The sequence below is a fragment of the Antechinus flavipes genome, chromosome 2 (genome assembly GCF_016432865.1).
Source record: "Antechinus flavipes isolate AdamAnt ecotype Samford, QLD, Australia chromosome 2, AdamAnt_v2, whole genome shotgun sequence".
NCBI lineage: Eukaryota > Metazoa > Chordata > Mammalia > Dasyuromorphia > Dasyuridae > Antechinus > Antechinus flavipes.
The window spans coordinates 218,722,643-218,794,731 of record NC_067399.1 but is presented as its reverse complement, the minus strand read 5'-3'; the positions used below and the strand labels follow the sequence as shown (position 1 = coordinate 218,794,731).

The following is a 72,089-nucleotide window of genomic DNA, read 5'->3' as shown; positions in this document are numbered from 1 at the left end:
CTATTTTTAACCAATATCAGATAGTTTTGATAACTATTACTTCATAACATAGTTTGAAGAGTGAAAGTATTATTCCCTCTTTAGTCTTAGTTCTTTTCATCATTTTCCCTGATAATCTAGATGTTTTTTAATGATTTTTTAAAATTTTATCAAGCTCTGTAAAGTATCCTCTTGATTTAATAATTTGATTGTTATAGCATTAAAAATGTAAATTATTTTTAATAATTGGTATAGCCTAGTTCATGAGGACTGAACATCCATCCTACTATTTAAGTCATTCTTTAATTCTTTAAAGAGTACTTTGGAATTGAGTCTATACAGGTCATTCAAGAGATGTACTGGCTCCTGGTTTCTTGTCCAAAAGATAGAAGGTCAATATGAAGCCAGATTTAGTATACCTGTGATCCAATGAATTGTGGGGACAACACTTGTTTTCATATCCACCTCTGTATCTCTGCTCTATAGAAGCACCTGATGTATGCTGGGCTTTGTCCTTTCCTCCAAATCCACAGGGTTTTATTCATCTCTTTTTTTAGTCTTTTCCTATCATCCATTGTATCCCAACCCTCATCAGTCATCATAATATTTGTATTATCATTGGATTTCAATACCTCTGAAGGAAAAAGTGAGGCTGACAACTTTGCACAGCTTTGCCCCACTTAAATCCAATTCAATTGCAAGCCAAGACATCTCCCTTGTCATTTCATTGATCCTCCTTGAGAACAAAGAACCAACAATAGCATTTTTGTGCTCTTGGGGAGGTTGATACATGTTATTGCTATTTGGAATAGGATTTCCCTATTATTGCTTCTTGTGTTTTGTTATCCTTATGTAGTTTCCTGGTTTATCTCTTTATTTTTTTGAATGTTTATTTTTGTCTGATGTTTGATGTTTGATGATGAATGTTTGCTTTATCTGATAGCATGATAACAACTCTTGCAATTTTTAATTTACTTGATGCATAGAAAAAAATTTCTATTCCCTCAGGTTTATTTTGTGTATGTTTTGTGTTTCTTGTAGAACTTTTTGTTTTCTTAGTCAGTCTGTCACTTTTTTTATTGGATTGTCCAATTCACTAATATCTAAGGTTATAAGATTTAGGCTTATATTTTCCCCCATCTATCTCTAAAATGAAGGTTGTTTTTTTTTTTTATCAAGTTATGATTTTCCCTTCTTCTGCTATAAACACTGTTATATTCCTTCAATTATTTTACTTTCATTTTTTAAAGGTAATCCTGTTCCCACTGAATCTTTTCTTCTCAATCCTAATCCCCTCTTCTTATTTGTTACTCTTTTCCCTTTAGAGTTTTATTTATTAGTTTCCCTGTCCTGCTTTTATCTGGTTATCTATTTTTACTCTTTTTTTTTTTTTTTGCTCTTAGTCAAATTTCCCCATTCCTCTTCCCTTCAACTAGTCCTGTTGGTTAGAGTTTTTGTTTTTAGCTTTTCTCAAAATATGCTTTTGCTTTACCACATTTTCCTATTTAGTTGATCAATTTTGGATATAAAATTGCCCTCAATTTTATAATAAAAACCAATCATTTCATTATTAATGTCATAGGAATCCAATCTCTAAGGGTGATTTTTTTGTTTTGTTTTGTTTTGTTTTGATCACATTCAATAGTCTTTGAGACCAAACCTTCCATGATTAAATATTACCTATTTCCTTGGGATGATTCAAGGAATAGATCATTCATAATATGAGTTGGGGAGAGACCCTTCCAATTCCCTCTCATTGTCTGCCTTCAGCCTAACCTGGGGTTTCAGGGTTTTCTCTCTTATTGGGGTAACCTCACAAAAAAAGCAGCTTTTCTATGTAACAAGCGAAATCTAAGAAGTGTTAGAACCAGTCATCAGTATAGTTGGCCCTTCTTCAGCACTGCCCCCTTCTTCTCTCAGTATTAAGTAGCCCAACTCTCCTTAGTTTGCACTGTCTTCAAAGCAGTGTGGTTCCCCAGAAGTATTAATATAGTTATTCCTTCTCCTTTATTCTTTCTTAAGTTGCAAATACAGAATTCTCTATTAGTTCAAGATGTATTACAACCCATTTTCTTGATAAGGACTAAAAGGAAATTTTGAAAGTTATCTGGTCCAGCCCTCTCATTTTACAGAGGAGGAAACTGAGGCTTAGAAAGTGATAGTAGGTTGGTAATGCTGGGATTTGCACGCAGGTCTTCTTGATCCTGGTTTAGTACTGTGAATTTTATAGTAGTAAAAAACATTATACATATAGCTAGTTAGAAGACTCAGATCTGCTAATTTTGTCAAAATTAAAGCTCTAAAGAAATGGGAGTCATGATATACCCTACTTTATAGAATGAAGGATCAGGTTCAAGAAGTGAGAAATAGAAGAGAGGGGAATAAGAGACATGGAGAAACAGAGAACACTGGGGGTGGATTGAGAGAAAGAGAATGAGAACTGGAGAGACAATAAATATCAAAGAGGGACTTAGAATGAATAAAAGAATTTGATTTTTAAATTGAGAAAGGGAATCAGCAAGATTAGAGAATCATATATTTAAGAGTTGAAAGGGATCTCTAGTGTGATCTGGTTTAACTTCTTCATTTTAAGGATGAGGAAACTGAAACCCATAGGAGATAAAGTGAGTTACTTTTATGACTATAAATAGTAAGTGGCAGAACCAGAATTTGAATCCAAGGCCTCTAACTCCAGTTCTAGAATATTATTCACATTGTCTCATGATTTAGAAGCTCAGTGATGTGGGAAAAGGAAGGAGATTCTCATCCTGTAAACTCCAATTTTTTTTTAAGCAGTTCGACTAGAGATTAATGCCACCTTAAGGTAATTCTTTTCGCATTATGATTTGATAAGTTTTATTTCACAAATTATAATACTTTGGGTTTTCTTATAGTAGCTATTTCCTCTGCCTTTTGTTCCTTCTGTGAGTTCCTCAGGTGATTTCTTATCTTGTACGATTAAGAATAAGCTGTCCAAAAGTTACATGAAGATTCTTTCTTTTACCTGAAGTCAGAGTTTTGCTAATAGTGTGAACAGTAGTAAAACTAATGGCTATGTCAAATCAAGACAAAGGTCATTATATCCCCTATTGGCCAGTAGAGTGCTTTAGAAATGGGGGAGGGAGGAAAAGGGAAGAGGAAACCTTAAAAGAAACCTAGATTAGGAATCAGTAAACTTGTGTTCTAATGATCCAACTCTGTCTTAAGCAGCTCAGTTTTTCCTTCTAAAGCAAAAAGATTGGACTGAATCTCCTAAATTTCTTCCAGTTCTGACTTTCTATTCTGAACAGGAAACTATATAAAACCTGAGATTGTTCTTTGACTTTTAATTAAATTTAAAAAAACAAAAAACAAAAAAGGAATGACCACTGAGGACTGCAAAATGTTGAGCAAGGAGCCAGAAAGTCCAATTTTTTTTTTAATCCAGCAGGAATATTTTTACCTAAGAGCATAGCATTTAAATTGAAAAGTATCTTAGAAATCATCTAATTAAACCCTTTCCTTTAATATTAGAACAAACTTATTGGGAAAACAAAAAAGAGAGAGAAAGAGAGAGAGAGAGAGGAGAGAGAGAGAGAGAGAGAGAGAGAGAGAGAGAGAGAGAGAGAGAAGAAAAGAACAGGAGAGGAGAGGAGAGGAGAGGAGAAGAGAGGAGAGGAGAAGAGAAGAGAAGAGAAGAGAAGAGAAGAGAAGAGAAGAGAAGAGAAGAGAAGAGAAGAGAAGAGAAGAGAAGAGAAGAGAAGAGAAGAGAAGAAGAAAGGGAAGGGAAGCCCAACTTCACACCCTTGTCATCTAGTCCTCAAATCAGTATTTTTTTTCCTACTATATCACAATTTCTTCCAAGTTCTAGCTAAAACATTCATGATAGAAGTTCTCTATTCCCAACTACTGAGACCATGGACAGGTAAGGAAATTCATAATAAAACCAGGCCTGCCCTCTTGACAGCTATTCTGGTTTAAGCCTACCCCGTGGAGTGGTGGAGTGGAGTGGAGCTGTCATCTTGAATAAATACCCAGTCTTCTGCAACATGGAGAATAAAGGGAACAGATAATTCCTTCCACAGCCCATTGGAAGTTCCCTTGGCATGGGCCTAACAAGTTAGGACTGCAGGCAAACCACTAAATCTCATGAGTGAGTGGCTTGCCAATTTTTTTGGTGATGTATTTATAGGAGACCAAGAGGAGGATAGCACAGTTACAATTTACAATGTTAAGTGGAGGATTGTGAGAATGAGTAACATCAGTATTGCAGAGAAACCAGGTAAGAATGGGAGGCAAAGTAGGGTTGTGCTATTTGTTTCTAGATCTGTCACCCACTGTGATATCAATGGAGTAAGTGCATTCATAGTTGTCTATATTGGTTCAGGATTGGACAGTAGGCCTTATTCATACACATCTGGTCTCTACCTTTAGAATATAAGTTTTTTGACAAGTGCTTTTTCTTTCCAACTCCAGCACTTGGCACACTGTCTAGAATATAAGCTCTGAATGCTTGTTGGTTTATGATTAGGGTAATGGTGGGGCTGTGTTCCAATCAACCTAAGACTACCTTTTTGAATTGTACCCACTGAGCTTTCTTTCTAAAGAAGGGCTCTTGGAAACAGCCTTGGATGCATGATATTTGATCAAGAAGAAGATAGGACAAGAAGGCTTTGAGGTTGGGAAAACCCAGAATCATTGTTCTTTTGAAAGATAAAGTAGCTGCATCAGTGGCAAAGATTTAAAAAGATAGCAATAATCTATGATAGAGGGTCTCAGGAAAATAAACATTAACAATGTTGGTGGAGCTATATATTGATTGTGATAGTATTTTTTAAAAAACAGTTTGGTCTTACAAGAGAAAAGTCATGCAACTTCATGTCCTTTGACCCAGTGATCCCAATACTGGGTATGTACCCCAAAGATGTCCAAGGCAGAAAGTAATGACATACATATATATATATATATCCACTAATTCATAGCTGAACTTTTTGTTGTAGCAAAATTAGATGGAAACAAATTGTGGAATATGAACATAATGAAGTATTGTGCCATTAGAAAAAATAGATGAGGAATTCAGAAAGGCAGAGGAAGACTTGAATGAGTCAATGACAAATGAAATATACAAAATCTGGAGAAATATGCATAATGACCAGTCACATAAATAAAAGAACTATAAAAAGTAGCTTAAATCTGAATAGTTACAATGACAACCTTGTTCCCAATAGAGGAACTATAGATACAGAAAATTGGGCTTACTTTCAGACACAGCCATTGTTTCAGTTGGTTTTATTTTTTAAAATAAAATAAGAAAAGCGAATTGGGTTATATGACCTCTATTTCATCTTTCAACTTTAGCACTCTGGTCCTTTAATCTATGACTTGCTATCACTTTTTTTTTTTTTTTTGCCAAAGTCCTATGTACTTCTTCCACACCCCTTCCACACAGATTTTCTTCATGGCCACCAAGAAGGAGAGAGAGCAAGTTCCCATAGAGCTGGGATGGCATGTTGATGGGAGTTTGATTGTTTATGCTTCCTTAGACTTTAGGCTTTAGCTTAAAATTCCTGTGCAATAAAAATACAAAGGGTATCATGGTATAAAGGGGAAAGCTCTGGATTTGGGATCACAGGCCCAATGTAGCATAGTCCTATTGGTCTCGTATCCTTATCTTTTTCTTTTTTCCTTGAAGATAATTGGAGTTAAATTACTTGCCCACTATCAGACAGCTGGTAAGTGCCTGAGATCAGATTTGAACTCAGGTCTCTGACTTCATCTTTATCCATTCTGGCACATGAGAGCTTAGATTAGATGATCTCTAAGGTCATTTGTAGTTCTAAATTCTAAGATATTTTAAATAACTACAAATATAAGTACCACTGCATTCAGCAACTGGGAAAGAAAAAAGGTTTTGACCTCATGGAGCTTACAGTCTAGTAAATGAAAAAGGAAAAAGAGGCTACTTTTCTTTTTGAGTTAGGAGACAGTTAGTTTTGATTCACAAGTTAGTCTATGGAATCATCAGGCTGATTCAATTTGGCAGCTTCTCATCTTGAAGCAAAAATTAACAGGGAGCCAAGAGTGTCAGCTGTGATGAATAAGAAAGAGCTTTGGGGGCATTCTGAGAGACTCATAGTAGCCATTCAATAAATCCTGGATGAGTGGAATTGAATTTCACTGTTTCCTTAATAAATTGATGGTTACTTATGGGGAGGGATGAGACAGAAAACCCTGAATTTGGATTGAAACCCAGCCCAAGAGGTGGCTGCCTGCCCTATAACCTCTAGGACCTGCTGAAACAGGCATCTCTATGCCTTGAGTTATATACAGCAACCCGCTAGTCTGTTCCAACATACAGTGGGTCGGCTTGGGCTTCCTCCCCCTTTTTGTGGGTGCAACTCCGGCGCCCAGATTTTCCATTTGGCCATTCATGCCAAGTTTCAGCTTCGAGTAAAATCATCTATGAGTTAGAAACCTTTGAAGATATGGATTCATAATGAAAATGCTGAGACAAGCCAATTACAGTGGCAAGAATGGTAATCACTATAATAAGGTTAATTGTGTTGGATTTATTAGAGCTGACAGTGAATTTTTTTTAAAGTAGAGAAAGAAAATAATAAACTGATATTTAAACATGATTTAAGTTTTCCATTTAACTCACAGGAGGAAAAATCTTAGATGGGTTTTATGATTCTCAGGGAAAGTAGGGATCATAAAAAAGACCCTTTTTTGACTCAGATATTCTCTTGAGAACTATCAAATGAGGACGGAGGAGGGAGGAACTTAGGGAATTCATCCATGGAAGAGCTCAAAACTCCTCTAAAGAATATGAAAGAAAATGCTAGGCTTGCCTGGCTTTATATTTTAGCACTAAGATTGTTGAGAAAGTTGATACTTCTTAGCCTAAGCAGGAGACAGTATCCAACAAAGGAACAAGTCCTTTACTTGGATCAGAGGAACTCCAGGATTAATCACCTTCTGCCAGTGTCTAGCTCTGTTGAACAACAGCATATCACTTTCCTGATCTGAGTTCTAAATTCCTTCACTTATAAAATGAGATGGTTAACAAAAGAGGAAGAAAGGCTCGCTTCTACCTCTGAAATTCCACAGTGCTAGTAATGTGTTCTATACTCTCTACAAAATATGAAGATGTTATAATGAGTGAAAAATGAAATAAGGACAAGAGGCCCTTTTCAGATTCTATATGTGATTACTTGGGACTTATGTGCTTGCATTGATTGAGTAGGAAAATAGAAATAATAGTTGACATCTCTCTAAACTTTAAGGTTTATGAAGCACCGAAACAATCCTAGGAGGGTATTGCAGATGAGGAAACTGCATCTCAGAGAGACTAAATGGATTAGTTACAGTCACACAGCTAATGGATTTAAGTGCCAAGACTTGAACCTATTTCTTTAGAAATAGGTTCAAGGAGAGGAGGAGGTCCAAATTCATTACCCTTATTGACAGATGAGGAAACTGAGACCCTGATAGTTTAAGTGACTTGCCCAAGGACAAGGAAAGGAGGAACCTGATACCAAGAAAAGGTAAGTGAATTTCCCATGATTAAATCATTTAGGGCATATTTGACTCTGTGATCCTATTTGGGATTTTCTTAGCAGAGATATTGGGATAGTTTGCCATTTTTCTTCTCCAGCTCATTCTACTGATGAAGAAACTGAGGCAAACTGGGTTAAGTGACTTGTCCAGGGTCATACAACTAGTAAGTGTCAGAGTTGAAATTTGAACTCAGGTCCTCCTGATTCTAGGGGCCAGTGTGCTCTACCCACTGAACCTATATCTTTTGATCCCAGATTCAGTAGGCTTTCCATTGCAATAAATAAATCATGTTTTCTGAGATTGAGGCCCTAGTGTTTTTGACAGGGATTTTTCATCTCATCTTTTCTATGTAGTTGTAATTCAGAATGCTCATAAAAAGATTTTAGCTCCCATGTGTCACCAGAGGGTCCTTGTAGCACAGATGGCATCCATTCAAAGTCAGTCTGATTAGTGAAAAGAGATTAGGGACAAGGAAAACTGGTTCCCGTAGCAGTATGAACTTGTATGGATTTCTTCTCTTCTCTCTCCAACTTTCTTATTTATCAGAAGAGAAGATTATAGTAAATGCCCTAGAAAATACCCACACAGATGAAATTCTGTATTATTCAAAGTAGAAAAGTAAATGATATATTTCATTTACAGAGTACTTTATAGCTTCTTAAACTGTGGGTTACAACCCCACATGGAGTCATATAACTGAATGTAGGGTTATATATAATAGTCATATATGTGAATTTGTAATTTATTACCAGTAAATGTTTGATTTGTATGCCTATTTTATATAACTATATATCCAGGATTGCATAAAATTTCTCAGGTGAAAAGGGATCACGAGTGGGAAAAGTTTAAGAAGTCTTACTTTGTAGTATTAAAAATTCCATTTAATTCTTATGTGAGGTAATCCAGGGCCAAAATCATTATCTTTATTAACAGATGAGAAAACTGAGACCTTGATAGTTTAAGTGACTTGCCCAAAATAACATGGTTAATTAGTGGTACATTTGAACCCAACTTCTGACTTATAGAATGAAAGAATTGCACAGTCAGAAAAAAACCTTACAAATCATTTAATGTAACTCCAACCCAAACAAATCCTCTTGATAAAAGCCAAAAAAAGTCCCCCCCCATTTTGGGGTCCCAAAAATCTTAGTGTAGTTTTAAGGATTAATACCTTAAAGTAGATGTAAAATTTTAAACTGTTAATAATCCTTTGCAACTATCATAAATATTTTCTAGAAATAAACATCTCTTGGGATCATAGATTTAGAACTGGAAAGGTCATTAGTCTTAACTCTCTCAGTTTACCAAGGAGAAAACTGAAGCAAAGAAAGATTAAGTTGTTTTCCTATGATCAAAAAATAATAATAATCATTTTAATAAGTAAGATTTTCAAGATTCAATACAGTAGAATTGCACTAAGACATTTGGATTACCCTACGTAATACTCCAGTCTTCACCTAAAGAACTTTAACAAGATGGAGTTTCTTATCTCATAAAGCAATACAATTTATAGTTCTCTTTTTTTAAAGGAACTTTTCACCTATATGCAGTTAAAATTAGATTCACACCGATTCCATGCATGAGTCCTTGTTCTGCCCTAGAAGGCCACTGAGAGCAAGTTTGTTCTTCTTTCTAGATAACAACCCTTCACATATATAAAGGCAGCAATGTTCTCCCAACATCTTCTCTTTTCCAGGCTGAACCCTCCCAATTTTCTCAATCAAAAACATTTCAAGCCTTTGTTTCAAGTCCTCATACCACCCTGGCCATTTTCTCTGGATATATTCCAAGTCATAAAAGTCCATTCTAAAATGTGGTACTCACAAGTGGATACAGTCTTCCATATGTGATTTGACCAGAGAAAATTTGGCCCTTACTTCTTCTGGATACTGGATTTCTTTTATTGAAGCCAAAAATGAAATTTGGTTTTTGGCTGCTGTATCAAACTGTTGACTTCCATTAAGTCCATGAAAGTCCCAAGAAGTCTCTATCCTGTCGACTTTTTTCAGTTATTTATTTTTTACAAGCCAAGTTAGCTTCATCTTGTTATTCCAAACTGTCAAGATCTGTTTATATCCTGACTTGGATTTTTAGGGTGTTCACTGCTTGCTTCCAGCTTCAAATCATCAGCAAATTGGATAAGCATGATACCTATTCTATTATCCAAGTCACTGGTAAAAATGTTGAACTGATTGGTGCCAAAGACAAATCCTTGAGCCATTTCTACTAAAGATCAGCTTTCAACATAACTTATTAATGATTTTTTTTAGGTCTGGTCAATTAACTAATTCTGAACCCATTATAATTCAGATTATATGTTTCTATCTTGCCCACACAAATTGAGAGAGATGCTATAAAAAATCAGACAAATCCATTATATTGCACCCACAACATTCTCTGATCTATTTGTCTAGTAACTCCATCAAATAAAGGGATATGAGATGAGTCCAATGTGATTTTTCCCATAATGATCCCCTGCTAAATCATATTGACTATATCTTCACAAACCATTTCTTCAATATGTTCTAGCATATCACCTAGAACAGCACAATGGTCATTGGTATAGGGTTTCAGAAATTTACCTTCTTCCTCTTCCTGAAAATCAGGACAATGTGTATATTCCTATGCCCTCAGAACCTCTCTTTTAAAGTCCATTTCATATGGCATATCAACTGTTGTATTTTGATGTTGCTTCCCACCCTTCCCAACTTAAGCCATCATGGAATGATGGACCAAGGATCTACTCAGGATTTGTTCATTATTCCAAAGCAAAAAAAAATCCTTTAGAATTTAATCACGTTTGTTCCTCTGATAGTGACCAGGGTACAGACTCAGCCTTTGTGTAGAAATTGGGGCTTGAGCTGACACCTGAAGCAAGCAACACAGTGATGAGGGAGTGCACTCTGAGCAAGATGGACAGCTTGAACCATTGTATGGAATCAGGAGATAAAGGGGTACATGTGAAAAACAAGAAAAATGGTGTAGTTAAACCGTGGAATGTAGGATATAATGTATAACCAGACTGAAAAAAAGTAGGTTGGAGTTAGGCTATAAAGAAATACCAAATAGAGAAGCTTATATTTTACCCTAGAAGCAATAGAGAACTATTGGGCTTTAATGAGCAGGAAAGTGATACAGTCAGACTTGTAGATTAGAAAAATTGCTTTGTCATTTTTATGGAGGATAAATTAGAGTGGAAAGAGATTTGAGGCAGAGGCCAATTGGGAAGCTATTGCAATGGTCCAGGCAAGAAGTGATAAGGGTCTAAAATAAGTCATATGAATAGAGAAACTGATGGGTATAAGAGATGTTGCAGAGGTAAAAATAACATAAGAATTCAGATGGGAAGAAACTTCAAAGATAGTTTACTTCAGTCCTCTTATTTTATAGATCAAGAAATATTTAGTATCTAAGAAAGAAGAGCATAGATCAGAGAAAATGAGGTCATTATGTTCCAAGAATTTCTGAATTTTTCTATTGTGTGATCTTGGGCGAATCATGTAGTCTATTGGAACCTCAGTGTTCTCTGTAAAACAAAAATAAAAATACTTATTACACTTCCTATCTCTAAGAGCTGTTATGTAGAAGCTCCATAGGTTTGAAATTGGAAATATCTTAAGTAGTGATATTCCATTTGGATTTCAACATGTGAAAATTATAGCTTTGACCAGCAGCAAAAAAATAACAGATTTAGACCCTGCTCATTGAAAGATCCAGTGGCAATATTCAACATATGTTTTCATCCTTGCCTATTTAAACATGATTGCTTTACACCTAGAAAAACAAAAAAATCAAGAATATCAAGGGAATTAATAAAAATTAAAAAAAAAGAAAGAAGGTGGCTTAGCCATATCAGAGTTAAAATTGTATTAAAAAGTAACAATCATAATTATTTTATGTGTTGTAAGAAATAGAGTGGTACATCAGTAGGATAGATTAAGTACACAAGGCACTGTAGTAAATGATTATAGTAATTTACTGTTTGATAGACCCCAAAACTCTGACTTTTGGGATAAGAACTCACTATTTGAAAAAAAAAAACTGGTGGGAAAACTGGAAAATAATATGGCAGCAACTAGGAATAGATCAACATCTCACACTTAGTATCAAGATAAGGTCAAAATGTGTACATGATTTAGACATAGTGATACCATAAGCAAATTACAAGAGCAAAGAATAGTTTACCTGTCAGATCTACAGAGAAGGGAAAATTTTGTAACCAAAAGAAGATATAGAGAATATTATGAAATGCAAAATGGATAGATTTGATTATTACATTAAAGTAAAAAGGTTTTACATAAAATCAGTGCAACCAAAATTATAAGAAAAGCAGAAAAATGAGAGACAATTTTTACAGCAAGTATTTTTAGTAAAGACTTTATTTCTCCAATATATAGAGAACTGAGTCAGATTTATAAAAATAAAAGTCATTCCCCAACTGATAAATGGTCAAAGGATATGAAGGAAGTTTCCAGATGAAGAAATTAAAGCAATCTCTATACATATGAAAAAATGCTCTAAATTACTGTTGATTAGAGAAATGCAAATTAAAACAACTCTGAGGAATCAGTTCACACCTATCAGATTGGCTAATATGGAAGAAAAGGAAAATGATAAATGTTGCAGATGTGAGAAAAATTGGAACACTAATGCATTTGTTGGTGGAGTTGTAAACTAATCCAACCATCTGAAGAGCAATTTGAAACTAGGCCCAAAGGGTTATAAAACTATGCATATTCTTTCATCCAGCATTACCACTACCAACTCTGTATCCTAAAGCGATCATAGAAAAAGATAAAATGACTCATATGTCCAAATATTTTTATTTATTTATATATAATATTTATAGCAGTTCTTTTTGTGGTGGTAAAGGATTAGAAATTGAGGAAAGGCCCATAATTGGGGAATGGCTGAACAAGTTGTAGCACATGAAAGTCATGAAATACTATTGTGTTTTAAGGAATGATAAGAAGAATGATTTCAGAAAAACTTGGAAAGAATTACATGAACTGATGGTGAGTGAAGTAAGCAGAATCAGAAAAATATATACACAATAACAGAACATCTACAATGATTCAATAGAATTAAAAAAAATTAAAAAAAAAGTTTTATGATGAAAAATGCTATCCACTCCCATATAAAGAATCTGGAATCTAAATGCAAATCAAAGCATAATATTATTTTCACTTTGTTTTTATTATTTTTTTTTCTCATGGTTTTTCTTTTTTGGTCAGATTCTTCTTTCACAACATGACTAATACAGAAATATGTTTAACATGACTATACATGTATAATATACAACTTTACTTGCAATCTTGGGGAGGAGGGGGAAGGGAGAGAAGGAGAAAAATTTGGAACTCAGATTGTTACCTATAAATGAATGTTGAAAGAATAAACTATTTTTTAAAAGCAGTTTTCTGTTTCTATGTATAATACTGTGGAAAGAGTATTAATTTTGGAATTCTAGAATCTGAGTTCAAAACATAGTTCTGCTTTTTGTGTGACATTGGACAAGTTATTTAACTACCTTGGGCCTCAGTTTATTTATCTTTAAATTGAAGAAATTGGATGGGATGACTTTTATACATCCCTTTAGTTTAAAGTCTGTGATCTTAAAATCTAATTATCTCACTATTTCTTAGAACCACTTCAAGCTTCTTGGGATTAATTAATTCATGCATTCAACAAACATTTAAAAAAATTTTCAGACCATGGAAGTTTCAAAGAGAAATATAATCCCTGACCTCAAGTTGTTCACATTGGTTGGGGTGTAAAGGAGTAAAAGAGTAATCAGGGCAGCTATACAAATTGCTAGAATGTAACCTAGGCAGTGATGTTGTGAAGAAGGAAGGGCTGGACTTGGAATTATGAGACAATGCTTACTAGCCTTGTAACCATGGAAAAGTCTCTTTCCCTCTCTGACCCTCAGTTTCTTCTTCTGTAAAGTTATGGATTTGAACTATAGGATTTCTAAGATCCAGTTCTAGATTCTCATTCAGAATAAGTGTCTTCATCCACTTCTTGCCCCTAGTCCTAATACTTCCATACCTTCCTTCTTGCCTGATTTAATATGATCTGTATAATTTAATTCTACTCTTCCCCCTTTTTCTTGGTTTTTCCTGTATATAAAACTTTTAAGTCATCTTTAGCGTCTCTCTCTTCTTCAACCCTGACATCCAAGTCTTTGGCAAACATTGTCCTTCCTCCTGTATAATATCTCTATTATACCTTTCTCTTTATCTTTTGTTCACAACTTAGTCATAATGTCAAGGCTGAAATCTTTCCCTTATTTGATTTCCCCTCTTCCCGTCTTTCTTCCCTGTGGTCTCTTCAAAAAGTTCCTGCCAGAATCTTTCTCAATTCTGTAACCACATCAATGTGCCTTCTTTATTTCCTCCTCTTCTTCACTGTTTTTACCTCCCCACATCTAGTCCTTGCGTAGCCCTTCTCAGGCTTCCTGTGGTCAAATCCTAATTTCTCTAAGAAAATAAAACTGCAGGCAGACATTGCATGTAAATTTTTTCATTAGTTCTTTTTATTTTCTCCCCAGAGAGAGATTTGTCTCTGCTGATTTGCAGACTGCATACAATATTATCTATAACTTCAGGCTTTCTCAGTCAAATATCTTCAGTTCATCTTTTTTAATTAACCAAGAATCCAAGATGGGTACCCTCTTTCAAAAAGGGGCCTTACACAGAGAGTATTTACTCTTGGAGGATCCTGGTCCTAGATAGAAGTATTGAACTCTTTAACTTATCATGTCCCCACTTTTAAGTTCCCAGCACAAATTTCTTAATTTTTAAGTTTGATTCATGCATAAAGTTTCCTCAGAATGAATTAAGGATTCCCTCTGGGAGGATACTCAATATATAAAATTGTTAAGATATAGGACAGTTGTTTATTTCCTCCATCAAAAAGGAAATTGTTGTCCATCCTTCATTTTGGAAAAGGATTGATGACATAATGTCTCGATTCATATGCGAATTGGATTTAAATGAAACAGAATTGCACCGAATCCTCAGGTCAACTTTCTCTCTTTGGGAATCATCAAGATCCAATGGCAAGACAAAAGTCAGGACAACTGATGATGACCTGGAAAGTACTGGACCATGTCTGACCCAGCTGTAAGTGTTCTACAGCATTGGCTTTAGCCAACTTTATGCTTGTTGGAACAAATTGTTTTTATCTGCCCATATGGGCAGAAGTCTTCACATGCTTGAGATAGGCATCTACCTTTTTGAGACCTCTGGTTTAGCTTGTCTGCTGAGAAGGTCAACTGGGGTGTGGTTACTGTGCATGCCACAGTTTCCAAGCCACAGGTAAGAGTTGGGAAAAGGTGGACACGAAGGGTGGATAAGCAGCCCTGAAAAGAGCTCAACAAATTGTCAAACCAGATGTTCTAGTCCTAAACATTCCATATGCCCTATAAAAGAAATGTTTAAATACAAAAGACCCATAAGCATGCTTTTGACAAATACTTATAGAATATTTTTTCATAACCATCATTTCTATTGTACTTTCCTGGAGACAAATACTTTACATATTCAAAGACTAAATATTTTGTGGAACTGTTGCTGAATAGGCAGATTACCTTCATCTCAACTCTATATTGTCTGAAAAACGCACTCCAGATCTATCTCATATATCTTTTTATTTTTCAAAATACATGCAAAGATAATTTTCAACATTCATCCTTTTTTTAAAATAACTTTTTATTGATAGAACTCATGCCAGGGTAATTTTTTACAGCATTATCCCTTGCATTCACTTCTGTTCTGATTTTTCCCCTCCCTCCCTCCACCCCCTCCCCCAGATGGCAAGCAGTCCTTTACATGTTAAATAGGTTACAGTATATCCTGGATACAATATACGTGTGCAGAACCGAACAGTTTTCTTGTTGCACAGGGAGAATTGAATTCAGAAGGTAGAAATAATCCGGAAGAAAAACAAAAATGCAAGCAGTTTATATTCATTTCCCAGTGTTCTTTCTTTGGGTGTAGCTGCTTCTGTCCATCTTTGATCAAATGAAACTGAATTAGCTCTCTTTATCGAAGAGATCCACTTCCATCAGAATACATCCTCAAACAGTATCATTGTTGAGGTATATAATGATCTCCTGATTCTGCTCATTTCACTTAGCATCAGTAAGTCTCATCAGTCCTCTCTGTATTCATCCTGCTGGTCATTCCTTACAGAACAATAATATTCCATAATATTCATATACCACAATTTACTCAACCATTCTCCAATTGATGGGCATCCATTCATTTTCCAGCTTCTAGCCACTACAAACAGGGCTGCCACAAACATTTTGGCACATACAGGTCCCTTTCCCTTCTTTAGTATCTCTTTGGGGTATAAGCTTAGTAGAAACACTGCTGGATCAAAGGGTATGCACATCAACATTCATCCTTGCAAAACCCTATGTTCCATATTTTCCCTCCCTTCTTTGCCCCCTTCCCCTTTCCCTTAGATAGCAAGTAATCTGATATAGGTTAAATGTGTACAATTCTTCTAATTATATTTCCATATTTATCATGCTGCACAAGAAAAATCAGATCAAAAAGGGGGGAAATGAGAGAAAAAACAAGCAAGCAAACATAAAAAAGTGAAAATACTATTTTGTGATCCACATTCAATCCCCACAGTCCTCTTTCTGGATGCAGATATCTCTCTCCATCACAAGTCTATTGGAGCTGGCCTGAATTACCTCATGTTGAATAGAGTCAAGTCTATCACATAATCTTGTTGTTGCTGTGTACAGTGTTCTCCTGATTATGCATATTTCACTTAGCATCAGTGCATGTAAGTCTTTCCAGGCCACTCTAAAATCATCCCGCTGATCATTTCTTATAGAACCACAATATTCCATAACATTCATATACCATAACTTATTCAACCATTCTCTAATTGATGGGTATTCACTCAGTTTCCAATTTCTTGCCACTACAAAAAGGGCTACCACAAACATTTTTGCACATGTGGATCCTTTTCCTTTTACTATGATCTCTTTGGGATATAGCAGGTTTATCTCTTCTTAAAAGCCAAGGTATGGCTTGGTCTTTTCTTCTTGTGTTTGCTCAACTCCTCCAAGAAGTTATTTCAGAGATTATGCCCTACTAGCAACCAGCATTCAGAGCCAGAAGTTTCTGATCTCATGAACTTATGAGGTTGCAATTATGGTTAAAAATACCCATCTCAGTATAACTGGGTACTCAGACTTTCTCTGCAAAGCAAAAGGAGGAAAATCTAAAATCTCACCTCAAACTTTGGAAAATGTAGTTTCAGAAAAATGGCATTTTTTTTCCTTGCAGTGAGAGCAGCAAACCAAGGAGGCAAGCTAGTTAGCATTATGGGAAGGGAACAAAATTTAATGAGCACCTACTATGTTCCATAAGCATCTGTTACATTCTATAAGCATCTACTATGTGCCAGAAACTATGGTAAGAACTTTTTGAATGTCAATTCATTTGGTCCTCACAACAACTTTGGGGAGTAGATGCTATTAATATCTTTAATATTTTAATATGCTAGTATTGAACTGAAGTATTCTGGACTCCAGGTCAGTTCTCTAACCATTGGGCACCTAGTCCAAATGCCTGGTTATATCATAATTTCTCTTTGGTCACCCACACTCAGGATAACAAACACAAAGCTCACCTTGGCAAGTCTATAAACCTAGTATCTTCCCATGCAAGCATCTATCATTGCTGCTGGGACTTGGAGAGGGTAAAGAAATATTCTCCCTCTCTTCAATTAAAGTCCCAACTGCACATTCACATCAGAGGAAGAAGAAAGAGAGAACAGTTGTTACTTTTAGAATCCAGTGAGTAGGCAACTCTTCCTCTTCAGCTGCAAATCCTATCAAACAGAGCAAGGATATCCAGAGGGAGCAACAAAAATCTTCAATGCACACATGTCCCTTAGCGAGGGATCCCTCCAGGAGAAAGGATCAAAGTACATGCTCAGCTGGGGGAGGGGCTGGAATTTCCTTGGTACTCTTTACTATACTCCCCAACAGGTAAATATTTGCTATCCTTAGCAAATCAACAAGAATTATTTGACACATTTGTCCACATAACAGAAATTTCTCAAGGAACTTGGAGAAACTCAAGCATTATATATTTTAGTATTTTCATCTAGTGCCTTGTACTAAAGAATTTCAACAAAGTCCATGTAGTCCTTGATGACCTGTTAATTATTTGAGAAGCTCTAGTCCTTCATTCAGCACAATTCTTAGACAACTTCACAATTAACAGTCTCTTATGAGAGAATAGGCCTACTACCATAGTTAGTGGACCTAGAGATTACAATCCCCCAAAATATAAATTTGTGCAAATTCAACAAAAAATTTTCATACATATCTATCTAGTACTTATAAAGGCCTCTCCCAGCCCAAAACAATTAATAAAGAAAAACTTTTAATTAAAGTCATCTATATTCATATAAAAAGATGTTCCAAATCATTATTGATTAGGGAAATGCAAATTAAAACAATTCTGAGGTTCCACTTCATACCTCCCAGATTGGCTAAGATGACAGGAAAAGATGATAACTCTTAGAGAGGATGTGGGAAAACTAGGACACTGATACGTTGTTGGTGGAACTGTGAACGGATGTAACTATTCTAGAGAGCAATTTGGAATTATGCTCAAAAAGCTGTCAAACTGTGCATATCCTTTGATGCAGCAGTGTCTGTACTGGGCTTATATCCCAAAGAGATATTAAAGAAGGGAAAGGGACCTGTATGTGCAAGAATATTTGTGGCAGCCCTTTTCATAGTGGCAAGAAACTGGAAACTGAGTGGATGCCCATCAATTGGAGAATGGCTGAACAAGTTGTGGTATATGAAGCTAATGGAATATGATTATACTATCAAAACTGATAAACAAGATGATTTTACAGAGGCCTGGAAAGATTTATGTGAATTGATGCTGAGTGAAATAAATAGAACCAAGAATACATTGTACACAATAGCAGCAAGAATGTGTAATGATAAAAACCATGACAAACTTAATTCTTCTCAGTGGTTCAGTGATCCAAGGCAATCCCCATAAACTTTGAATGGAAAATGCTATCTGCATCCAGAGAAAGTAGCAATTAAATGTAGATCAACATATTCTATGTTCACTTCTTCCCCCTCCCCCCTCCCATTTTCTTTTTTCCTTTTCTATGATTTTTCCCTTCTGTTCTGTTTTTTTTTCCTCTCATCATGATTCACAAAGAAATGTGTATTTTTAAAATATAATAAAAATAAAATTAAATCCTGAAAAAATTTTTTGAAAAAGTTCAAAGTCAAGAGAGAGTGGTTTTGTTCAAAAAGAAGCAAGGAGGTCAGTGTTATTAAATCACAGACTATACAATGGGATGTAAGATATAAAAAATGAAAAAGGGGGCAGATTATTAAAGATTTTGCAGGCTCCACAGAGGACTTTACATTTGATCCTGAAGGTTATAGGAAGCCACTGGAATTTGTCAAAAAAGGGGTGACATGATCAGACTTTTGCTTTAAGAAGATCATTTTGATAACAGAGTAAAGAATAGACTGGAATAAGGGGAGATTTGTGGTAGGTAGACCAGTTAAGCAATTGTTCAGGAATGAAATAATGAATGCCTGAATCAAGATGGAGGCAGTGGCAGTGGAGAAAAGTAGGTGTATGAGAGAAATGTTATGAAGGTAAAATCAATGGAGATGAGAGAGTGAGTAGTTGAGATTGTGAGCTTGGAGGACTGGGAATAGAGTAGTGCCCTTGAAAAAAATGGAGAAGTTTGGAAGATTGTACATTGGGGATGAGGGGAGAAAGGAGGAAGAAGATAATGAGTTCAGTTTGAGGCATGTTGAGTTTAAGATATTTATGGACTCCCAATTACAGATGTTTGTTAGAGAGTTAGAGATGAGAGAGTTAGAGATGCAAAACTTGAAGTCTGCTGGAAGGTTAGATCTAGTTAAGTTGATTTGAGAATCATCAGGATCTATGGGAGCTGATGAGATCACTAAATGAAATAGTAAACAGGAGAAATTAAAGAGTAGATAATATGGGACAGAGTCCTTTGGAATATCCATGGTCAATGAGTATGTCCTAGATAAAGATCTAGCAAAGGAAAATGAGTCAGATAGCTAGGAGGACAATCAGACAAGATTAGGAGTGGTTTGCCATTTCCTTCTCCCGTGGATTAAGGCAAACAAAGGTTAACTGACATATTTGGGTTCATGCAGACAGTAAATGTCTGAAACAATATTTGAATGCAGGTGTTCCTGACTCCAGGTCACTGAACACCTAGCTGCTTCCTGACTGGCACTTAATAAGTACTTAATAAATGTTAATTGATTGATTGACTTATTGATTGAATTGAATTGAACTTTTATCTAAATTCAATTCAAGGGACATGGCCTCTTTTTTAACCAGCTTAATAGAAAAAATAAAATAAAAATCAAAGTTCATGATGGTTTCTCTCAAAAGTCAGGGAATAAAACCTTTTGTCTAAGTAAAAAAAAAAAAAAAAGTTTGGTGATGGGGTTAGAGCGGTGTCTGTGTATCCCTGTGTGCGTATGCATTGCGTGTTATTATGTCTAAACATCAGAACAGGGAGATTATTTTCCTGTCTGGAGAACGATGCAGTTTTTCCTTTTTGATGTACTGTTGCTGTCCTTTTGAAAAAATGTTACGAATTGCGAATATCTTCCTCCAGGGTTTTATGTAACTCTTCTCCGTGGTTTGGCTCAGTCTCCGTTTGTGTAGGCACTGCCTTGAAACATTCCCCTCAGTTAATAAAAGCCAAGTTCTGGAGTAGGTTACCTCAGTCCATGTTTCCTGGCCCTTCATTCACAGTGATCTTTTTTCTTTATTTTTTTCTTTTTTAACTGTCACATCTTTGGCTTCTTCTTAGTCTGTCTTTTGAGGCCCTATATAGTCAAACTCAATCAATCACTAATGACATAAGCAGTTTTTTAAACATCTATGCTAGTCACTATGCTAAACTCTGGGAATATAGAGATAAGAATGAAAATGATTTCTGTCTGAAAGGACAGTTTAATTTAAGAAAATGACATGTAAAATACATATATAGCTAAATGCAAAATAGATGCAAAATTGACCCAAGGCAATTGGGAGAATAGGAGAGAGAAACACTGACCACAAGAGAGTTCAGAAGAGCTTTCATCTGCTGGAAAGAACATAAACTAAATCTCGAAGGAAACTAAAAATTCTGAGAATGAAGATAAGAAGGAAATGTATTCTGGTCATGGGGAATAGCCAGGGCAAAGGCTCTGAAATAGATAGAGGAAGCTCCAAAAATGAAGAACAACAAGAAGACCACTTTGGCTGGACCATCATTTACAAGGAGGGAAATAATGAACAATAAGGCTGAAGAGGTAGGTTGGGTCTTTAAATGTCAAACAGGAGTCTGTACTTAATCTTTAGAGATATTATGGAACTACTTGAGTTCATGGAGTAGGAAAATGGTATGGTTAGATAAGTGATCTACTCGTCTTATCTTTTCAGATTTATTTCAAGCTACTCCTCTTCATATTCTCTACTTTCAATGGAGCTATTCTCCATTTGCTTTGCTATCTCCCACCTCCATGGATTTGTAAAGGTCATCCTCCATACTTGACTCCTCTTCTTTGATTTTTGAAATACTTCACTTCTATCAAAATTCATCTCAGGTGCCATCTTTCATTTTCAGCTCTAAGTCAGTCACACAATAAACATTTCTTTATCATTTACTATGTGTTCAGTAACTAGGTGGCACAGTGGATAGAAATCTAGACCTGGAGTCAGAGAATTCATCTTCCTGAGTTCAAATCTAGGTGCGGGATCCTGTGCAAGTGATGTCATCCTGTTTGACTCAGTTTCCAATTTATAAAATAATTTGGAGAAGAAAATGGCAAACTAGTATCTTTGCCAAGAAAGTTCCAAATGGGTTCATGAAGAGAGTTAGACATGAATGAAATGACTGAACAAAAACTACAAGGTGAGCATTCCATACTATGGAACTCACTCGCCTTTCTGGCCTTATTTCATATTTCTCCCCTTCAGACAATTTGTGTTCCAGTTAAAATGGTATACTTGTTCCTCTATCCATGACATCCCATCTCCCTGTGATGTGCCTTTGTATAAGCTATTCCCTCTACCAAGGATGCAGTCCATCCTTACCTTTACCCTTCAGAATTGCTAACTTTGTAGCAAACTTAGCTCAAAAACTGCTTCCTATATATGATCTTTTCTGAGCTAGAGTGTTAAATACTTTCTATATTTATTTGTGCAGATGTTATATTCCCCAAGAACAGTATAATTTCCTTGAAGGCAGGGACTGTTTTCATCTTTGTATCCCCAAACGATTAGTATGGTAAGCACTCAAGAAATGCTAAAATTGAGTTAAATTGAATTTTGGTGGCTGTAGAATAAAACAACCTACTTGAGTTTGAAGGGTGTAAAACCTTAATTCCTACAGATACACTGAGACTTCTCCATTTTATAGAGAAATCACAGAGGACTGTTGAATATTTTTTTTTTGTTTGTTTTATCCCAGATATCTCAGAGCTCAGTCTATTCTACACTTGGATCAAATATGATTAGATCAGTCTCCCTGAATGACTCTACTTCCCCTGTTACCTCTTAGGACTTGGAAAGGTCTCTTTGATGTTGGAAAAAATCATCTTCTATTTTTCTTCCCCCTCCTTATACTTGGTCCCAAAAAAATTAACAATATGAGTAGTTATTATCTGATGATTGTCTAGTTATTGGCTGCTTTCTCTCCATACTCTCCATTCATATTGCCACCAGCATAATTTAGATCCCCATCTCCTCTCACTGGACTAATGCAATAACCTCTTAATTGAGCTCACTGTCTTGTTTCTTTTTCCCTTAAAGAAAGTGCCAAAAGAGTTTTCTTAAAAGACATATATAACCACATCAGTCTCCTACTCAGTAAACTCTATAGACTCTCTATTACATTGGAGAATCAAATATAAAACCCCTCAGTTTGACATCTAGAATTCTATACAATCTGGCCTCTTTCTAAAAAATTTTTTTCTGCATTACTCAGTCATGATGTTTTACTGGCTGCTGCAATTCTCCATGTCCTTTCTTGGTGTCTTTGCCATAGCTGTTCCTTCTTCCCCCACTCCTCACTGTCTCCAGCCCTCACCCCATGTCTGGAATGCTCTGCTTTCTCATCATGGTTTCTCATAATCTGCAATTTCCTTCAAGACTCAACTCAAGAGCCACCATCATAAAACTGTTACTGATCTTGCCAAATGCTAATATGTTATTGTTCAGTCGTTTCACTCATGTCCAACTCTTCATGACTCCGTTTGGAGTTTTCTTGGGCAAAAAGACTGGATTTCTTTGCCATTCCCTTCTCCAGCTCATTTGACAGATGAGGATTTTGATGAAGGCAAACAGGGTTAAGTAACTTTGCCCATGGTCACACAGCCAATAAGTGTCTGAAGCCAGATTTGAACTCAGGAAGATGAGTCTCCCTGACTCCAGGCCTGGCAGTCTGTGTCATTTAGCTTGTTCTCTCCTTAAATACCTTATATCCATTTTGTATATCTTCTGTATGTACTTATCTATGGACAGTTGCCTCATCCAGTAGAATATAAACTCTTTGAGGATGGAAAATAATTCACTTTTGTCTCTGAATCTCTAGAGTTTAGTGTAGAGCAACAAGAAAAAGGATTAATAAATTCTTGTTTAATGGTGTGATATCTGAAATGAAACTAATAAACAAAAGTAGAACTTTCTCCTAGTCCTTCAGAGCATCATCAGAGCCTGAATCATCACTACTTCACCTCATTTAATATCTTGGTCTTATTCCCATTGATCCAATATCTTTCTATTTTGATGATATTTTGATGTTTTCCCTAGCACCACTTTGTTAATATCCATTCCCTTACTAACACTATCCTTAATTTCTTTTCTTCATTTGTAATAGTTCAGAAAATGGTCTCTTGATTTAGCTAAAATTATTCACTAGAGATAGTGTTTTTACATCTCATCATTTTACAAATTTAAAATTCAGATTTAAAAGAGAACATCAATTTAATACTTTTTTTTTTTTAACAAAGCTCCAGATAGAGGAAGATACTTATCCAATTGGGGTCACATAGCTGATCAATGCCAGTGCCAGGACAAGTATGCAGATCTTCTGCTCCCCAAGCAATTGTTTTCTTTTGTCATGTAAGATACAGATTTGGGACCTGAGTTGTTTAGTCATTTTTCAGTCTTTAGCATTTTGTGACAAACATACTAAAGAGGTTTGCCATTTCCTTCATTAGCTCATTTTACAAATAAGAAAACTGAAGCAAACAGAATTAAGTGACATGCCCAGGTTGTGCAGTTAGTAAGTGTCCAAGGCTAGATTTGAACTCATATCTTCTTGACCTGGGTTGACATTCTATCCTATATGCCACCTAGCTGCCCTGTATTGGAACCTATGTTATAATCAATAGTAAACAGTGATCATAATCATGACAATAATGCACATTTCTATGACTCCTCATGTTGACAAAACATTCTCCTCACAATAAACTCTGTGAGGTATGTAATATAGTTATCCCCACTATTCAAGTGAGAATACTTGAAGGAAAGAAAGGAATATTGATGTGCAGAAGATCACATAGCTAGCAAATATCAGAGCTAGCTTAGTTGATTCTATAATCAAGAAAGAGTACTGCAAGTAAATTGGCACATTAGAATATAAAAGGAATCAGATAGGGTCTGTATATTCAAGGAAGTGCAATTCTACTAGAGAAACAAGACAAGCTTATAGAGAGACTAACACCACGGAAGAGGCTCAGTGCTAAATGAGGGTTACAGACAAAAAAAAATAGATGGGACTTAAAAGGAAAATAGGTCTCCATGGCAGGAGAATCTTGCTTGAAAAGTATCTTCTTGAAAGCCAATTTTCTTTTTCTTACTTATCCAAGGCTACAAGAACTGATTATTTCTTTATCTTCTTTTTTATATTTTTTACTTAAAGGCTAGATTGTGTATCCCTATGAAACTAAGGCCCGAGGAAGCATTTTATTTGCCCTTTCCCCCAACATTTGCAGATAAACATTAATAAAACAATCAAGCATATTGGATATAACAGATGATAAATTTTTGTTGAATTAATTTCTAAACATTCAATTCAATTAAAGGAACATTTATTAAGTATATATATATATTATAAGTGAGGCACAATTATGGGTACTAGAAATACAAAGCTAAAAAATAAATAAAACTAACAAAAATTTTGTCTTCAAAGAGCTTTTCACCTGAAAAGAAGTATAGAATAACAGAGTTGGAAGAACTTAGAATATCATTTCATATTACAAAGGCAGAAACTAAAGCTCAGAAATGTTAAACACAGCCAGTAACAGCAGATTGCAGATCCCAAATTAGGTGTTCAGACTAATTTGTCATTTTCATAGAGGAGTCAATAGAATAAGCTAATTGCACACAGACTCTAACAAATACCTTTTTGTATGTCATGCACCCCTTTAGCAGTTTGGTGGAGCCTATGGACCCCTTCTCAGAAATGCTTTTAAGTACATAAAGTAAAATATGTAGGATTACATTTGTTTCCCTACACACACACACTAAAGAAAAAACTGATGTCTACAGGTGCTAGGTTAAGAAGAACTGCTTGAAGAAGTGAGAGAATCATAGATTTAGAGCTGAGAGACATCGTGGAGGGAATTGAATCCAATCTGCCCTTTACAAATGAAGCAAGTGAGGCAAAGAGATTGTGATTTGTCAAGGGTCACACAATAAGTATCTGAATTATCCTGCCTTCAGCACTTCCTTCAACCAAATCATAAGGCATACTAGTGACTTTCAGTGCCAGATCCATTGAGTACCTTTTCAAGGGAGAATCCTGTCATTCACATTTAAAACTCCCTAGATATAAAGTATTGTTTTTAGATACTTTTCCTGGATTCATTCTATTGGGTATCACAAACCAAAGGAAAAGATTAACTCTTTGAGATTAAGTCACCAGGATAGGACCCAGTTTGTGTGAACCTAGATTCCTTGAAGAACCTTGGGAAATAGAATATATTTTGAGGACTTTACCCTAAAGGAATTAAAGGACTTGTTAGAAGTTCAAAAGATAGTACATGCAATTGCTGAGGAATTTAAAAGATAAGAAAGCTCTGTTTGTACAACTCTTTAGCCTGGAGAGATTCAGAATCTTAGTTACTAATAAGCTTTGTCACAATTAATCAGAAGATGCTGTATCACACATACAAGCAAATATTTTTCAGCAAGGGGCAAGATTGTATGTCCAGCTCTATGAGAGATTCCTGGATCCCCCAAACCAAAAGCTTTCTTAATTACCTTTGGTGCAAAATAAATAGTCCCTTCCACCACAAAGTTTATATTCTATTAGGGGAAACAGTGTACCATAGAAAGCTAAACAAAATATATACAAAGTAATTTCTAGAGAATAAACACTAATAACTGGGGGATAGGATAGGCTTCCTCAAGGAGGGGACAGGATCATATATCTAGATCTGGAAAGAACCCACAAAGGTTATCAAGTCCAACCTGTTAATTTTGCAGATGAGACAACTGAGCCCCAGAGAGGTTAAATGATTTGCCCAAAGGGAAATCACTAGTAAATATATGTGGTGGGTGTTCCTGACTTCAAATTAAATATTCTCTCTCCATCCTCTCTTGAGATGATAGTTTAAACTGAACTCTGAAGGAAACATTCATGAGTGCATCCCAGGCAGTATGAATAGCTTATACCGAGGCATGAAGATGGAAGGTAGAATGTCCTGCATCGAGGAATAGAGAACAGAGAAGATAGAATGTAAAAGGTGTGAAGAAGAAAGTGTAATAATCTTAGGAAGGGACAGTAAACCCAGATTGTGAAGGACTTTAAAAGCTAATCAGAGGAGTTTGCATTTTATCCTAAAGATGGGAGCCACTTTACTGAACAGGGAACAAAGTTCAAATAACCTATTTACTCTCTTCTGAATGCATAGCTTACTTGTGTCTTTCCTGAAATGTGATCCCTAGAACTGAATAGCGTGTTCTAGATGTGATTTAACAGGAGAAGGAGGAAGAGAAGGAAATAAGCATTTATTAAACATCTACTATATCAGGACAGCTGGGTGGTACAGTGCATAGAGTACTAGGCTTGGATTCAGGAAGATTCGAGTTCATATCTTGCTTCAGGCACTTACTAGCTATGTAATCTTAGGCAAATCACTTAATTCTATACACCTCAGTTTCCTCATCTGTAAAATAAGCTGTAAAATTAATTGGTCTCTCTTCTACTTCTAAAAACCATAATACTATGAATGGCACCACTGTAACATTTCCAAAAGTATTTCTAAATTTTTTAAAGAATAATTAATATCATGTGGAGATTCTTCCTGAGGAAGGGCTGATTTTTTTTCCCACCCTTTCCTTTTTTAGATAGAGAAGACTTGATTAGTGGTTGCTATTATGACAAAAACAGATTTAGTAGTAGTGAGTGAAGAGGGAAAACAGTGAGAATGTAAGTATGTGGTCAATGAGAGGCTTTTGAGAATTTGAAATATTGGAGGTAAAGTAGTCAGACTCTGAGATCAATTACTAAGGCAGAATTGCAAACTATTGTCAAGAAATCCCCCAAAAAGAGATCATAAATAATGGGACACAACTAAATGGACAAGAACCATATTCCAACGTATCACTTTACCAATGTCTCATTTGATCTTCACAATAATCCTGGAAGGTTGATGCTATTATTATCCCCATTTAATGATTGAGGAAACTGAGGCAGACAAGTTCCAGTGATTTGCCCAATATAACAAAGAAAGAAACATTTGAAATAGGACTTGAACTCAGGTTGTCCTGAATCAGGTCCAGAATTCTATCCATTGTACCATCCAGCTGCCAGAGCATACTACTGAAACTCTTGCTTCATTTTGAAAATCTGGAATCTAGACATAAATACTATGCCTAGTATTATATTGTTGCTTCATATAGAATTGGCAGAACATTCTTTTTCAGAGGGATTTTCATATAAAAATATTCAACACATAGGACTCTTCTTCCCAATTTGACATAAAATCATTAATATTAATGATTACTTTCAATTATCTCACCATTCAACTAAACCTAAATCCATCTAATTACATTTTTGTCCAGCTTGTATCTTCATATTTTCCATAAGAATAGCACAAGAGACTTTGTCAAATGCTTAAAATTAAAAATTTTAGTGTGGAGAAAAAAAATTATATTTTTATTTTGGTTGTAAAAAGAAAATAATTTTTGTGTGTTAAATAAATAACACAAATCACTAGGAACCAAATATCTATGTTCTATTCCATAATATTTTTTTAAAAAAATATCTGTCACTAACCCCAAATAAGATTTTTTAAAAAGGAAAAGTACCAAAGTGGGGAAAAATTTAAAAGCATGGAAAGATGACACTTGAAATCCTGATATCTAACATGCATAAGAATTTTTTTTTAAAATATAAGACAATACAGAGTTCTAGTAGATATAATCACTTGAAAAAATGCTCATAGCAAAACAGAAACATTCATACATTAGTGGAAGAATTATATACTAATAGAATTTTTCCAGAAAGTAATCTAGCAGTACTTTTTAAATGTTAGAAAATAACCATATCCTTAGGTAGGATAATTCTGTTTGTTGGGAATATGTCCTAAAACAGTAACAACATGAAAGCTACCTGTTCAAGCTGGTATGACATTATGACATTATTTATAATTACAAAATTTTGTAAACAATTTAAATATCTAATAGTAGCAAATATAGTTATTCTAGTTGTCTAGTTTGTATCTTGTCCCCATACTAAACTGTCATCATCATGAAGGTATGGACAATTCTTATCTAAACTTTGCTTTTCACTCCAGCATAATCAAAATGATGGTGATAAATCAGTTAATATTATTATAGGCTCTCAAACAAAAATGCTGGCAAAACAAAGACATATCAGTCAACTGACAAAATATTTTTATGTACAATTTATTCTGAATACAAGGAAGGATAGAAAAGCCTATGTACTGGTAGAGCATTTATACCTATAATTCAAATGGCATGAGGCTATTATTTCAATTCAACTCACAAGTATATCAAGTACTAAATATATTTTTATTTAACTGAATTGACTTGAAACATGTAGAATTCTCCACAAATCCTTCTCCAATATCCCATCCTGGTGCGGAGGAGACAACCTTCTCAAAGGCTTTAGGTAGAGTCAAGGCAAAAAATTGTGTCTATTATTTGAGGATCAACCCAGTTAGATATAGAGAAGGTTATTACCAATAGGCTGGCCACAAGGAAATTAATTATTTGGCCATGACAACCCATGAAATGAAAAAAATTAGTCTAAGTGATCCTTGGTCCTCTCCCATCCCACTCTCCTTCTGCAATGAAGGTTTCAGAAAGGGAGAATTGAAATGGCAGTCTAGGGACTTTTAGTAAGCCAGCTTGTCTAGGACATAGAGTTCACAAAGGGAAATAGTATGGAAGATACATCACTAGAAAAAGAGATTGGATTTAGACTCTGGATGGGATCATAAGGTTACAGTGTAGAGTGGGAAGGATCCTTCAAGACCATCTAATCTAACCATTTAGTCCTTCAGTTGGACTGATGAAAATGCTGAAACCCAGAACTAAATAATGTGCCCAACGTTACACACCAAGTAAAGAACAAAACTGAGGTTTAAACCCAGGTTCTCTTACTCAAACCAAAGGTTCTTTCCATCAAATTAAACTACCTTAAATACCAACCTGGAGAATTTCTTTGTCCTATAGGTAATAGAGAGCCTGGAAGTTTTGAAGCAAGGGAATAGCAGTTTTTCCAGTCAGTGTAGACCAGTCAATGAATGCCTACATACCACTTGAGTTCTCCAAAGAAATACTGAATTTAATCTTCTCTAACAGAGATATATCAACTAGCAACTACACTTCTCATCCTAATGGGTAAGTTGGACCCCAAACAAATTAATGACGTGGTGGGCGGAAGGAGAACTTGAGCTCTTTCACATGTTAGAAGTCAGAGGCCAGAAAGAAAGGCACATTTGCCTCGGAATTGGATCCCCAGGCAGCCTCAGAGCATGCCTATAAGTCATCATCTGTGTGGGGCTGTTGTTTTATATTGAACATTGTTATGCTTGGGGACAAAGATAGCACGGCGCCTCCTGTCTGACTACTTTTCTGCTATTAAAAACAGAACTGTCTTTTTCCCTTCCCTCCAAATCCAGCCCCCACAAGCAGCTTTCTAAAAGAGTTGATCATTTGCTGTCTCAACTTGGGGAATGTTTGGTTTGCTGTATTGTGACTGTGACCCCTTGGAAATTTTTTTTTTAAAGAGAGGGGCTTTTCCCATAATATTCTTTTGGTAGGTATAAAAACAATAAGGATGGGTTGTTTGGAAATTTCTCACACTGGAACCCAATATTCTTTGAGCTTTTAACTTTGATCTTATGCCTGGAAAAAGATTTATTCTTTGAAGTAGAGAAAGTTTTTATAAGTGTAACAGTGCATTAGAACAGATAGACCATGTAGACAAGCCAAAGCAGAACATTAAACCAATAGAGTGTATGGTATGTTCCTGCTTTACTTCTCTTTGAACATCTCAGGGAAGGGGAAAGCTATTGGGGATTCACTGTTGATAAGAGGAGGAGATGTAGAGCTCTCCATGAAAGCAGGCCCCGAACTGTGGCAGGTAGTGAAGGGAATCAATGACAGCTTGCTTCCCCAAACCATCTTTCCCCAGGGATCCCTGACCTAAACTCTCAAGGTTTCTCCTGTCCACAGCTTAATCTTCAGGTTGTTATTTTGTAGTTATAGGAATAAAGAATGACAATGTGGGAAGGAACCCCAGAAGCCATTTATTCCATCTCAAATTTATTCAAGAATGCCCTATAATCTTATAGTAAAGTTTCTTAAGCTGTAGTTTGTGATCCCACATGGGGGTCAAATAACTAAATGTGAGGATTGCGAAATTATGATCTATCAATAAATGTTTGATTTACATACCTATTTTATATACCTATATACCCAGAGTAGCATAAAAATTTCTCAGATGAAAGGGGATTGTGAGTGAAAAAAAAATTTAAGAATCCTTACTTTACAATATACCTGACAAGTGGTGATCCAGTTTTTGCTTGAAGACTTCTAGTAAAGGTGTATTCACTACTTCCCTAGAAAAGTCCATTCTACTTTTTATTACACTGTTTTTCAGTACCTCAAGCTTAAATTTCCCTTTATATACCTTTCAGTCAATGGTCTCAGCTCTGCCTTCTGCTAACAAAACAAGCTTAATCCCCTTGAAAATCCTTCAAATACTTAAAGACAGCAATCATGTCTCCCCCTCAGTCTTCTCTGAGCTAAATAGCCCCAATAACTTCAACTGATTATCATGTTCTGTAGTTCTCCTGAGATTCTCCTTTGGACAGTCAACTTATCAATATCCTTCCCAAAACTGAGCCCAGTACTCTAGTCGCGGTGTCTTGATGTTATTAAATAGCAGTGGGTTCCATTACTTTGACAGCTCTTTGTTTTCCTCATATTGCCAAATATCAACCCATTCTGTACATGACCAACAGATTATTCTTCTTAAAACACTGTTTTCATCACATTGCATCCCCTCCTCAAAATTTTTCAGTGGCTTCTGTTGTCTACAGAATAAAATTCAAACTTCTTAGCCTGGTATTCAAGGCCCCTTTCCAACCTCCTACTTCCCACTCCATCATCATATAAATCTTCCTGCCAAATTGGTCTCCTCACAATTCTTTACACATATTTTTGTACATACCAAACCTTTGTTCTTACTGTTACTCTCTCGGAGAACCTTTTTCCTCTTCTCTCATCAAAATTCTATCTTTCAAGGTTCTCAACCTCTATCTTCTCATCTTTCCCACTAAGTCTGCTTCTCAGTCTCACTCTGATTTCCTATCCCTTAGCTACTCCCTGATTTCCCGATCTAGCCCTCTAGCCTATCTATTTAGCCTCTATGCTTATCATTGAGGCCATTGCCTATCTTTCCAATGATTGATTAACCACCATTCCAGAAGCTATTACTGACATTCCACTATTCCTGACCTATTAATTATGAACCCTTCCTCCTGCTCCATTCAGTTCCTTTTTGCCTATTCCTAAGCTGTTCCCTCTTACTAGCTGTTTGCTGTCATTATTTTGTTACTTTTTCACTCATGTCCAACTCTATGTGACCCCATTTGTTTGTTTGTTTGTTTGTTTTTGGCAAAGATACTGGAGTATTTCCTTCTCTGGCTCATTTTAAAATAAGAAAATGGCAGCAAACAGGGTTAAGTGACTTGACTCAAACAGAGTTAAGTGACTTGCCTAGGGTCATGTAGCTTGTAAGTGTCTGAGGTCTGATTTGAACTTAGGAAACTGTTTTCCTGACTTTAGGCTCAGGACTCTATGCACTATGGCACCACCTAGCTACCCCTCTCAGTTACTAAAGAATAGCTCAAAAATCAAACTGGCTTCATCCATTACAAAGTTATGGTCCATTCTTAGTTACTCATTAATCGAAATCTATTCTAATTGATTCAGGTCAATTCAATGAAACAATAACTATTCTCTTCTTATGAGTACATGACCTTATGCTAGGTATGCTAAGTAATGAACATGAAAATTGACTAACAAAGATTTAGTATCTCTTATATCCCCTTTTCCATCTCACCTTCACTCCTCACTCTTGCAGCCCCTGATTAGCCTTCTACTTCACTAAGCATCTCAGTTCCCTCAACTCCCCTCTAAACTCCATACTTTCCATTCTCTCCACATTCCCTTCTTGCTCAGAGGAAATTCTATTGCTACTCTGGTGCTAGTGATACCTTCCTAATCCACCTCTATCTAACAGAACTTGGTTTCAGCAACCATCCCAAATCCCAACTGGCCATGGAAAGAATTCTCTAGATAGCATGATCTCAGAATCTAGCCTTCTAGCAGAGAATTTCTGGAGCACCACCAACTTGGAGAGTTATCTTGTGAATAACTCCAAGTTTAAGAGTTCCTGTTGAGAGTTCCAGGAACTGAATCTTCCAGAAAGAAATTTCCTGATACATCCTGCTCTTCGGCTCCACCTGGTTCCTGTATTACATCCTACTTGGAGTTCAATGCAGGGAAAGGTTCTTGCTCATTCTAAAAGAACATAGCAATACCCAGCTTATCATTTCGCTGAGCCAGAGGATAGAGGACATGAAGATCAGCCCCAAGCATCTGCCATAAGACCAGCATTCGATGACACTGTATGTGACAGAGGCTAGACAATGCTAGTAGGAGCCAAATGAAGGTGTTAGTAGCTATTCAACATTGGAGGCATGGGACATTACGCTTCATACATATCTTGGCTATACAAAGTACATCCATTTTCCTTCATACATGTGCTCTAGACTCATGTGCTTCCTTATTTGCACCTTTGTGCACTATTATGCCCACTGATGCTAAGTATTTAAATGGATAAATTAATGGGGAACATGATTGTTGCTATTTTTTCTTTTTTACCATTTTAGTAAATGCCTTTGCTTTGAGCTAATTATCTCTTCTGGTTATTAATTAATGGTAAACATTTTGATGGGGGCTGATAAATTGCTGCTTTAGGGATACAGAAGCCCAGAATACATTGAACTTTTGGTAGCCAATCCCAGGAAACTCAAGTTTTGAGTTGAATATCTTCCTAATAACCCTGCAACTCTAAATCTAACTCTCTTTCTATTAAAGCATAATGCCAGTCCTAAAAAAATAGGAGTTCTTAAGCCATGAAGCTTGCCTCCATCTATATTGATGGAGAGCATTCAGAGCATCCCATAACCTTCCTTTGCCCTGGTGGCTTTTTCCATAATTTCCCCCTGAGCTTTCTTTCAAACAATTAGGAGGAAATACTCTCAACACCAGCTGTCCAGGATACACGTGTCTGTAGCCCTTTTCCAGGGTGGGAGCTAGTCCACTAGGAATGCCAGTCATAGAAAGGAAGTGGAACTAATCCTATCCAGGAAGCAATAATCTGGCATCGCTAATTCTGTGGATCATATAAGAGATAAAGGGCATGCATCCTTTTCCAAACATCAGGTCCCCAGACAAATCCCAAAAGGGCTGTTGTTGCACTCCTGCCAACATCAAAGAGAACTAAAAAGGTTTCCACATCCATCACAACCAAACACCCTTCTTGATGTTTCCCTTAAAATACACACACATCCTCACCCTAACACTAGCAACGCCAACACCCAGCTTTGGGATTTTGTGTGGGAATATGCTTCTGCCTTTTCACAGAATATTTTCTCTGCCTCATGTGAATTTTCTGGAAATACTTTATATTGGCTATTTGTGACACTCTGTACAACTTTAACGCACAACATAAGGGCTAGATAATAGTCATAGTAGTTAGTTCAAAGAAGTTAGTACAGAGAAGGTGCTGTGCTCTCTGAGCAAAGCAGAATTGAATAAGCTCAGAAGAAATAGAAGATATGCAGAATTAGAGAAGCCATCCCAAATGTTGATGGGGACTATTTGTGTCAGACCTGTAGCTGAGCTCACTTTGGTCTGATCAGCCATAGTCGGACACACTGTAACTCAACTGTAACACAGTGATGTCATTTTGGTCCTCTTCAAGAATGAAGATAACAATATACACAGTCACAGTAGTAAATATGTGCCATCTGAATATCATAAAAACCCCTCTATTATCACCTACGAAGTATCCAATTTATTAAATAAATATTGTTTCTCTGACCCTAGCTTCCCCTGCAGTGCTCATCAAACATTTTGTTTTTACAAAACCAAATAAATGACATCAAGTGGTTTACATTTATAGTCTTGTTTCATAGAAAATGCCTATGTGTATGTATTATGTATGTATGTATGTATGTATGTATATAATGACACCTTTACAATGGTGTATGAACTGTATGGGATGAGTAATAATTTTTGATATGATTTTATTTTATGACTGCAGTAATTAAACGTGTATTTCTATTAATACCAGGAGGGGAGCCCCTCTTTGAAGATATTCTGAATTTTAAAATAATTTCTTTTTAAACCAACCTGATGGTCTTCATAAGAGGTGAATTCAGAACTCCATTTGGATTCTCCTGTGTATTACAGAGAAATTCCAGTTGCCCCTACGTAATACAGGAACTCATTATTTTGATCTGTACCTTCAATTGGCATGGTCTAGGCCACCAGTTGCTGGGGCAAAGTATAAAATGTTCAGGGGATCTATGTGTTGTAGGAACCCAGAGGAATTTTAACTCTGGACAGTTTGGTTTTTCAGATGAAAGTGAGATGGTAAATTCCAGTCATCCCCAGCAGCTCAATCCTTGTTGTAAGTTCCATTAAAAGTTACCTGGGGCTAAAGGAGTTCAACTGTCTTTTTCATTTCTTTTTGATGTGGTGGCATAGCAATCCTTAGTTCAAAATAAATTCGTGACAAATTCACAATGATTTTTCCCCTTGACAGAAGGTATGCTTAGTTAGGGGAAAGGGCTACATACAAAATGAAGGGATACAATAGACACCAGGAATGGTAAATATGAAATAGAGTTAGGAGAGCATCAAGTTACAAAAGGAAAAAGACAAGTGCCTTCAGGAGAACTCACAATTAACCAGGAGAAAGGAAATACTTCATGAGGTGGGTAAAAGCCATTTGACTGGCAGGTTAGACTGACCAGAGTCAGTCTGGAGTAAGGAGAAGGTATCATTAGAGAGAAGACACTATGAGGGAGAGAAAGAGAGTCTTATAGTGGGCTTAGTCCTGAGGAGATAGCAAAGAGTGGTCTTGGAGGTTGCAAAGGTGCAAACTGAAGAAGAAGGGTCAGGGAGTCAGGTAGTAGACCAGCTCCCAGATCTGCCTAAAGATATACCAATCAAAAATGTCAAAGGATATAAATAGACAATTCTCAGATGAAGAAATTGAAACTATTTCTAGCCATATAAAAAGATGCTCCAAGTCATTATTAATCAGAAAAATCAGAAATACAACTCTGAGATACCACTACACACCTGTCAGATTGACTAGAATGACCAAGAAAGATAATGCGGAAGGTTGGAGGGGATGTGGGAAAAATGGGACACTGATACATTGTTGGTGGAATTGTGAATACATCCAACCATTCTGAAGAGCAATTTAGAACTATGCTCAAAAAGTTATTAAACTGTGCAATATTACTACTGGGCTTATATCCCAAAGAGATCTTAAAGAAGGGAAAGGGACTCACATGTGCAAAAATGTTTGTGGCAGCCCTCTTTGTAGTGTCAAGAAACTGGAAACTGAGTGGATGCCCATCAATTGGAGAATGGCTGAATAAATTGTGGTATATGAATATTATGGAATATTATTGTTCTGTAAGAAATGACCAGCAGGAGGATTTCAGAAAGGCCTGGAGAGACTTATATGAACTGATGCTGAGTGAAATGAGCAGAACCAGAAGATCTTTATATACTTCAACAATAATACTATATGATGATCAATTTGGATGTACGTGCCCCTCTTCAACAATGAGATGAACCAAATCAGTTCCAATAGAGCAGTAATGAATTGAACCAGCTACAACCAACAAAAGAACTCTGGGAGATGACTATGAACCACTACATAGAATTCCTAATCCCTCTATTCTTGTCTACCTGCATTTTTGATTTCCTTCACAGGTTAATTGTATGCTATTTCAAAGTCCGATTCTTTTTGTACAGCAAAACAACAGTTTGGACATGTATACATATATTGTATTTAACTTATACTTTAACATATTTAACAGGTATTAGTCAACCTGCCATCTGGGGGAAGGGGTGGGGGCAAGGAAGGGAAAAGTTGGAACAAAAGGTCTTGCAATTGTCAATGCTGAAAAATTATCCATGCATATATCTTGTAAATAAAAAGCTATTTAAAAAAAAAAAGATATACCAATCAAGACAGTCTAGGAAAGCTGTTTTCATCAAGTTGTCTCACAAGTTGTTGGGACTATATTTAAAAATACTAACCAGATTGGTAACAGGATGGATGAATTAACAATAGACTAAATTTCATATTACCCTATATGAACAGGATTTGGCAGTTCACATCACTTTTCTTTAATGTCTTTGGGCAAAATTAAAATTCTATCTTCAAGAAGCCTCTCTCCCCTTAATGCTAGTACTTTCTCTCTCTACCTCCAATTTATTTTGTATATATCCTAATTGTACATAGTTTTTGGAGGTTTTTTGTTTTCCTTTTTTGCATATTGTTGCAGCCTCTCTCCCTATTAGTCTATGAGATCTTTGAGGAAAGAGAATATCTTTTGCCTTTCCTTTTATCCCCAGTACTTAGCACAGCATCTAGTACTTAGATCTTAATAAAAATGTTAGTTGATTTGACTTGGATTGGGGCAGGCTTTTTATAAAAACCAAAATATGTAGTAACCTTTAAGATTTTTGTTGTTGTTGTTGTTATTGATTTATACAACCATATATATGGAGGATAATGTAATCTCCAATTTCATAACTATGGTAATCCTCATGTTAATTTTCATATTTTTAAATAACTGCTAAGTTATTTGCTGAGACTCATTAGTATAAAACAATAACATTGCTGCTTAAAAGGATAATACCTAATACTGCCCCAGTTACCAGAGAGCTATTCAAAATTGGAACTTAGGCAAAGAGATCAAAATTGTCACTAGTTGATTTGCAGGGTGCCAACAACTCTGGAGAAAATCAATGTATTGAGAAGAATTTATTAAGACATCTTTGAAAAATTGATTTTTCCCAAATCCAGCTGAAATAATCCAGAATTAGACACAGGAAACAGAGTCAAAGAGTTATTCATGTCTTAAATAAAAATAAGAAAATTTTTCATCTTGTAGCCTTTTAGGAGATATGAATAAATTTTCTTGATGGAATTAGAGGTCATCATGTCATTGGATGGCCAAAGATTGGCCATACCACTGGGATCCTTTAAAAAAAAGCAGATTTGTTAACTATGGAGTCCATCAAAAACTCTAAGAATTGTGACTTCTACTACCAGAAAGGAAAGCTGTCTATGAAGGAACCACCTGGCCCTTAGAGAATTCTTCTTTCCCTTTCTCTTTCCTTTGTCTCTCTATCAGAAGGCAGTAGAGATGAAAGAGGACATTTTCTTCTCCTTCATACCCCAAATCAGTCATGATAATTTGCTGTCTTTATGCCAAGAAGAGAATAGTCCCAAAAGGTAAAGCAAAAGTAGACCCAAGAAAGTGCTACATATGTATGAGACAGGATTTGAATCCAACTCTTCTTGTAAAATTGATATCCTGCCATATACTCCGAGGTAGCTATAGTTTAATGAGTAGAGTATTGAATTTGGAGTCAGAAAGACATGCGTTTCGAAAATTGTCTCAGGTACTGTCTGTTTGACCTTAAATAAGCTACTTTAATCTAAGTCTGTTTCCTCAACTATAAAATGGGAGGATGATAATAAATCATTCTTATATAATATCCACTTAGCAAGGTTGTTGTGAGAATCAAATGAGATATTATATAAAGTGCCTTACAAACCTGAAACCCTGTATAAACATGAGACAATATTATTATATGATACTCCCTCTTACTATATATATATACTATATATGTATGTGTGTATGTATCAAAATAATAAGACTAATTTCAAAAACAGAAAAAGCCAAGCAGATTATACCCAAAAAACATGACATGTATTGTTTCTCCTGATAACTATCCTAATACATAATGTAATAGGCAACTAATATGTGCTTATTGGCCCTTATGAAGAACATGAATTTTTGGGAATAATCATGGAAATTAGGAATAGAAAGGCTCCAAAAACTCTCAGAAATGTTTGCCAAACTTGAAGAAAACTTTGGTGATCAATCCTTCCCACTCCTCCTCCTTTTTGAGGCAATTGGGGATTAAGAAACAACTTTGGTGATCACAGCTCAGCCTTTTTTCCCCCTTTATTTGAGGCAGTTGGGGTTAAGTGACTTGCCCAGGGTCACACATGCTAGGAAGTATTAAATGTTTGAGGCAGATTTGAACTCAGGTCCTCTTGATTCCAGGGCTGCTGCTGTATACACTGTACCATCCAGCTACCCCTCAAATATTATCATTGTAATCTCCACCATTAATCTCTTTCCTGAACTCTAGTTCTCCATCTTCAACTGCCTGATGGCCATTGTCTACTTGTTGCTCTCATTGGCCTCTCAAGCTCAACATCTTCCAAATGGAATTCCTCTACCCATTAACACAGATTCTATGATCTGAAGAATCAGATCATTTCTCTCTCTTCAAAATCAAAATCTAGGGGAAAAAATTCCCTAACCAAGGAAGTAGGAGACTAGGATTAGGTGTTATTACTATACTGACAATGAGAAAGCAAAGGAAGAAAAGTATTATACTTCTACATCTTAGCCTTATACAGAAATTTAGGTCTTCTCTCATAACAAGCACTTTTACCCTACTGAATAATAATGGGAATTAAAATGTTATTTTATGTCTAGGAAAACAGCATGCTACAGTGGAATGAACATTATATTTGGAGTCAGGGAACTTGGGTTGGAATCCTTGCTTATATATGATTTAGGACTCTCCCAGTCTTTATTTTCTCATATGAAAAATGAAATAATGAACTAATTAATCTCTGAAGTTCCTTTCATTTCTATATCTGCAATACTATGATCCTGTGTTGTGTAATGGCTGATTTTTCCTTAAATTTGAAAGTGTCTGAAAGGGAAATCTGTATAACTATTTTCCTGTTTTGGTCTCAAGGCAACATGCATTTAATAAGTGCTTACTATATGCAAGGTCCTTTGTTAAATAATAAAATATAAGGCAAAAAGAAAAATAATCCCTGCCTTCAAGGAATTTACATTCTAACAGGCATAGAAAACACAAAAAGAAAGCTAAAAAGTTTGTGAGAAGATGGTAGGAGAAAATATCCCTGTGGGAGTGTCATATCAACATTTGTAAAATCAGAAGCAGAATATATTTAACCTATGTCAGATTGCTTGCTGTGTTGAAAAGGAAGGAGGTAAAGGAGGGAGAAAAAAAATTTAGAACACAAAGTTATACAAAAAATGATGTTGAAAGCTATTTTTATGTGTACTTAGAAAAATAAACTATTGAAAAAAATAAAATCAGAATTAGAATCAGGTGGGGAATGAAAGGAAATTATCAACGGGGAAAAAGAGTGCCAGCATGGCAGAAGAATATTCCAGGTTAAAAAAAAAAAAGGTCACAGAACCAAATGAAGGTACCAAGGTAAAGAGGCTCAAAGAACTGAGGGAAATTCCAAGATAAAGATGATAGGTGAGAATAGCATCAAAGTCCAAAAAATTAAAAGCAGGGCTGAGGGAAGAATGAAGTCTCTTTCCAAACTGGGGGCTCTAGAAGGAACTCACCAATGGGAGATGGGGATTGGTATTTCAGAGGAAAGAGGCTCAAGAGTGAAAAGACCACAGGGAAACTTGGATGATGCAGAATGAGATTGAACATGAAACACAGGAGCAAATTTTGGCCAATGTGGGTCACTTCTCTAAATGGAGATACCGGAAAGACTCACTAATAGAAGAAGGAAGCTACCCCTAGTGGAGACAGATTCAGGATGAGGAAAAAACATTCACATACACATGCACACACGTTATGTATATAGACATGCCTTGTTTATATGTGTGTATATGATATACAATGTTCAACATTTTAACTATTCCTTATTTTTTGATGTTGGTATAAATATTCAGCCAACTTACCCTCTTAAAATTTAGCTAAGATAATTCCTAGAGGACAGATAGATATGCATGTATGTGTATCATACACTCTACTGTATACTCTACTGTCATAGCCCTGTTTTGTTCACATTTATATCAAGCAGAAGCAAAAGCATGGTAGTACAAACCTAAAGATTACTGGGTTTGGAGTATAAAAAACTGGATTCATATTCAGGCTTTGTCATATACTACCTCTGTGACCTTAGGGCCTTGGTTCATCTATCAAATAATTCATAACCTCGGGGGTTCTATCGAGCACTTAATCTATGATCTTATGACTTCACATTTAACAAACTAGAAAAGAAAAACATTCACTTCTTACCTGAGGATAGAAACACAGGTACACAGATGCATAAAAAGCTATGTCTTGGTCCAATAATTCTGGAAACATTTTGTAACTAGGCCAGGAAAGAAATCAAATTTTTCCTACCCTTTGACCCAATGATACTATATTGGGCATATATCTCAGGGTTATCAAAGAAAGAAAGAAATGTATTATGCACATCAAAATATTCATAGCAGCATTCTTCATGGCAAAAAAAAAAAACAAAAAAACTCAAAAACAGCCCTGAAAAGAAGGGGATGTCCAACAACTTGGGAGGGGCCAAACAAATTGTGACCTATGAATATAAAGAAGTATTATTGTATAATATGAATAAAATGTGTTATAAATCTTAAAGGGATATTTAAGTTTTAGTAATTATTATTAATGTGCTATGATAAACAAAGACACAGCTATGTGGTGTAGTGGATAGAATGCTGGGCCTGGAGTCAGGAAGATTTTTCTTCATGAGTTCAAATCCAACTTGGGCAATCAATTTCCTCAGCTGCAAAATGAGCTGGAAATGGCAAATTTTTCAGGCTCTTTGCCAATTAAACTCCAAATGGGGCCAGAATCAAACTCAAATAAAATGACTGAACAATAATAAATTGTGAATGTGAGCAGAGAAACATAGGAAGACTTATCTGACGTGATGGAAGAGCAAAGAAAGCAGGACTTGGAGAATAATAAACATAATGGCTACAATAATGTAAGTTGCATGTGTCCTAAGAAAGACTTTGAACAGCCCCAAGGGAGACAAAATTGTCATTTCTGGTTGGGGAAGAACAGATATCTTACCTCAGCTCAGTGAATCCTCTGTCCATTGTTCCTCATGTGACATAACATTGTTCTATCTTGAACATATGAAGTATGTCATGGCTGACTAAGGGACATTTCACAAGAGGTAATTAATATGAGCAAGCAAAAATGCTCTGAATACTGAGCCTGGTACTGCTCCCTGATGGTGAGGTCTCAGCTCAGCTCTGTAGTCATTAATAAAGAGGAGCTGAATAAGGGAGATGTTGCTGGCAAACATTTCTGGCAGCCCCAGTGACCCCCTGGAATCAGGTGACCAACTGGAGTGTGTACATTCAGTTCCAGGAGCTCGAGCTGCCATGTTTTGGCTTGCATTTGACCTTCTGACATCACTCTGGCTTGCTACCTTCCAACTCTCCATCTGCTTGGATAAAAAGAAATGTTTCCTCCCTGAAAAACCTGGGACAAAGTCACCTGAGTTACCAAACTCATCATACTCAGAGCAATAAAAATGAGCTGAGCTTCTTTCTCCATTATTATGACTATTATCTGGTATAATCACTTATTACAAATTGGATGATGAAACTGCACACAAAGTTTTCTAAAAAGCATGTGCAGAAAGTCCCTGTTCAACATCTAAGGAGCTCAAGCAGATATCAATGAAATCTATAAGAAAAAAGGCCAATGTTGGAGAATGTCATGAGAGCTGAAAGTGTTAAGGGGTTTAGCAGAAAACCTTGGCACACCAGGAAACAAAGCTAGGAAAGAGAGAAGAGGGGGAAAAACCCATGCAAGAGAGAGCTGATGGAAAAAAAGATTGGGAAACATACACACTTTATGTGAGTTATGCAATGAAACCAAAATCTTGTAACTTACCTGGAATCCCGCATTAGTAAACCAAACTACCTCACCCCCAAGTTAGGGGAATTCAGATGGAACAGAGTCTTCAGCTTAACCATGAGTAACAGACCAAAGGGCAAAGCATTCAGGTTCTGGTCAGACAGTCTTGGCGATCTCAGAGTACAGCTTCAGAACAGAGTTCAATGGAAAGAGAACTAACACTTGTGGATCCAGAAAAAGGATTATAAAGAGGGTCTCAAACATGGACATCAAAATCAGCTTAAGTAAAACATGAGGAAGAATACAGCATCGGTGGCTTACTGTATAGAGCTGGCCTTAGAATCAAATAGTTATTGTTCACATGTTTTTCAGTCATGTCTCTCTCTTTTGGGGGTTTCCTTAGCAAAGATACTGGAGTACTTTGCTATTTCCAATTTATTTTTACAAATGAGGATGTTTAAGGTTTAAGTGATTTTGTGCAGGGTCAAACAGCCAATAAGTGTGTAAGGTTGGATTTGAACTCATATCTTCATGACTTCTGACCCAGCACTCTATCCCCTGTGACCACACCACCCAATTGTCCTTAGAATCAAGATCTGGATTCAAGTATCACCCCTGAGACACACTGGCTATATAATCCTTCTCCATGCATACAATATCTCCATGTCCTAGCTGTGATTTTGGAACACTTACACTTATCCTTGATTTCTTCAAAATTCAATTAAAATCTGCTTTCTCAGAAAGTCTTTTGCCAGTCCCCATAATGCTAGTGCTTTCCCTCTGAGACTGCCTCCCACTTATACTGTATATATCTCTAGTGTAATAATTGTGTGCAAGTTGTCTCCCCCGCTAGAATAAAAGTTCCTTTATGTCATAGAAGGTGTGTATTTCCTTGTATCCCCAGCACAAAGCCTGATCTATACTAAGCACTTAATAAATATTTGACTGAATGATTGGTCATTTCTTAGTATCCCAGGTGACTACTCTCCAAAACTCTAAATTATAGAGCTTTGGGAGAGGGGAGGATTCCTACCTTGAAATTAATTTAAAAAGTCTTTTGGGACACCTTGTAGAGTTAAACTCTGATCAGTAAGGCTAATGGTTTAGCCTTCCTGTGCCTCAGGTTCCACTTCTGTAAAATGAAATCTAAGGTTCTTTACAATTCCAAACCTTGTTGTTGTTATTGTTGGTCAATCATGTTCAATTCTTTGTGATATCATTTGGGTTTTTTGTGGGGCAAAGATACTGGAGAGGTTTGCCATTTCATTCTCCAGTTCATTTTACAGATGAGAAAATTGAGACAAACATGGTTAAGTGATTTCTCCAGAATCACATAGCTAGTAAGTATCTGAGGCCAGATATGAACTTCCTAACTCCAAGGACATTGCTCTATCCACTGCATCACTCAGCTGCTCCAACTTTAGGCTCCTATGATCAAATCTTTCAAAGCATTCTGTCTCAGAGTGTGACTTTTTGAAGAAAATATATGATCACAAAAATACTCCTATTGGCTATTTTGTCCATCTGAGCTCTCAGTGCACACCCTATCATGGAAAGGTGGTGACTTGAGCTGGTCACTGTTAAGGCCAATGTCCAGAAAGGGAGAGATGACAGTTCCACAGTGATCAGACCACATCTGTAATACTGAACTCCCATTTGGGATGCCAGAAAAGAGAAATATGCTTACCAAAAGTGTTTTCCGCTATTATAAAGAAAAGCTGGTCAAAGAAATTCTCTGTAGATGGTGAGGTTGCCCAAATGCTCTCTTTTGTGAAAGATGCTCTGCACATTGCATTAAGCCTCCAGGAGTTTGCAAAGCCTCCTAGAAATTATCTGTAATCGTGCAAATGAACTTGGTCCATTATCCACCTAGGGAAGACCAAGGATAAAGGAATTCTGTTAGCCTGACTTCAACATATATTTGGGTGGACAATCTACATAACTTATTCGTTGATATGCATAGTTCAGATTGACAGTGAGTTGGATCCAATATTAAATAGGAGAACAAGCTAGATGTTAATACTCATTGCATCTATTGTTAAAACTTTGTTTTTATGATTTCATCAAGTATGCTTCTATATATGGTTCTTTCTGTGTACATACTTCCTCTGTTGGGCAGCTAAGTAACACAATAGATAGAGTGCCAGGGGTAGAGTCAAGATAGATCTGAGTTCAAATCGAGCCTCAGAAACTGATTATCTGTATGACCCATGGTAAGTTACTTCACCCTGTTTGCCTCAGTTTCTTCATTTGTTAAATGAACTGGAGAAGGAAATGGCAAACTACTCCAGCATTTTTTGTCAAGAAAACCCCAAAATGGGGTCATAAAGAATCAGACACAACCAAAGAACAATATTTCCTCCATTAATGCAGTTCATAAATCTTTTAATGAATCTTTAAGAATTAAATTAAGTCAGCAAATATTTACTAAGTACCTACTATGTCCCAGGCATTGTGCCAAGTGCTAGGGATACAAAGAAAAGTAAAAAAAATTCTACAGTTCCAGCTCACAAATGTTCACCAAACAACATCAAAGCATCTCTGTACAAACAAGTTATATATAGGATTAATTGGAGATAATCACAAAGATAAGGCACTAAGATTAGAAATGCCTGGGAAAGGTTTCCTGCAGAATGTGGGGCTTTGGTTGAGAACTGAAAGAAGTCAGGGAAAATAGGAGATGGAGATAAGGAAGGAGAAATTCAGGCATGGGGGGGTCACAGAGTACAAAGGGATGGGGGAAGAATTATCAGGTATTTTATTTATTTATCTATTTATTTATTTTTAGTATTCTTTTGGTTCTTTTTTTTTAATTTATGGAATAAAACAAGCAATTTTATAACAGAGGATCATAAAAAGATGATTTTACATGAAACTGCAAATTGATTTGTACACTTTGATATTGCTCTTAAATATATAATAGTTATCATATAAAGTTTTTTCCCTTTTTTTATTCCCCTTCATCCTGTTGTCAGGATGGATTTGGATAAAAGTTTGTCTTTCATTTTGTTTGTCTTTCATTCCCATAGTCCCAAGATTATGCTGTCAGGGAGGTGAAGCATGACATGCAAGTGAATTGTATTTAAATGAGGGAGGACTGAGCAAGGTCACCTGCCTCACTTTCTCTTCCAGAGCCATCTGCGTCCAGTGGCCAGATATAGATCAGAATGACTGGAGATGGCCCTTATGGTTATCTTTAGAAACAAATAGGGGTGTGTGTGTGTGTGTGTGTGTGTGTGTGTGTAATAAAAATGTAAAATAAAATAAAACAAATATATATTTTTTCTATACATGGGTTTCAAAAATGATTAGTTAAAAAACAATATCAAAGGAAGTGGGGGATGGCAGATTTTTCAGACTTATATGGCAAAGAAAGTGTGTAGTCAAGAAAATACAGGCCTGTTTGAGAAAAAGAGATTAGTCCTACATATCTCACATTCAACCTCTCCTCTTCATTCATACCAACATCATCCCAGGGCCTCATCACCAGTTTCCTGGATTGTTCCAATGGCCTCCTGATTGGTCTCTATAGCCACAATTGTCCCTCTTCCAATCTATTTTCCATATGGCTAGCTAAATGACATATCAAAAGCACAAGTCTGGCTATCTCGCTCCCTTCTTCAGTGCCTCACTGTATCCTACACAAAGTCCTCTCTTTAGTAGTTAAAATATTTTACAACCTGGCTCCAACTTAACTTTCTAAACTGATTTCACATTGCTCCTTTTAAATATTCTAATTTCTAGTGAATCCTACCAACTGGTTTCCTAGGCTTGTTATATTCTCATACAGCAATCTGTCTCTGATATCTCCACATAGACTGTTTACTATGCCTAGAATATTTTCCTTCCTGATCTCAAACTCTTGGAATCCCCAACTCCCTTTAAAACTCAGCACAACAGCATAATCATTGTAGAAATATGTATACAAAATTGCAGATGTTTAACATATATTAGATTACTTGCCATCTAGAGGAGAGGAGAGAAAGGAAGGGGAAAAAATTGGAACACAAGGTTTTCCAAGAGTGAATGTTGAAAATTCTACATATATTTTGAAAGTAAAAAGCTTTAATTTAAAAAAAAAATCTCAGCACAAGCACCACTTTCTACATAAGGTCTTTCCTAATACCCAATCTCTAATTAATTATTCATATTCTAATTATTGTACTCCAAAATTATTTTGTATTTTCTTTGCATATATTTTATACATATATGTGTGTGATATGCAAAATATATACAAAGTAAACACAAAAGAATAATATTTTGGTTTTTTGTATATACACATATACACATGTACATGTACATATGTACAAAATATATACAAAGAAAATATAAAATGTTTCATATTTATAAATATGTATATACATAAATATAAGTTTATATGCATATTCTATATTTATGTGTGTATATGTTTACAAATATATGTTTGTATATATTTAATTAAATATATACTTATCCATAAACATGTTGGTTGCCCCAAGCACAATGTAAACTTACTAAGGGCAGGAACTGGTCCATTTTTATCTTGTCATGGTCAGTATCTGGCTGACTGTCTGGTATACAGCAAACACTTAATAAATGGACATGGGAAGAACTTAATTGAAATGAAAATTGAATGAAGAATCAGTAAGCATTTATCACGTTTTATGAAATGCCAGCAATGAAAGTACTAAACAAATAGTCACTAACTGGACTTACATTCTAATAGAAGGAGACTGTTATATAGTATTATAAGGAGTGGTAACCAGAATGGATGAAGTTTCTGGGATAGTAGGCAAATGGAGTCACAGGACAATCAAGTAATGCCTACCTAGAAGCAATTTTAGTATTGATTTGATTACTATTCCCAGGTCAAGAGCTGGAAGGAAGAGAAGATTACCTATTCTTGTTAGTGCAGTGGATAGAGTAGTGGATTGTAGTCTAAAGACCCAAGTTCAAATCTAGCCTCAGACCCTTACAGGTTATATGATCCTGGGCAAGACACCTAACCTCAGACTCCTCATCTATAAAATGGGGATATAATAGCATCTACTTCTCAAAGGTGCTGTAAGGATCAAATGAGATAATTATAAAGCACTTTGCACAGTACCTGGCACATAGCAAGCTCTATATAAAAGTCAATTAAGAAGAAGGAGAAGGAGAAGGACAGGGTAGTTGGGAGGTTGGTGACAAAGAACTGCAGGAAACTCCCACCAATCAGTACAGCCCCAGAATGGGAGCTAGATGTTAGTTTAGGAGACTACAACCTTGGGAGTGATAACCTCGAACTGAATGTCACGAAGATTGTGTAGTCCGGGCATATGGAATAGTATTACTTGGTTTCTCCATCTACAAAATGAAAAGTTTAGACTAGATAATCTTTAAGGTCCCTTCTAGCTCTGACATCCCAAGATTTGCCAAAAAAGATCTCTCCCCTGGAGCTTAGAATATCAAGCAATAACCAATGTCAAGGTGAGGTGACCCAAATCTCTAATGCACATCCTGCTTTTTTTATTCCTAGTCCTCAGGTATACACACACATATGTATGCCTTGAAAATAGCTGAAGAATCTTTCTTTTCTAAATGGAAACTCAGTTGGAATTCTCCAGTCCAATTAATGACCAACTTTTCCATTAAAGGAAAAAAAAAGCCCTCATTTAATTTCTTTTTAGCATTTGATTGCAGCCTGGAAAATGTGAAGGTCATTAAACCTCTGGAGTGTAACTGACTTTAAAAGCACTACTCAAGTGTACGAGTGGAATCCACTTCTGCCCACAGTTGTGAAGCAAAACAGGCACTTCAGTCTCTTCAGGTGGATAAATTTGCGTATGGAAACCATGTCAAAGTAAAGTACCAGAAGGGAAATTCAAGTTGAGACATCTGCAGGATGTGCAAATCTGTGGAGAACCTACGAACTTGGCAGCCCCATCGGAAATGAGGGGTTTTTGTTGTTGTTGTTGGACACTCATCTAATCTAGATATTCATCTGGGACTGTGTTTCCTATTTCAAGACGTTTCCATACTGTGTGTTTATGGGGAACGTAATAAACACATTTTTAGAATGAAGAACCACAAAGGGCAAAATCTGCTCTTTCTAGTCACGGTCAGGCTCAACCCAGAACTCAACTGGTCTTCACATTTTTATCTTGAGATTTTAATCTAGAAAATGTGTGAATTGAGAAAACTAGTGTGAGAAGAACAAAAATAGAGAATTACTATATATTCAAATTAACTACAACTGTGCAAATGAAAAAAATCACCAGAAGGAAACTAAAGTCTGAGTAACTGAAAAACCAGTGATGATCTTCTAGAACACAGTGAAACAGCTTTCTCTTGGTGGAAAAGTGGGGGTCTGCATGGACAGCATAATGTATACACTCTGAGATGAGGCCCTACATCAAATTTTGCTTAACTATTTCTTTTTTTTTGGAGTCAGAGTTCAATATGGGGTTGGGGAGAAAGATAGTAAGAGGAAAAGAGAAGGAAGTATAACAGAACTGACCATGATGTAAAAGCAAAAATGTATCAAATAAAACATTTTTAAAAATTTTATTTCATTTATTTAATATTTTCCCCAGTTACATTCAAAACAAAGTTGATTGTTCTTACATTTGTTTTTACAATTTTTGAGTTCTAGTTTTCTAGTTCTCTGCCTTCTCCCCACTTACAATTAAGAAATCACATGTGAAGTTATGCAAAACATTTCCATAAAAGTCAAATTGTGAAAGAAAACATAGATTTCCCACCCTAATGAAAAGGAAAACTCTCAAGAAAAATTAAGTTAAAAAGAAAGAGAAAGATAGAATGCTTCAATTTGTATCAGACACAATCAGTTCCTTCTCTGGGTATGAATAAGATTTTTCATCATAAATCCTTTAGAGTAGTCATGGATGATTGTACTACTGAGAATAGCAAAGTCATCCCAGTACACTGTTATTACTTTGTATACAGTACATTTCACTTTGTTCATGGAAGATTTTCCAAATTTGTTTGCTTTTTTCTGAGAGTAACCTGCTCACCCTTTCCCAGAGAATGATAATATTCCATCACAAACACATACCACAGTTTATTGAGCCATTCCCTAATTGATGAGCAACCCCTCAATTTTCAAAGGAGGGTTTTGCCCTGAGAAGAGAGCTGCTATGAATATTTTTTTTGTACATAAAGGTAATTTTTCTTTTTTTGTTGTTTTTTTTTTCCTGAGTCTCTTTTGATATTCATGCCTACTAGTGGTATTGTTAGGTCAAAGGGTAAGCATGAATTTATAGCCCTTTGGGCACAGATCATACCTTTTGATCATTTATCAATTGGGGCATGGCTCATTAAATAAAGCATTCTATTAGCGTTAATCCCTGACAGTATAGCTGGGGAAGCTACAGAACTAATATTATTTTCTGCATTGGCTCTCTAGTGAAGCAACAAGAATAAATCACAAAGAGTTATTAGACTTTTCTGGTGTTTATTTATATATAAAAAGTTTCAGACATTAAACCTCAGACTTCTTACATGTTCATATAGTAAAAAAGTATAGGAATAGGGTATAGAAGAAAGATCACTACATTTGGAATCAAAGGCCAAATCCCAGGGTGCAAATTTTGTCTCTGTTACTTGCTGCCTGTGCATCTTTAGACAAGTCAAGATTAACTTCTGTAGCCCCAGATTCTTCACCTGTTAATTGTAAAGGTTGCACAAGGTGACTGCTTAGGTCCTTTCTATCTCTGAACCTATGAGTCCTATGAGTATCTTATATGACTGACTCATTCCACGGTAGCCTAGAGCTAGACTTAGTAGCTAATGGATAGAATGCTGGAAATAGAATAAGGGAGATCTGATTTCAAATTCAGCCTCAGATATTTCCAAGTTGTGTGATCTCGACACTTCAGCTCTAGGTATATCAGTTTCTTCAATTGTAAAATGGGAATAATGATAGCACCTACATCTCAGGAGTTATAAGAATCAAATGAGATGTTATTTGTAAAGTACTTAGTACATTGCCTGGCACATAATAAGCATTATGTTGCAGTTGTTGAGTTGTCATGTCCAACTCTTGTAATCCCATTTGAGATTTTTTTGGCAAAGAGACTGGAGTGGTTTGCCATTTCTTTCTCCAGCTAATTTTATGGAAGGGGAAATTGAGGGAAACTGGATTAAGTGACTTGGTTTAGGGTCAAATAGCTAGTAGTATTTGAGGTCAGATTTGAATTGAGGAGGATGAGTTTTTCTAATTCCTAATTACTCTTTCCATTCACTATGCCACCTACCTGCCCAATAAGCAATACATAAATGTTTATTCCCTTCCTCTTCCTTAATCTTGCCTCCATTATTTATCTTAGAACCATTACAACAGACCTCTTTGCTTCAACCAAAATTGAAGCTTATCCTATTACCTGCTTTGGGGTAAAAGGGAAAAAGGTTGCAAGAAATGCATTTTGTACATTTTAAAATGAGAAAAGTATGAATCATTATTATTGCCAGGAACAAACAAGATTTGATAGAAACATAGTCATTAAAATTTTATATGAGGAATTCAAGTCATTCTCCAATTGAAAAATGGTCAAAAGATAGGAACAGATAATTTTCAGATGAGGAACATTTCTAGTCATATAACAAATTCTCTAAATCACTGTTGATCAGAGAAATGCAAATTAAGACAACTCTGAGATACTACTACACACCTGTCAGGTTGGCTAAGATGACAGGAAAAGATAATGATGAATGTTGGAGAGGATGTGGGGAAAACTAGGAAACTGATGCATTGTTGGTGGGATTGTGAATGGATCCAATCATTCTGGAGAGCAATTTGGAGCTATGCTCAAAAAGTTATCAAACTGTTCATACCATTTGATCCAGCAGTGTTACTACTGGGCTTATATCCCAAAGAAATCTTAAAGGAAAGAAAGGGAACCACATGTGCAAAAATGTTTGTGGCAGTCCTCTTTGTAGTGGCAAGAAACTGGAGACTTGAGTGGATGCCCATCAATTGGAGAATGGCTGAATAAATTATGGTATATCAAAGCTATGGAATATTATTGTTTTATAAAGAAAAGGATGATTTTAGAGAGGCATAGAGAGACTTACATGAACTGGTGCTAAGTGAAATGAAAAGAATCAGATCATCGTACATGGCAACAAGATTATACGATGATCAGTTCTGATGGACATGGCTCTTTCCAACAATGAGATGATTCAGGCCTAGTCCAACAGTCCTGTCATGAAAAAAGCCATCTGTACCCAGAAGGAGGACTGTGGAGACTGAGGTCAGATTTGAATTGAGGAGGATGAGTTTTCCTAATTCCTAATTACTCTTTCTATTCACTATGCCACCTACCTGCCCAATAAGCATTTTAACTCTTTCTGTTGTTGTTTGCTTGCATTTTGTTTTCATTCTTAGTTTGTTTTTCCTTCTTGGTACAATTTTTCTTGTGTAACAAGATAATTGTATAAATATGTCTACACATGTTGAATTTAACATATATTTTAACATATTTAACATGTATTGGACTACCTGCCATCTGGGGGGGGGGGGGAGGAAGGGAGGAGAAATTTAGAACATAAAGTTCGCAAGGGTCAATGTTGAAAAATTACCCATGTATATGTTTTGTAAATAAAAAGCTTTAATAAAAAAAATTTTTAATGTACATGTTGGGCAGGCCAATAATGAGGTGGATGGGGGACTGAAAGTAAATGAAAAAATAAAGAATATCCATAATATATTAAAAGAACTAAAAGAAGGCCTTGTATGTAACCCTGTGTGAATCTTCTATTGAGCACTCATGGAAATATACAGCTAAAACTACAATGGATTCAAAAGATATAGAAGAGCTAGGATTTGCAGCAATGAAGGGTGAAGACACACAACAAGAACATGAAAATGTTGACTTTTCATTAATACTTTTGTTACCACTACTATTATCAACTACCATCACTGTCACTATTAGCATCCTATTGCTACCACCACCATCATCATCATCATCACTTCAACTTTATTTCTGGCCCTGTGGTTTTAGTTTCACTGTTCCATTATTACCTGGAATGTCTTACCTGGCTTGGTTAATTCATATCCATTTACTCAATTAACCAACAACCATTTATTAATCATTTTTAATTATTCATATTTATTATTCATATTCATCATAATTAATCATTAATCTATGTGTCAGGCTCTGTGTTTTGTACTAGGGCTATAAATACAAACACGAAATAATCTCTACTCTTGAGAAATTTAGCTTCTGATCACTACCAAACTGTATTATAACCCACAAGGTTCTTTGATTTATCCCACCCCGATGTAGATAATAATAGTAGCCAACATTCACATAGAGCTTTGAAGTTTATAGGGAGCTTTTTGGCTATTATTTCTTGATTTTGTAGTGCTGGTATTTTCCTACTTTGTAGGTGAGAAAACTGAGGCTCATAGAAAAGTTAATCAACTTAACTGAAGTCATACAGCTATCAGAGACAGAGATAAGGCTCAAACCCAGATCTGCCACTCTTGATCTTCTTAATAATTTCCTGAATCAGAGATAATGTGATTAAAAAAGAAGGAGGTAGGATTTGGTGTCAAAAGATACGAATTCAAACCCTGGTTCCGATATTTATTAGTTGTGCTACTGGGCAACTCACTTAGCCTTGGGTTCCTCATCTCTGAAATGAGAATAATTATATGTACACTATCAATCTTATAGATATTGTGAAGAAAGTGAATTGCAAAATTTAAAGTCACATAGCAATCAGATTTATTATTATAATGGGCCACATTTTCTCCATTTGAAAAAAAATAAGAGTAGTAAAAATCTCCATCTACAACAGAAAAACAGAGAGAAATAACAAGAGAGAGGCAGACACAGAAATAGAGATAGTTTAGAGAGACAGAGACAGAGATAGAGACAGAGACAGAGAGGGACAGAGAGAATGTCATCACATTTTCATTTTCTGTAGAATTTCAAATGAGATCAATTTCACTTCCTGTTCCCATCCTGTACCCCAAGGAAGAAATCAGGTCATTTGGCTAGGTCTATGTGAGAATTTTGTCCTTACCTTGAACTTGGATCTCCCCTCAGTTGTGGGATGGACTCATGTTTGGTAAATACATTACTGATGAAGCATGATGAGAGCCACACATGTGCACCAGCAGGACAACAGACTGTATGAGGCACCAGAGAGGAGTAGCAGCTGGGAGATCCATACAGAAAGATGAGAGAGACTGAAATCCATTAAGGTTTTCCAAAACTTCTCTTCCCTTTCTCCCATAGGAGGCCTGTGATGTCTGGAATTTCTCATCAGGATGTAAGTTGCCTTCTGAAGTTAGAGAAGTTATTAGGAAACATGTGCTGATGGTTTTTTTCCCCTTTAACCATCTTTATTAATGTCCAACACAAACAAGGAAATTTATACAACTTATTACTAAGGTCAATGAAAGATGAGACATCCTGATTATAGCAAGTTTCTTTTAATTTTATATGTGCCACTCTGAATGGATCATGGTACTTTTCTTGTGACAACCATCCTGTTTATTCACCTTAGTGTCTGGGAATCCATTTGTATCTCCATATATCTGGATTGTCTGAGACAGTGCATCAGAGTGTGTTGTAGTGGGAATAACCCAGGGCCCATGAGACCCTATGTAACCTTAAACATATCTTTTCTTATATCTGGACCTCAGTTTCCTTTGTTTAAAAAAATGAATTTAATAAATATTTATTAAGCACTTATCATGTGCAAATTCCTCCACTAATGTCATCCATCCACCAATTCTTTATACATGAAGGTGACTGAACCCAAGTTCTTTGCCAGCAAAGAATATGCAAATGAACCACAGTTTTAGAAAATCTTATTAAAATGGAAAGTCTGTGAATATGGGTATGGTTAGCGTGACCAAAGTTTGTGGCCTCAGGACTAGCCTAACTTAGCTCTGAGCAGCTTATCCACAGAGTTTTTGCCACCAAGAAAGGAATATTTTGAGTAGGAGCAATTCATTTAATTATTTACATATAGATAGGCCATGATCTTTGTTGGTAGAGGGCATACCCATTTTTTTCAAACAAGAATTTTTCAAAGTATCAAGGCATGGGGCAAAACTCTCTACTGGGAATTCGGGTTACCTAAAGATGAAGCAAGATTTTTGGAGCTGGAAGAGATATTAGAAACTGTCTAGTCCAACCATCTTATTTTAAAGAAGAGAAAACAGAGAGTGATTTCTCTTAATACTGGCATTCAGTTGAGAACTGAGATTTGAACCAAGGTCCTCTGATTCCAAATCCAGTATGCTTTCCAGTGCACCAAAACCAAACAGGTTTAAAATTCAATCCAATTACATTAAAGTATAGCATTTATAATCATCAACAATGTCCCAGTCATTGTACTAGGAGCTGGGGCTACTATGATGAAAATAAAACAGTCCATGCCTTTACGAATCTTACATTTATAAGTGGGGGGGGGGGTGAAGGGGGAGGCAGTCCATTGAATCAGTAAATAAATTATCCCTCTCCATTGAAATATCTAAAAAGATGGCCTTCTCTAATATTTTATCAAGTAAGGAAACACCTTGATTGAATCAATCTATCAGAAGAATAAACTAGATATGAACAAGATTTGTATCTCTATTTAATCAATCATCCAAAGACCTTTGAACTAGGCATAATAGGAAATCTATTCAGATTAGCTAAGGGAATCTGGTCATTTGGAACTTGGAGTTAATAGATTTTTCATTCAAGTTATATTCAAATATCTGACAGCAGAGAGCAAAAAAGAATCTTTTCAGCCAAGAAAGCCAAGTCTTTTCTTTCCCAATCCTACAACTATCCCCACCAAAGAAGAATGCACTTCACAAGAGCCTTTGGGCTTTTTCATTTTTTCACTGTTCCCTATGGGTATTCTCAGAATTTCAGTGACTACCAACACTGCCTGCAATAGGAGACAAGAACAAACTAGACACATTGGGAAAAAAAGGCTTCAAGACTCTACAAGGAGCCCAGATGAAAAGCTATTTCATGCTTAAGAATTTTATCTTTATCCCATGGAGAGGAGAAAAGAAACTAAGATTTACTCCTTTGCTACAATATTCCTTCTGAATTTGAGCTCACTTTCCTTTGAACCTATACTGGTAAAAGAGTGTGTCCTCGATTCTTGGAAAAAATTTTGTATCAACTGTTCTACCTGTACCACCTTAGTAAATATCTATCTCTAAAAGCCAATGTAGTCTAGCCAATAATAATTTAGGGAAACATACCAGTGGGGTTCATTAGCTTTAACATTATAAAACCACTACTACCCAGACTCTCAGGTTTTTCTAGAATTCTGAGGAAAGAAGTAGCAGCCAAAAATCTGTATATCTAGCCTGCAGGAAAGGAGAATAAGTCTAGACTAGAGCTTTCATCATTCATTCTAATAGAGTTTATATTTTTATAGTGGTAAGAGAAAGATTAGATATAGATACAAATGCACTATAAGTTAGCAATATTGCAATATAGGTTGTGTGTGTAGGTGAGATCAAAGAGAGAACCATGAGAGTTTTAAAATGGAATAGATCATTTCTAATCAGAGAGATAAGTGAATGTTTTATGGAGGTGGCATCTGAGCTGGGCCTTAAGGAGAGATTGATACAATATGATGATGTGAAGCTGAACAAACAAAAAACAAAACATTCTTCAATTTGGCTTCTAACTCTCAAAGTCTTTAAAGTGTTACTTCCATATCCAAAGCATCAGACAGCTCCATAAGGGCAGAAATTGCCTAGTTCCAGAAAATATCACAGGATTTTAGAGTGAGAAAAGTGATCTCTAAGATCACCAAGTTCAACTTCTTCATTTTTTTGAATGAGGAAACTAAGGATCAGAGAGAAATGATTTACCTGGGGACAGAAGTAAAGTAGCATTCCAGTGTTTAAGGAAATATTTGTGGAATTAGTGAATTCATCGTGTAGAATTACTTAAAACATCATCATTCATATGAAATTGTTCTCTCCAAAGCAACCAATAACCTCTTAATTGCCAGATCTGATGGCCTTTTCTCAGTCTTCTTCTTTCTTTGTCTCTCTGCCACATTTGATGCTGTTAACCATTCTCTCTGCTATTGATTATTCTCTTCTTGTTTTCTTCCTAGCACTTTACCTGCCTGACCTCCCTTCATACTTCTTTGCTAATTCATCTTCCCTGGAATTCCTAACTAGTATGTATCAAGATACTCTAACCATATTTTATACTTTAGAGAGACTATTTCTCTTTGACCTTCGATTCTCTAAGTTCTCTCACTTTGTGACTTCATCAGCTCCCATAGGGTCAATTACCCATTGAACATTCACAAAAGGATGTCCTGTAGGTATCTCCAAAATCAACTACTCACAAACCAATCTCTTCTCTTTCTACCAAAACCCATCCTTCTTCCAAACCTCCTTGTTCTGTCAAAGACCCTGGCATCCTCCCAGTCATTCAGATTTGCAATTTAAGTTGTGAACCAAGGTATCATCCTTGGCTTTACACTTTCCTTTATCACACATCCCTAATCACTTGCCAAATCTTATCATTTTAACTCCCTACGGTAACAGCCATAGCATTTGTCCCCTTTTTGCCACTCATAGAGCTACTACACAAATTTAGGCCTAATCACTTCTCTTGTGGATTCTTTTTCCCCCTCAATAGTATTTCATTTTTTCAGTTACATGAAAAAATGGTTTTTAATATTAATCTTTGTAAGATTTTGAGTTCTAAATTTTTTTCTCTTTTCCTACTGTTCCCCTTTCTCCCCAAGACATCAAGCAATCTGATATAGTTGTACATGTACAATCATCCAAAACATAATGTCCACATTAAAGAAAAATCAGAACAAAGGGGGAAAAACACAAAGAGAAAAAGCAAACCAAAAAAAAGTGAAAATAATATGCTTCGAAACATATTCAGTCTCTACAATTCTCCCTTTGGCTATGGATGGCATTTTCCATCCCAAGTCTATTGGAATTGTATTGAATCACCATATTGCTGAGAAGAGCCAAGTCAATCTAGTTGACTATCATACATTCTGGCTGTTACTGTTTGCAGCATTCTCTTGGTTCTGTTTACTTCATTTAGCATCAGTTTATCTCACATGGACGCTTCCAATAACCTTCAAATTTGTCTCCCAGCCTCAAATTTCTTTATACTCTAATTCAGCCTCATGATTTTTCCTAAGGCATAGATATAACCATGTTATTTTCCTATTCAATAAACGTCAGTAGTTTCTTATTCCCTGTAGAATCAAATATAGACTCCTCCATTTGGCATTTAAAACTTTTACAATCTCTCCCCTTCCCAATGTTCTATTCTTCTTAGACATTCTTCTTCCCCTCAATATTCTTTATGGTCCAGTCATAGTATCTTTCTTGTTCTCCCTCATTCAAAATCCCATTTCTAGTCTCTGTATCTTTGAACTGATTGCCCATTTGCTTAAAAAGCTCTTTTCCCTCTCATCTGCCTCCTGGTATCCCCAGTTTCTTTCAAGATTTTCTCAAGCTCCATTCTGTTTGAGACCTTTCTTGATTTCCTCAGAAGCCAACACTTTCCCCTCCAAGGTTATCTTGTATCTGCTTTGTTTGTATCTAGCATATAGCTATCTATATATGTACACATTGTCTTACTTGTTACAATGTTTTTGTTTTTTCTTCCTTATCAAAGAGGGCCATGACATCAGAAAGGTAATGCCATGCAATACAAGTGAATTGGATTTAAGTCAATAGCCTCTTTTTCTCTTCTAGAGTTATCTGGATTCAGTGGCAAGACATAGATTTGGATGACTGAAGATGGCTCTGGATATAGTGGGAAACCCTTGAAGATCTTTAACAGCAGCAATATCCATCACTCATTAAGCCTAGGTAAGAAATGAGGTGGAGAATTATCTCTTTTACCTAGTCTATGTATGTGTGTGTAAAGTTGGGAGGGAAAGACTCTCAAGGTTTTTTATCAAAACAGAAACAATTGCTATTTACATTCACTCTGGGTGAATCAGGGCCCAAAGAATGACCAAATGGGGCTTGGTCTGGGACCTATATGGGTCAATCAAAGAGACCCAGAATGATTTGTGTTGAAGGAGCATGGTTCTTAAAAAAGAAATCTAGCCCCTAAGCCCTAAGATATTTTTTGATGTTTTAGCAATCAAAATTTACATATCTTTGAGCAGAGTACCCACACATAAAGGGATGATACCTTATATAAACAGAAGAAAGGAAAGGAAAAGCAGAACAAAACAAAAAGAGCTATATTGTACAACTGAGTCCCTATGAACAGTTCCTACTACTATACAGAGGTTTTTTTTTTTTTTAACCCTTCATTTAATTTTTTTTAAATTTTTAATAAGTGTTTTTATTTTCAAAATACATACAAAGATAGTTTTCAACATTCACTTTTGCAAAACCTTATGTTTCAAGTTTTTCTCCCTCCATTTCCCCACCTTTCCCCTTTAGATAGCAAGTGATCAAATACAGATTTAATGTGTGCTATTCTTCTAAATATATTTCTACATTTATCATGTTGCACAAGAAAAATCTGAACAAATGGGGAAAAAAATAAGAAAAAAAAAGGCAACCAAACAAACAACAAAAAAGGTAAGAATATTATGTTGTGATCCACATTCAATCCCCTACTCTTCATTCTCGAAGGGACCATGTCATCAGGGAAGTGGTGCCATGACAAGCAAGTGAATTGGATTTAAGTAAGGGAGGATTATGCAAAGTCACTAGCTTCACTTCCTCCACCAGAGACATCTGAATCCAGTGGATCATGATACCTGGAAAGGGCTCTTATGATAAAAAATCTTAGAGGGCAAAGGATTGCTTCAATATTATCTTTGTATGAGAGTAGAATAGTGTCTGGCTCATAATAGGCACTTAATAAATATTTGCTTACTGATTGGCTAATCATCTTTCTGTGGAAAAATAGCATCTCAATGACTCAATAAATAGAGTTCCAGGCCTGAGTCAGAATGACTTAAGTTTAAATCTGGCCTCAAATATTTATTAGTCATGTGACTGTAGGAAAGTCACTTTATCCTGTTTGCCTTAATTTCCTTATCTGTAAAATGAGTTGGTGAAGGAAATGGCAAAATACTCCACTATCTTTGCCAAAAAAAAATTTTTTTTAAAGCCCAAATACAGAAATATAGAATCAGATGTGACTGAATGACTGAACAGTTGTGACCACAAATGGAAAGACTTTATTGCCAGTAGCAAATATGTCCTTCTGTTTCTCTTTACACATCTAGACTTCTCCATAGAAAATACAACTGTGATTATGCAGGCAGACAGTCTGATCATGTGCTAAACTAAATGATCCCCCAAATTCATTTTGCTATATGAACCCAAGTGACTGGGGAGCTTGCCACATGACTATGTGACTGCCCACACACAGATCTTTAGCTCAGCCCATCTGTGCAGGCTATATGGCCATGTTCACTGACATATCTATAAGCCTAATGAGAAATGTTCCCTCAGACTGGGCCCCATCACTTGGCATCAGTACATAGAAGCCCAGCTGCAGGTGTCATCTTCCAGCAAACACCAAAGGCACCTAGACCAATAAAGTCCCAATGAGCAATACAGGCAAAACTCAGATGTCTCGGCGCACTAAGGAGAACAGCATGGCCTCAGCCATGGGCCAAAGAACATCGAAGGACCATTCAGTTCATTAAAAACTAAAGCTGGTCCATATGGGATTCAGCCAAAGCCTACTTCTCATGTTTCTCTGGGCTCACACACCATATCATTAGAAAGAATTCTTGGAGAAATCAGCAATTCTCTGGAAAACTCACTTCCTGCCCAGGAATGAGGTAGTGAGAATGGACCTGCCGAGACTAATATCATTCTTGAGGAATTTTTCTCATGTCGTTCCCATTTAAGGGCCTAGAGAAGGTCTTATGAAAGGGGAAACTCCACATCTCTATTACTAAAGATCCAGGACTCCCAGGGGGCAGAAAATTAGATGAAAATTTAGAATGTAATAGGAACCCAGAGTTTTTTAGAGGCTCTGTGTCCTTGGCCATTCAATCCCCCCAGGACCTAGTTTATATGAATAAGGCCTAGGACCAGATGGCAGACGTAGATATGCCTATTTTGAGAGGGTAGAATAGAAGGGGAAAGGGCAGAAAGCTCTTTTAGTCCTATGGTCAGTCCTAGGGAAGGTGGGAAAGTTATTGCTTTATGTACAGCAGTCCAGCCATCCTCCTTGGATAGATATTTGACCCTTTATTACAAGTTTATTTATTTATCATTTATTACAAATGACTTTATTACAAATGGGGCAGAGCTTCTCCATGGGAATCAAGGTAAGAAGCATAAGGATTAATATCTCCATTTTACAGATGAGGAAACAGATCTTAAGAGAATCTGTGACTTACACAAAATGACTCAACTGTCTTTGAGTGGTACAGTGGATAGAGAGACCAACATGAAGTCAGAAAGATGCATCTTTCTGAATTCAAATCTGGTCTTAGATACTATTAGTTCTGTGACCTTAGACAAGCTACTTAACTCTATTTGCCTCAGTTTCCTCATCTATAAAATGAGCTAGAGGAGGAAATGGCAAACTACTCCAGTATCTTTGCCAAGAAAAGCTCAAATCGGATCATGAAGAATCATTGTCAAATATCATTACTATGTTAGTTTTACTGACCATTTTTCTCTCTCTTTCTTTTTAAGTCTGTTACAAAGGATAATTTGTTGAGTCAAGAAGGAGAGTGATATATCTGGAGATGCCTTTTGTCTCTATAATATTTACCAATAAAAAGAATACAAAATTTTAAAGAGGCATCAATTTAACATATTTTAAACCAAGTCTAAGTCTATTTAATGTGAATAAATATAAAATCCTAGACTTAGGTTCAAAATGTTAGTTCCATATACAGGATGGAGGCAATCTGGCTTCATGTGAAGTATATCTAAGGGTCTCAATGGTCTATGATTTCTAACAGTATAATACAGCAACCAACCATACCCCAAATAGTGAGATCTTAAGCTGCGTTTTTTTTTTTTTAAAGTGTCTAAAGAAAAAACAACAGAAATGTAATAATCCCACTCTATTCTGTTCTAATCAGATGGAACATTTTCTTCAGCTAATAATAATATTATTAATGGCTAATATTCAGATAGCATTTACTATATGATAGGCACTATGCTAGGTGCTTCACAATTATTATATAATCTTATCCTCACAAAAACCCTGGGAAATATTGCTACTGTCAGCCCCATTTTACAAGTGAGGAAACTGAGGCAAACAGGAACAAGATAACTCGCCTAGGGTCATCCAGCTAATAAATTTCTGGGATCAAATTTGAACTTTGAACTTTGAAATTTGAATTTTTGAAATCCCAACTCTGGATCAAGCACTCTGTCCATTTACACAATCTAGCAATTCTGGTTGCCCCCTCATTTTAACAGATCTCTAAGTATTTGAAAGTGGAAAAGAGGGAGTAAAGGCATTATCTAAGAAATGCATGATTTAGAAAGAAGATGGGTTGGTCACATATCAAGAGTAAAGAACAAATAAGCCAAGTATTATCCTGGAATTCTCAAAATGTCAGATGAAAGTGAAGAAAGTACTGATGGGGTTGGACCACACTGGTGTACAAAATAAGAAGACATGATCAGTACCTTTGGAAGGAACATTCAAATGGATAAGATCATAGATATATTTTGCAATATTTGAATATCCCCAGCATCTAGCCCAGAGCCTTGTGCATAGCAGGCCCAGCATATTGTATTAGTGTTTATTTATTTTGTCAAATTGGATTGAAATGAACCAGATGACCTTTAAGGTCCCATTTCACCTTGGGATTGAGGATTCTTTAAAGGAAAGATTTTTATTGAAGAAGGATCTGAACCTTGTGCTAGGTACAGTAATATGTAAGTACATGTTGAGTTTCCTTTGCAAGGAAACCATTTGCTTTTTGCCTTTCAAACAATTAGTTGGCATACTTTCAAAAATTTGCAGGCAGATCACTCCAAAGACAGAATTAGCAGCTTCTACTTTACATTTGGCATGAAGTCAAAGCAGTCATTCTTCAGCATTATTGAAGAACATCAGTACAGCTATTTGCTGCTGCCTTCTTTGAGGTATGCAGGTTTTCTTTTGTCTGTGCAGTACTAAGATGGGTCATTTGGTGTGGGCAGGAGTGTGCTATAATGAACCCCTATTAAATCCACAATATTTCCATCAATCTAGCCCCAGAAAAGCAGCCTTATTTCCTCAATGACCAGAAATGCTATCATGCATGCTGGAGCTACAGTGTCTGAAGTTTATTGCTAATTTTGGGATGTAAAATGGTGCTGGTCTCTTAAGGACACCTTTAGGATCAAAAGTAAATTTATTAATTAACATGCACTTCAAAATGGAAATCTTCACTCTTAATGGATTTGGACACTTCAGGCTTTCATGTAGGCTAGAATCATTCTGAAGAGTTTTTGCTGTTGGAAACTGGAAACTGAGTGGATGCCCATCAGTTGGAGAATGGCTGAGTAAGTTATGGCATATCAATGTTACAGAGTATTATTGTTCTGTAAGAAATGATCAGGAGGATGATTTTAGAAAGGTCTAGAGAGACTTACATGAACTGATGCTAAGTGAAATGAGCAAAATCAGGAGATCATTGTACACAACTACAGTAATATGATATGACGATCAATTCTGATGAATGTGACTCTTTCCAACAATGAAATGATTGACACCAGTTCCAGTGATCTTGTGATGAAGACAGCCATCTACATTGGAAAAGAGGAGTGTGGGAATTGAGTATGGATCACACCATAACATTCTCACTCTTTTTGTTGTTGTTCACTTGCATTTTGTTTTCTTATTTGTTTACTTTCTTTTTTTTTATCTGATTTCTCTTGTGCAGCAAGAGAATTGTATAAATGTGTTTATTCATATTGGATTTAACATATATTTTAACATGTTTAACATGTATTGAATTGCTTGCCATCTAGGGGAGGAGGTGGGAAGAAGGAAGAGAAAATCTGAAACACAAGGCTATGCAAGGCTCAGTTTTGTCAAATTATCCGTGCCTGTTTTGAAAATAAAGAATTTATTAAAAAAAAAAAGTTTTCACTGTTAAAAGCCTTTTAGCCTTAAATAAAATAACTAGCCACTTAGTTCCTTCATTACAATATGTATGTGTATATATCCCATGTTCTCATGCATGTCTCCCTCTCATGCCTCAAACTGGCTTGGAAGAGAGCTGGTATTTCAGGGAGAGAAGCCTGTGCCATTAGAAAATACAATTTAAGTAGGTTCTAGGAAGCTGACAAAGTATTTCTCTGTTATCCAGGAAAACAAAATTTAGTTAAGAGTAGAAAAGTTTGTTACTAGTATGGTTGACTACTAGGTAATGAAAAGAAAGATTATAGCTACCCATATACATATAAATACAGCAATATTTAAATAATTTCATGAGCATTGTTATTTTGTCTATTCATACAGATCACCACAAATGCTTTCGTAAGTTAATATGCTTTTTAAAATCATTATTTGATGGTCAGCCTTCTGGTGATATGTCTTTCTGAGCTTAGGGAGATCAATGTTTAAACAACATACATAGGATCTTGTCACCAGACTCCCTTTTTTGATGTTGTCCACTAATTTTAGTCTTGTCTGACTTCATCACCCCATTGGGGATTTTCTTGGCAAAGATGCTATAGTGTTTAGCCATTTCTTTCTTCAGCTCATTTTTACAGTTGAAGAAACTAAAACAAACAGGGTTAATTGACTTGGCCAAGGATACATAGCCAGTAAGTATCTGGGGTTGGATTTAAATTAATATCTTGTTAAATCCAATCCTGGCACTCTGTCCATTGTACCACCTAGCTTCCTGACTAGACCTCTTTTAAATATACCAACAGCTTGTGTCCTAGAGACTTGAAGAAGCCCAGGATTATACTGCCAATTAGATTATAACTTCTTAAGGGCAGGCATTGTTTCATGCCTTTCTTTGTGTCCCTAGTACTTAGCACAGTGCCTGATACATACATTTAAAAAATGCTTATTGATTATCCAACATAAATCCATATCCCAAACATCTGAATTAGCTGTCAAAGAATAGGAAGATGGTCAGAGCATTAGTAGATAAGATATTGTGTTGGTCAAAGAGAATTCTCTGCCCTCTTCTCATTGTACTATGAAGCCCTCATTGTTCATGTGAATGAATAAATAAGTAGTAAGCACTTAAAAGAAAAGTCATGGTCACCTTTATATCATAAAGAGTATGAGAGATATCTATTAGTGTATAATATACATTATTTAAAGTTATGTGACCTAGTAGGTTTTTTTATTCCAGAATGTTACAGATGAGGGTTTTCAATGAGTGAAGAATACAGGTCTAAATTTGAGTGGATCTCCTACAAACTGAAATCTCATGAAATTCCAACCACTTTGGTGAGTTATTTGTGTAAATGTCTTATCTATCAGAACATAATCTCCTTGAAGGCAATGACCAAGATTTGTTTAACCTTTGTAACACCCCAGTATCTAGCACAGGATCTTATACATAGACATGAATCATAAAAGTGTTAAAAAAAAAAAAAAAACTTACATGGCAACACATTAATCAGGTGACCAAGATTTCCATTTGCCCTGGTCAGCATAAGGAAATTAAGGTAAGGGACCACCTGCTCAAGAAACAGAAGCGTTTCCATAGGAAATAAGCTCTAACACTAGTTACTCATATTTCTGCAGTGTTTTAAGTTTACAAAGTATTATAATCACAAGAGACCAAGTAGTATAATGGCCCAGCTTCAGCATCCAGATGATCTGGATTTAAATCCTGCCCCAGATCCTAGGCAGGCAGTTTAGCTAGGCAATACTCTTAAGACTTTCAATTGCAGAATAACAATGCTGCTGCATTAGTAAAAGGCATTTTCCCAACCATAAATTCCCTACACCACTGAATCAAACATACACACATACACAAAAGAGAGACTTAAAAGGAGCTAAATGAGTCAATAATTTTTTATACACAGACACCTTTTACTTATTTTAAAATTTTTATTAATTTATTTTAATACACATTGCTTTATGAATCATGATGGAAGAGAAAAATCAGAACATAGGGGAAAACAATGGCAAAGGAAAAAAAACAGGAAAAAAGTGAACATAGCATGTGCTGATTTACAATTTCCATAGTTTTTTTGTTTTTTGTTTTTTGTTTTTTTTTTTTCTGGCTGCACATGGCATTTTCTGTCCAAAGTCTACTGGGATTGCTTTGGATCACTGAATCACTGAGAAGAATTAAGTCTTTCCTAGTTGCTCATCACACATTTTTGCTGCTATTGTGTACAATGTATTCCTGGTTCTGCTTGTTTTGCTCAGAATCAGTTTGTATAAATCTTTCCAAGCCTTTCTAAAATCAGCTTATTCATCATTTTTTATAAAATAATAATATTCCATTGCTTTCATATACTAAAGTATTTTCAGCCATTCCCCAATTGATGGGTATCTACTCATTTTCTAATTCTTTGTTACCACAAAACAAATGTTATAAACATTATTGCACATGTTTTCCCTCCTTTATGATTTCCTTGGGATACAGACCAAGTAATGGCAGTGCTGGGTGAGCTAAATGACTCTTAATCATCACTATGCTGCTAGAAATACTAAAGCTTCTACATAAGAGGCATTGTGTTTAATTCTGCATTCTTCATTTTTGAAATCTTTGCTATAAGCTAGAGGAAAAGAGTGATCAGGATGAAAAGGGGCCTTGAGTTCATGTTAAAAGCTAATAAGTTTAAGGAACTGGGAATGTTTAGCCCAGAGAAGAAAAGACTTGGGATGGTAACAAGTTGTGTTCAAATATTTGAAGGCCTGTCATACAGAATCAGATTCTAATCCCTGAGGACAGAATTTTGTGGAGAAGAAAGAAAGAAAGAAAGAAAGAAAGAAAGAAAGAAAGAAAGAAAGAAAGAAAGAAAGAAAGAAAGAAAGAAAGAAAGAAAGAAAGAAAGAAAGAAAGAAAGAAAGAAAGAAAGAAAGAAAGAAAGAAAGAAAGAAAGAAAGAACTGAAGTAGTAGGGTAGGGTAAGAGAAGAGAGTGCAAATATAGGCTGGAAGTAAGAAAATGCTTCATAACAATTACAGCTATCTAAAAAAATAGAATGGTCTGCCTTTTAGGATGTGGTAAATTCCCCACCACTAGACCTCTTAAGCAATTACAGAATGACTATTTTTCAGGTATGGTACAGAGAGAATATTTATTCAAGTACAGGCGGGCTGGCTTGCCCTTGAAGGTTTTCTCATTTCTGAGGGTCTGTGAATCCAAAGAAGGTAAGTGTTCTTTTTACTAAGCATGATACTTCTCAGGCTTACCTGGACAACTATACATCCTGGTCCCTGGACATTCTGAAAGTCCAATCTATAGTCATTCCCTAGAGGTATGCATTTCTGCATGAAACAAGGAATTGGTTGAAACCAAAAGGGAAAAGAACTACTCTTTATAAAGGAGCAGCCAAAGTATCAGAGTGCCTCTTAATGAGGTGGTCATTCTGGAATGAATTGCCATAGAGGACTAAAAGCCCCTATGGACCTCTTCTTGTGGTCCTTTGTCTATACTGGTAACCCATAAGAGTGATCTGGCCACATTTCTATTCTTCCTGTTGCCCTTTGCTTTCTACTTGATCAGTTCTTTCTGGACTTATCCTCAAATTCCCCAGCACAAAAATACTTGTGGAAGAATATGAGTCCAAAGCAGATCCTCCAGAAATGGAAACCAGCAACCATGTAAATGAGAGCTTTCCAGATGAATGCAAGAGAAAGAGATGAAAGACAAGATCGTGCCCTGGAAACTTTGAAGTCTGGAAATTTTCCACAATAAAAATATTTTAGAACTGTAGGTAACAAGATGGCCAATATAAGGTGTGTCTCTACTTACATACCATAAAGCTATTACTCAAACCTCATTTGAGGGAAGGGGAGGGTGTGAAGTTAAAGACATCTCTAATCAATTAAGCAATGGATATTTATTAAGCACTTACTATGTGCCAGGAGCTTAGTAGCATGAAGTTAGAAAATAATAACTGATATTTAGGAAGCACTTTAAGGTTTATAGAGTTTTTATAGACACCATTTTATTTGATTGTCACAAAAATTCTGTAAGCATGGTATAAACATTATTATTTCCATTTTGAAGACAGGAAAACTGAGGTTTAAAAAACTAAAGTGACATTCCCATGGATTCATGGCTAATAAAGAGGTGGCAAGTCAAGACCAAAGGAAGAAAGTGGAACCCAGGACTTTTCTTGACTGCAAGTCTAGCATGCCTTCCATTCTCTCATGTGACCTCTCTAAAGGCAGCAAGAAGAAAAAAATCACTGAATGTCTGGATTCAGAATATAAACTAAAGAAAGCCAGAGCAGAATAGGTCAACTGTGATCATATTGCCCCAATCCCTCATCTGACAGAAAAGGAAACTAAGGCTCAGAGAGAAGGGACCTGTTCAAGCTAGGTGATGCAGTGGATAGAGCATTGCACTGAAAGTTATTAAATTCTGAGTTCAAATTCTGCCTGAGATATTTCCTAGCTCCCTGAGAAACACACTCCATTAGCCTTAGTTCTTCATTTGTAAAATAACATAATAAAATAACAGTAGGTTTTTGTGAAGATAAAATGAGTTACTATTTGCGAGTTATTTCATAAATCTTAAAGTATTCTATAAATGCTAGCTATTGTTATAACTGTGAGCTGAAAATTGAACCCAAATCTTCCAAGTCCAGAGCTCTTGCCAGGACAGCATAATGGACATGTGAATATATACTTTAAAAATGGATGTAGAGATGACAGAGAATTTAATTTTTAGGAAGCAACAGGAAAGGAACAAATAAGCTAGTTCAGTTTTTTGTTTTTGTTTTTCAGATGAAGAGTCTTGGTCTAAAATTTCAAGTGAAGGAAGAATTCCATCAACAAAAAGCTACTTAAAGGAGTGAATAGTCATTGTAAAAGGAGTTGTGAAAAGATGCTCCTAATACATTATTGGTGAAGCTGCAAATTGTCATAATTATGCTGGAAAACAATTTTGAATTATACTAAGAAAGGGACTAATATATCTATACGTAGATATCCTACTGCTATCCCTATACCTCAATAAAATCAGTGTCAAAAACAAAGTCCTCACATTCATCAAAATATTCATAGAAGCACTTTCTTATTAGGAGAAAACTAGAAACAAAGTAGATGCACTGACTGGGGAATAACTAAACAAACTATGGTAGATAAATGTAACAGAATATTATTGTTTTGTAAGAAATGGCAAACAATGACTATAAAGAAACACAAAAAGCTCTATTTGAACTGATACAAAGTAAAAACCAGAAATATATCCACAAAGACTACAGCAATACAACCAGAAACGACAAAATCATTAATATCCCCAAATGATCATATTTAGTCCCCAAAAAGAAATATGGGAATGTTTCCTATCACTTCTTTTCAGAGGTGGGGGATAGAACACTATGCAATATCAATTGCAGTGGCAAGTTGTTTGCTTGTTTGTTTTTGATATATTATTATTATGGACCATTTTTTTTGATTCTTCATTGTAAATGATAACTCTCTAGGAGGAGGCAATGAGAGAGATAAAGCGAGAATTGTCAATGATATAAAACATTAGATATTAATAAAATTTATTTTTTAAAAGGGACCACTAATTACATTGTAGATTACTTGAGAATGGGGACAAGATCTGCTCTACAAGATCTTTATTTCTTCCTCAGCAGCTCAGTTTTACATATATTTTACATTTTAAAAGCTTGTTAAATAAGAACAGTAGGGTGACTATAGATCTTCAAGAGAATTTCATGACCAGAACATGAGCCAGTGTAGCATAGAACAATTATCTAAGTTCAAATTCCACTTCAGACAGTTATTAGTTGAAACTACCTAACCTTTCCAAGTCTCAGTTTCCTTATCTGTAAGATGATGATAATAATGCTTTGTTTATTTAGTGATTTCAATCATGTTCAACTCTTTCTTTGTTACCTCTTTTGGGATTTTCTTGACAAAGATACTGGAGGAGTTTGCAATTTCCTTTTTCAGCTTATTTTACAGATTAAGAAACTGAGGCAAACAGGGTTAAGAGACTTGCCTAGAGTCACAACTAGTAAGTGTCTGAAGCCAGATTTGAATTTAGGAAGAAGAGTATTGTTGACTCCAGGCCCAGTGCTATATAAATGCAGGTTATTACATTACTACTACTATTATTATCATCATCATCATCATCACAACAATGTAATAAAACATGATGGGATAATATATTTTATATATAAAATTATAAAATATTAATAATCAAATATATACTAAAATATAATAATAATATAAACATAATAAAATATATAACATTAATAATAGCTCACATTTCAACAGTACTTTAATATTTAGAAAGTACTTTCCTTACAACATAATTGGAAGGTAAGTTAAGCAGATATTATTGTGTCATCTTGGAGATAATAAAAATGAAATTCAGAGACAATAAGTGATTTGTGTCCATGAACATATGACTTGTGTCTGAGCCAGGATTCAATCTCAAATTTTCTGAGCCCAAAACCATCACTCTCAGAAATTCCAGTTATGTCCCTGAGATTAAATTTTCCCTATAAAATCTATTTATGGGCCATCCCATGGCTGCTGCCCTCCTTGGGTCAGTCTGCCGCAGCATTCTGTTTCATGGGGTCTTTCTCCTTATTCCCCTATGCCATGTGGTATCCCCCCTAACTCCACTATGTTTCTCAACTCCACTTCTCCTCCATATATGTAATTAATTCGTTTAGGGTGCTGGATCCCTTTCAGGATTCAGTCTGCCAACTAAGGAGATGCCCCAATCTCATGGGGTGCTCTCTCTCTACCAGCTAATTAGGAGTTCCACTAAGGAACTTGTCTTTCATATTTACCATTCCTGGTGTCTATTTATCCCTTAATTTTGTAACATATTCCCCTAAATAAATCTACATTATGTCAAAGAGAATAGCCATTGTGAATTCTTCACATGCCTGCACTCCAAATTTTGGTGCCTATTATCATCTGGTGTCTACATCACACCTGCATCAAAAACATAGCATGAAGTACTCTGCAAGGGGCCCATTGAGGAGCTCGCCATTCCATCCTACAGTGTTACTGGATGTTTGTCCATTCCCATGAAAAAGATATTTCCCATTACTTAGATTGCAACACAGTTGAGTCAACTAAACATCTGATCTCAATAAGCACAGCAGATTAGCCCAGAGGGACCATGCCTAGAGGTCCTAATGGCTTCTGGGTGAATGCTAGAAAACCCTACATTGTTTATGTTGGCTCCAGATATGGCACACATAGCAGAAGTGGTTCTGGAATTCTGATAGATGAGACAGTTCTATGGGCTATCCAACCAGACATAATTTTTGAACTTTGATTTTGTACCAATGACAGTGCTGGATTGTGTAGAGAATTCATAGGTAAGCTATTTTCTTTCTCTGGGACTCATTTTCTTCATATATAAAATGGGAAGGGATGAAAAAGGACCTTTTCCCAAACTCCTTTGGAAGTATAAATCTTATGCTCTTATGTTTAAAGTATTTATACTCTTGAAGTGGTAAAGACACAAAAATGGAATCATAGAGAACATCATAGCATAATAAAGTATGAAGTTACTCAGCATAAAGACTAAATGGTCTCATGTCTAGGCAACACTAATGAAAGTTTTGGGCTTAAGGCTCTCCAGTTGGCACAGCAACACACACACACACACACACACACACACACACACACACACACACACACACTACCTTTTTGAATGTTGCAGACTTTTTCCCTGAACTGCTCATGACAAGGCTTCAATAAACAAAAATACTTTAGGGAAAAAAGTACAGAAACAAAACTTTCTGTGTCTCTTCAACCATAGGCCTTTACCTGGAATTGCTGATGATAATTAATCTTGATGGAGCAGAATGTTGCAAACACTGTCAGAAATCACTGCTTCCCTGAGGTGTTTTGCTTAAATGCTTTTCTTTGTTACAAGTGAGAACTCATTTGTTGGTGTTGGGTGGGGGAATGGAGGGTGGAAGGAAGAGGGAGAATATTCAGGGATGATTATGATATATTAAAAAAAAAAGACATGAATGAAGTTTGTTTTAAAATAGTAACAACTTAGTGTAATACTTGTAATAATTGTAAAACAATGAGATCCAAAGAAAATTATCTTCCTTCTCAAAAAAGAGGTTAGAAGAAATGCTCTCTGAAATCCCTTCTAGCAATACAGTTTTATAATTCAGTAACCTTAGGCAATTCATTAAACTTCTGTATGCCTCAGTTTTCTTATCAGTAAAACAAGAATAATAACTTGCTCTAACTACCTCTCAGAGACCTAGTGAGGATTAATGAATACAAAACTACTTTGAACAGTTAAAAGTGCTTTCCTAAGATACAAATATTAAGGATTATTATTAAGGAATGAGATGGTGTTTTCTCAGTACTGCCAATGGTTTTTATAATGCCTGAGTGTGCATGGACCTTTTAGGCAATTTAGAAAATTAGTCAAACTAAGTTGAAAATCATTTATTAAGTGCTTACTGTGCTTCACACACTATTTCAGGATTAGCACTGGGAATACAAATACAAGTAAAAAGACAGTCTCTAACTTCAAGGATCTTCCATTCTGATGGAAGAAGACAACATGTGAAAAAAAAGGCAAAAAAGGTAGGGAGAAAAAGTGATCCTAAAGGGGAAGGGTGAAGAAAGTGCAGAGTAAAGAGGAATAAAGACATGGCTAGTCTAGGTGATGCGGGAAAGTTTCCTTTCTAGATTCCCACCCTCTCCTAGTTAATAATGTAAATTGCTCTTTAACTCACAAATCCTGGTCCCTTTGAATTCCAATAGAAGATCTGACCTGTTCCCAGCCCCACCCGGATCTGAGCCAACTTTGGGGCTACACCTGAAAGCCCCTCGAGCTAAGTCTCCTATTATAAAAAGGCCATGCTGGGAACCCCTCTTTGCAG

At 35.9% G+C, this 72,089-nt stretch overlaps 1 long non-coding RNA gene across 1 annotated transcript; it reads left to right on the top strand.

The window, feature by feature from the left end:
- The first annotated feature begins 29,301 nt into the window (after positions 1-29,301).
- On the top strand, positions 29,302-64,500 carry LOC127548690 (uncharacterized). Its single transcript, XR_007950451.1, has 3 exons — positions 29,302-29,459; positions 57,853-57,969; positions 64,416-64,500. It is a non-coding gene; the product is annotated as an uncharacterized LOC127548690 (long non-coding RNA).
- The last annotated feature ends 7,589 nt before the right edge of the window (positions 64,501-72,089 follow it).